We start from the raw sequence: 72,089 nt of genomic DNA, 5'->3' as shown, positions 1-72,089 counted from the left end.
GCCAACAGCAGGGAGACCATGCATCCTAGTTTGGCCTGATTTGCACTTGTTGTCCTGGCATAATTATTGATGACACTCACCTCACTCTTAGAAGTGCCCTGGTTTGGATGATTGTAATGATCACCCTGGTAAAGAAACTTGCCCACACAGCTAGTAAATGGCTACCAGGTGGGTTAATCCAACACCAAGGACGTCAATTTCACCTCACTGTCTTACAATTTCAGCCACAATGATGACTGACACAGTCCATTCCTGGTATCTGTCAACTTAAGTCCAGAGACTGAGAATGTAGAGATCCTGAAGTGTAATAAGACTAGAAAGTGGAACTTGAGTAAATTCTAGTTATATTCCCAAAAGACTGGGAAAAACTGAAGAGCCCCAAGAGCTGAAAAACAAGCAGGGAATAGATGCTTTCCAAAGCGAAGTTCCTGAAATTAATCCTTTGGATAGAAATTAAAACATTCTTTTATATACTTATATATCAACTAATTTATTGAATTGCTATTGCATTTATTGAATATGCACATTGAAGAGACCAAGAGTCTGTCCTAGCTCCTAAGTAAAAGAGAAGACAAGTTTACAGTTAGAATATCCTTCCTCTTTCCCATTTATCTTATTACCAGTAAATAGCAACATTTATCTCCTTACTTGCAACAGGAAGGATAGTTTGTGTTTTCAAAGAGGGTCAATTTGGGTAAAATGTAAATCAACAAAATCAAAATGCATTCTTTCAAAGTCCCGCCCTTTCCCCCAGTAGTAGGGATTATGTACATTAGCAGCACAGAAAATGTAAAAGAACTAAGGAGGAAAATTGTAGGGGAAATGCAAATAAGTACATTTCTTGTATTTATTCATGAGTAGATTTCTTGCAAAAAGAGACAATCACCCAGGTTCCTTAGATCACACTGACTGTTCTTTGCTAATGCACAAGACTAGGAATTCATGCATGTGTTCCTTATGCAAATCAAATTGGAAAAAAATTAACTTGGAGGAGTGGTTGTTTGCTTATAAAAGAAAACCCATTAAATTCTCTTGAGAAAATATATAGACTAAATCAAAGGAGGAGGAAATAACTAGTCCAAAAAGATGACAATAGTAAAAGTCGGCCCAAATTATAAGAACAGAGGCCAAATAAGAGTCAGGGAATTAAAAAAGCAATTAGAATAAACACATAGAGATGTGAGAGGAAAGGAGAAATAGAAATAAGGCCTTATTACAGAATAATTAGAGAGAGTGGTGGTGACTCAGAATTGCTCCTCCAAACTACAGTCTACATAGTGAAGCCAGAGCATCTCAAACTCGCAGGGGATGCATCCATTGTAGACAGTGACAACAGATGTCCCAGCTGCTTGATTGCTCTGGAGAGAACTGTGCGAGCAATAATGCAAACCCCACCTAGGAGACAGAGAGAGAGAAAAAGTGAGAGAAAAAAAATTCATAAGGGAAGAAAGGAGCTGGGTGGTCGCTCAGCCATCTGCCTGACAACACCTACAGGCCCACCTGAACCATCCCAAGCAGATGAGACTTCCAGACCTGTAGCTCCATGATCCCCTTTGGTCACAGTGTCCTGGGGTGGAACATTGGTCAGAATAATTTCCTTCGTACTAATATCAACACTCTTTCATTCTGTTTGCAGTGCAGGGAGACGATAGGCGAGTCCCTCCCACCTTGTTTTCCTGTAGGGCCGACAGGCGCTAGTGTGGTGATAGAGTCTCCTGGAAGAATATTACCAAGAAACTCTCTTTGTCACCTCCAGGCACATTCATCGAGATCCTGGAAGCCTTTCCTCCTGAGAGGTGATTACTTGATTTTAAGAATTGGTGCGGTTTGAGAAGACCATTTTAAAAAAAATCAGTGTTAATGAAGTAAAGCTTCTCATAACTAGAAACACATCAAGGCAAGATGCTTGGGAAATGAGACTCTGTCCTCTGGTGGCTCTCCAGATATGGGTTCCATTGGCCAGGACCCACCCAAATCCATTGAAGTGTGACTGTCCAAAAACAGAGAGGCCACAAAGAATGGCACACAGGCCAACATTTGATCCAGGCAGCTCTGGACTTTGACAGCTTCCTCGGTTCTACCAACTCCTGTTTTAGGTGGTAAACATTCTCCTATTGCTAATACTAAGAATAATAATAATGACACAAAATTATACAGTTGGCATTTATTGGTGCTTGCTGTGTATGGTTAAGCAGAATAATGACTCCGCTCCCACCCCCAAAAATGTCCTAATCCTCAGAAACCATAAATATGTTATGTTAATGGCAAGGGAGAATTGAGGTTGTTAATCAACTGACCTTAAAATCAGGAGATCATCCTGGATGACCTGGGTGGGCACAGGTCAAACGAACTTAGCTCCATGTCCAGACATGCATTGCTCTGCCCCAGATGTTAGACTGGCTCCATAGAAGCTTAAGAGCAGAAGAGGAGGGCAAACAGTCAGTGTCATGCTGAAGAGATGTGAGAAAGACCTGACCAGTCACTGCAGGTTTTGAAGACAGAGGAAGGGGCCATGAGCCAAAAAATGCAGGCAGCCCCCGAAGCTTGAAGAGCAACAATAATAGCAAAACCCAGATTCTCTTCTGGGGAGAGAAGAAAGGCAAGTGGCCCTGCCAACACCTTGAATTTATCCTGCTAACTCCCATTTTGGACTTTGGAGCTCCAGCGCTGTAAGATACTAAATGTGTGTGGTTTTAAGACATGAAGTTTGCAAAAAAGTGTCACAGCAACAATAGGCAGCTAATATACTGTGCCAAACTTCAGGCCAAGTGTTTCATGTCCAACTATCTCTCATTCTGGCAAACATTTCAATAAAGACATGATCATCCCACTCACATCAATGAAGAAACTGAGGCTCCTGGGTGGCTCAGTTGGTTAAGCGGCTACCTTTGGCTCAGGTCATGATCCTGGGGTCCCAGGATCGAGTCCTACATCGGGCTCCCTGCTCAGCGGGGAGTCTGCTTCTCCCTCTGACCCTCTTCCCTCTCATGCTCTCTATCTCTCATTCTCTCTCTCTCAAATAAACAAATAAAAAATAAAATCTTTAAAAAAAAAAAAGAAAAGAAACTGAGGCTCCCAATGTTTAGGGACTTACCTAAGGTCTCGGCTAGTCAAATGCAGAACTAGAATGCAATCCAGGCCTGTTTGACTCCAAAGCCCCGATCTCTTCTCTATTCAAGACTAACCCATATGGAATCAAACCTGAAACGACCTTAGCTCCACGTCCAGATATGCACTGCTCTGCCCCAGCTGTTAGACTGGCTCCATAGAAGCTGAACAAAGCACACGCGCACGCGCACGCACACACATATGCACGCACGCACCCACAGAGTCAATTACCATTTAAAAATAGCTCCCTATCCAAATGGCCAAATGAAAGTATTATTTTGGTCTAATTGGTCCTCATTTATTCACTATATAAGACTCTTCTGAAAAAAAGGATGGAAGGGGCCAGGGGTGACTTGTGAATGTAGCCTGAATGCTTGGCTGAAAGCACTTTGAATCAATAAGCAAGCTAGTGCTTTGGTCTAGGAAATTTACTACAGTCAAGTTTGAAATACTTTTCACTTTTATAATTAATTACCGTGGGTAATGCTTTTTGCTATTATTTTTTATAATTAATTACCAAGCATTGCTAGTCGCCAGCAACTTTTCATACATTGCTTAAGCATACAGAGATAAGAAATCAGAACTGTAACTAGAGTGCGTGTTCATGGATTACTAAAATACTCACATAAGAATTACACACTAATTCAACTACAATAAAAAAAAATTACACTTGAAGAGCTTATAATATACTATTCCTTCCTCTTCTGAGAAACATTTGAGCAGAAGCCTAGCATGGTTACCATGGCAACTATAATGCAAAATTGTCAGTAACTTTATGAATTGCAAATTCCTCTAAGGGTGTTGGGGATTTTTTTTCCTACTTCCATTTTTAACCATCTCATATGCATTATTCCAGCAATATGTTAAACAAGGTTTTTGGGAACTCATGCATCATTTCAAAACAAGTTATGTTCTAAATGCTCAAATTCCATTATTTAACAAGAGAAAGCTAAACAGGGAACACCCAATTTGCCGAATATTAAATTGTCCATTGTTTTTAATGGAGTTCCTAACACATTTACTACCCTCACCTTTTCTGAAAAGGATCCAGTTAGTCAAATAAAAGGAATCACTATATTCTTCATCACTGTCTGTATCTCCCTGAGAATGGAGAAAGGGACGGTCCTAGTTTAAAAACAAAACAAAACAAAACAAAATAAAAATGCACAAGCCCACAATCTGCTTTTCCTCCAAGTAACTTCAGTCACTTTCTGCATCAAACCTTTAATCAAGTGAATGGTCAATGTTCACTATTGTCCTTTCTCAATACCATCTTCTCTCATGTTCTCATTAGACCACGAAAATGACCCAGACAAGTTCCTTGAGTAGCGAGTTTCCCAACATGGTCTGTTGGTGTTGGGAGGTTAGAGACTTGGAAAGATAGCCAAAAGCATGTGTGACAATGTGAGTGCTTTCTCACTTACAAATACTTGTAATGACAGGTGGGGATACCCACATAATCATAATTGGTTCTGGTGCTAGAACTGCCATTTCCTAGCTATGTGGCTTTGGACAAGTCACTTATGCTTTGCGAGCTTCTGCTTCCTCACCTCTAAAACAAGGATTTTAAATTTTTGCTCCGTCCACTTCACAAGACTGTTGTAAGGATCACATGAGATCATGTATTTGAAAGCCACCATGTCCTACTAAAATATTACTCTCAATTCTTCTCAATTTTTATTTCAGATAACCAGTACTAAGAATCTCCAAAATATGAATATTCTTTACTTTCAGAATCTGATGTCAAGAAGATAAATGCTGATTCATACCTTGGGTGTCTTGGGGTTTAGAAAATAAATTGAAATAAAGGTAAAAACAAAAAGATCAGAATGAAATCCTATTTTATGAAGGAAAACCTACATTTTTGTCTCTGATCAGTTTCCAAGTTGCGAGACCTATTGTTGGCAAGACTACACACAGAGAATGACTGCATTCAAAGCGTATCTCTAAGACAAGTGTACATCCATGTGCTCACTGAGCTCAAGGAGGAACAGCATTTTGTGAAGCCAAGTGAGTCTACTGTTTGTTCCTCTCTGTGCTGTTTTGTAGCAACTTCTCAAGGTTGGAAGAATGCTAGTGTTTTTCCTATCCTTGAACAGTAGTCTTCAAAAAGGATGTAAGTATGGCAGAACCCCTGTTAGACATAAATTATTGTGTACAAGACAATCAGAGAAACATGGTGGAGAAGCTTTAAAAGACTAAGACTCTGATTTCTGGGACTTTCTTTTCATTCCTTCATTTGTTCACTTACACATTGACTGAGAGCCAATTCTACTCTATTCCAGAAAATAAAAGGAAGAATCAAACACATTTACACTCATGAAGAGCTCTCTGATTTATTGAGGGGAGAGTATATGATCTTTTTTTCTAGCCCTAACTGCATCGAAAGGCCATCAGGACACAGAAATGGCAAAGACTTCCACAAATGGGGCAGGAACAAGTAAGGAGAGACTTCTCAGGGAAAGTGTGTGTGAGCTGCATGGATTTAGGAGTTTTCCAGGTGGAGAATTGGTGGCAGGGATTCTGCAGAGTAGAGGCATGTGGAAATGCTTGGGAAGGTGAGATTGGAATGTTGAAGACCCCCATGGCTAGAGCACAGAATGCCAAGGATGGGGAATAATGACCGAGGAATCTCATGGAGCAGGTCCAGGTCCAACTCGTCAGCATGCAGTATGTGCAGAAGCAATGGGGAGTCAGAATATTTTAAATAAGGAAGGGGAATGACCCTGTCAGATCTGGGTTTTAGGCAGGACCCTTTAGGAGTAGCAGAGTCAAGCAAAACAAGTACAAGTGGTCAAAGTCCCTGCCATGTGCAACAAGAGAGCCTGCTTTCATCAGAGCAGACCCAAAGCCCAATGGTCTCGAGGGCATGAAAAGCCTGGGAAAACTATGGCAAGGAAGTCAGAATCCACTGGACTCCACAACTTCCTGAAGAGTGAGAGAAAGTTTGAAGAGTGTCAGCATTATCTCAGAAGGTGAGCACACAGATTCCACAGTATCTCTGCCTTCCCCAACTTGGCAATAATACAAAAATGTGGTCGATTCCCTTCACTCCACGTAACTCACACCAGATGTGGATGCCCTTCGACTCTTCCACAGCTACAGTTCCCAAAATCATTTCTTTCCAGAGGTCAGGCATATGGAGCTCATTAAATCCCACACGCCAACATTTTAACTGTGTAAAACTTTTTATTTGCAGTGCAATTGAATGTTGAATTTGATTTACGCAGCACTGTGTATTCTTCGTTCTGGGAGGACGGCCTGCTCACCTAGGAGCTTGTGGCAATGGAGAGGACCTTTGGCCAAAAAGTTGGAATTGGAAATCTAGGCTTTGTGAATCATTTATAAAGAATGGAGAGCTTCAGGTCTTAGAGAAGGTTTATGTGACCTCCTTGTTATACAGGCAAGGAAACCAAGACCTGAAGAAGTTAAATGACAGAGGTAGAGGCTGGGACTCGGGTCTCTTGATTCTCAGTCCAGTGGCCTTTCTTCTAGTTCCCCTGCCTCTCTACAGTTCAAAATACAAAAGAAGAAGAAGAAGAAGAAGATGACAACGATGGCCGGGGAGGCGGGGAGGGGGAGAAGAAAGAAAGAAAAGAAAGGAAAGGAAAGGAAAAGAGAAGAAAAAAGAAAAAGAAAGGGAAAGGAGGGTCTTATCTATGATGAAATTCAAAAACGAAAAAAAAATTACCTATGTGTAATGTACCAGCACATTCATATCATAGTATAAAAATGAGAGAAAATTGATGAGATTTGTCTGAAAATGACTTGCCCTCTGTTTGACTGGTATACAGTTATGGAATACATGATGCATGGCTCCTGGATCAAATCTGAAACACGAAATAACCTGCTCAAAGTCACGTGGCCTGTGAGTCTAAGTCTGGGTTTTTTTCTCTGGAAATGGGCATAATAACATATACATCAAAATTAGATTGTTTTATTTAATTAACCTTTCAGAAAATAGCTTAAAAGACAGTGGCTAGTATTGTGTTTTATATATTATATATGTGGGTTTGAGCTTAAAATAGTTTCCCTGGGAACTCACCATATATTCATTCCCATGATGCTGTCATTGTTCAAAATATTTGGTACATTTTTTTTCCTTTGGAACTGCTGCCAGAGCTAGCTTTTACATCTTAGGAGAAAAATCATCCCTTTAAGCCTACGTTTTGGCCAAGAAGAGTTTTACTCAGTTTTATCAACTTCATTCACCAGTGTTAGCTGTGAGGGAGTTTTAACTATTTGTGAAAACAACAGCCAAATACAAAAGATGAAGATTTGCCATGACTTAGGATACTCAAAAGAATTTGCTTCCTCAGGTGGAGGGGATACATTTTCTATTTGCCAGATCAGACCCAGGAGCCTTGGGAAAGTCACAAACCATGGTACCAAACCCTGTTCCAGAGTTGAGAAGGTGGGAAACGGGATGTTGAGGACTCAAGGTCAGCCCTTGGAACGCTAGAACTTTCTGGAACTTTCGACATAGAAATCTTTCCTCTCAGAAACGATTCCATGTGGATTTTCACAAGTAGGAAAGATCATTCTAGCTCCAGGAACGATTAATTCTCATTCTGCGTGAGGGATAGAAGGAAAAGAGAAGGCCTGTGAGGGCCGCTCCCGACCTTGAACGCAAAGCAGCCCGCGGAAGACACAGAAGGACACCAGGCTGCTCCTACCCACTCCTTATTCAGGATAAACTTGTCCCCTCTCCTCTCCACTGAGACAGACAGACACAGGCATGCACGCGCACACACACACACGATTACAGACTCCCTGCCTCTGAAACTTTCAGGGATTCTAAGGTTAGCATCTTGCTTGCAAATTGCACCTCGAACATTTTCATTCTTCATGTTGTTATCATTATAACCCTATCATTACACTGCTGCTAATCATGAATAAAACAATAAACAGAGGAAAAAGTCCTTTCCCTGGTGAGCGTAAATAATTGCAGATGAATACCTCGTGTTTGGGCTCTGCACCACGTAACGTTCTATGCTATTATGAGCAATATCAGAGGATGTTTTATCGCAAGGGATCATTTTTTCTAATAGTCATGTTTACTCCCCTTTCAGAGTCCAGCCTTGTCCTGAAGGCCCTACAAAGTTCCTGGGAGGGAGTTTGCAGCTCTGGCCTGCAGGCGATGGAACAAGGATCCTTTCTCTCTGGGAGTAATCCTCACGGGAAAATGTGAAGCCAAGCAGAAGAGGGCAGGAGGTTCTTCTTTCGCCAGAAGTTGAAAGAAAAAAAAACACATAGGATATGGAGTCTGGAGGGAGCTTCGCTGCTGGGGGTGAAGGAGCAAGGAAAGGAAATCCAGCATTTCCTTTGAAAATCTATCATGCCCCTGAAAGGCTACTGGGAGGTGAAACCAGCCTATTGTACGGGCCAGATGGGGCGTGGGGCTGCAGGTGGCTCCATTTTCTTCCCTCCCCTGCCCACCATTGTGGCTCTGCTCGCTCTCCCTCCTCCCCCAGCAAGGACAGTTCAGACATGCACTGGAGCGCTTTTGGCCACCCTCGGATAATAGAACAGCCTCGTGTTCAGGTATTAAAAGTTCATCTACTCACCTGTTCTCAAAGCCTTACAATCCCTCGCCCACTTAAGGTTCCTTTTCCCCGCTCAGTAGTGAGCGAGTCTCTGCTTCTGCTGTTTGTCCATCCTGTTAAAGAACAGTCCCCCGCCCCACTCACTGTGCTACTTTTGGCTCCCGCAGGGTCAGGACGGAGACGAGAGACAAGGGATAAAGGGTCTATTAACTGATGACCTTGTATTCTGTGAAGATGCCTTTGGTGTGTTGGCTGCACAGATGCTGGCTCCTTCTCACATGTTGCGGGGTTCTTAAGAGACACGACCATCCCCCTTTCCACTGGGTGCTGCCCTCTGACACCACAGTGTCCCCGCCCTTACCCCCACAGTGCTCTCTCAGGCTGACTGTGAAAACACTACACGCACTCCCCTTGCCGGGTTTGCTGTGCCCTGGCAGGAAGTCCTCTAGGGCGATGCCTTTCAGGACGACTCAAGCAGGCATTAGCCATCCATGCCATTCCCCTCCCCAGCCCAACCTGGAAGCCTAGAGCCCTGTCACACTGCCCTCTGCATTGGCTCGGCCAACAGAAGGAGCTCCAGGCAGTCTCCTGCCTTTGGACTTCCGCAGGCTAGAGTCAGGATCCTATCTCCACGCCCCGCAATGTTCAAAGGACCCACATCAAGATCTCAAGAGAATTCTGAGTCAAGGTCTCTGGAGTGTCACTCCATGAGTCATGGCTATACGTCACTGAGTGAACAGTGAGTCCAAGCCACCAACATGCCCTCCAGGATGAGAACCATCCCCTCTCCCTCTCTATACCCTCGGCTCCCTGTATGGCAGGTGGCTCTAGCTAGGATTTCAGATCATGTTTCTCTTGAGAATATATAAGCTTTTTGACTTAATCAAATACTGTAAGCATAATATCCTTCTCTGTTATCATTTTAGGAATTTACAGAGATGAATATGATTTCATATCTATAACACATGAAGTATAGATTTTTAGATTCATTAGGATATGTAATTCTGACATACAAAAGTTTACACTCATAAGCAGTATTTCCACAGCACTCAGGTCAAGGATGGTCTCTATCTATAGTGAAATTCATCTCTATTCAATTAAAGTTAGTCCTGAAAACCTTGTCAAACATACATAATATAAGGTACTTAATTCTTTCATAAATTCTTACGAAAGTGATGGATAGGTGGATGGATGGAGAGATGAAATATTTTTAAAGCACCAAATGTAGGAAGTCAACATGAAATTAGAGATGGATTTGGTTTCTTATTCTTCAACATGATAGCTGTGACCTTGGGAAATGTCATTTAACCTCTTTATGTCTCAATGTCCTCGTCTGTAAATAGATACAAATACGGTCATCACAAAGCCTCGCTCTGAGCATCAGATAAGATAACCCTGGGAGCTCTAGAGCTACATATAACAGAAGGGTGTTCGGGAGATGGGGGCAGAGGTTCTGCAGCTGTTACCTTGAACAATTTCCATGTTTCTGTGACTCACTTTCACTACCTGCAAAAGAGACATTGAAAGACTTCTCTCCAGCTTTCCCTGCAAGGCAGCCCATGCAGGGCATATCGGAGGCCCTTTGATTTCAGGCCCCAGTGGATCTCACTAGCTGTACAACCACGGAGCAGCCACCAAAATCTCTGTGCTACGGTTCTCTCGGCTGTTTAAAAGGATAATGCCGACTACCCCAGAGAGTGGTCGTAAGAATCAAATGTCTTAAAGTAGCACAGTGCCTAGAACACAGCTAACAGTACTCAGCTGAGGCAGCTATTAGAATCAACAGTGTCCTGTGAATTTCCAGGGAAAAATACTATGGGGTTGCCTCTCCCTTTATTGCCTAGATTCAGGCATTTCTGAATAAGCTCTGTTGCTATGGTTACCTCCCAAAGACATCACATTTGAAAATGTGTTGGGAGATAGGGATTGATGGCAGAAGGCTTTAGTGGAGGACACAAAGCAACTTCAGCAACTGAGACATTTTAATACATGCAAAGTCTTTCTCTTGGAAACCAAAGTCACATTTTGCCAAAATGGAAATGAACTCAGGAAGTGGAGTTGCAGAAGTTCCGCATTTGGCCAGCCCCCTTCCCCCATCACTGAGACCTCAAGGACAGGTATATCTGGCCCCGAACCAACTCCTGAGCATCTCGGTTTTCTCCCCCCAGGATCTGGCAGTCTGAAGGATGTTGGTTGCCAGACAGAATTCATCAGATTCACTTCCCAGATGCTATCGCTTCTGATGCCGAATAAAAAATAGGTTGCCCAGAAACTGAGGTTGGAAAGGACAAGGGTAGCTGAGAAATGCACAGTGATACGCACAGAACAATAAAGGGCTCTTCTTGTGAAAATTCATTAGCATATACATTTGAATATTCCAGGGATCTTCACATCCCTCCAATCCCATACTCGGTCCCTACAGGGGCCAGACCTAATATCCCAGGCTAAACTATCCCCCACAGCAGTGTTATAAATGGTTTTCAATCTGTCAAAATCAGTCACGGCTCCAACAGGGAATGAATAAAAGTTGGCCTGACCACGCTTCCTGTTTCCAACTACAGTAAACCCAAGACCTGATGGGGCCTCACGGGCCAGAGTATTGTACACTCAATCCTACTAAAAAGACTCTTTCTTCTTGGTCATTTTTTCCCAGACGTCCCAGGGAGCTGTCCTGCTCTTATTTGAAATTCAAACCACAAGGAAGTCACCTCTAAAAATACCAAGTTTCCCCACTTGCCTTTTCACGATGATGCAGCACCACCTAGGGGACAGTGTCATTCATTTCTTGCTCTTTGCACTATAAAATTCCTTTTAAAATATCGCAGCTCCCCCGTATCGCCCCCCCCACCCCCGCCCCGGCCTTTATCTACATAAGAAAGCCACAGAAGCTTCTCTGCACACATTTTTCTAGATTCAGCTCCAGACTTACGTCAACTGGAAACTCTGGTGGCCTAATTTATTACACAATGATCACTGCCAAGGATTGTGGCTCACATTTATAATCGCCATGGAAAATTTGCTTTATCATTATCAGAACTACCAATTATGAAGCACCTATCACATGACAAGGTATGTATGTTTATTTCTAATATATACAATAGTCCTTCGAATTGGGCATTAGCATCCCCATTTTACATATGAAGAAATCAAGGCTCCGAGGAGCGAAGACTTCCCCAGGATCCCAGACCAGGGCTGTCTTACTCTTTCCACTATAAAATGCAATCTCTATCCTAACGTGAGTTGTGCCTACATGGCAGTGAGGCTGTTCATTTTAATGACTATACAGCAGAACATTCAAATAAGTATTGTCTTTCAAAGAAGTCACTTTGAATCCTCTACTGTCATTCCAATGACTAATGCTCCTAACATTTCTGAGTGTCTGTTGCTAGAACTGCCTGCAGAGCCCTGAGCTGCACAACATAATCTCTTTTTCAGATCTTTTTTTTTAAGATTTTATTTATTTATTTGAGAGAGAGAGAGAGAATGAGAGATAGAGAGCATGAGAGGGAAGAGGGTCAGAGGGAGAAGCAGACTCCCCGCACAACACAATCTCCTGTTACATGGTGTTACATGTTTAACCTAAACATGGTGGAGATACCATGATGTCAAGCAGTGTAACTTTTTCAGGCCCATTCTCTGTAGATTTTGATTCAGTGTATCTGGGAAAGGGCCCAGGAATTTGTATTTTCCTCAAGAATGCAAGTAAATGTAATCATCAGGAAAGTTCTAGAAATAATGTAGTGATACATACATGCGCTTTGGGGTCCGAAGGACTTGGTTTGTGGATCTAGCTCTGTCTGTTTGTTTACATATTTATGAGAGAGAGAGCACAAGCAGGGGCAGTGGGCAGAGGGAGAAGCAGGCTTCCCGCGGAGCAGGGAGCCCGATGCGGGACTCGATCCCAGGACCCTGGGATCATGACCTGAGCTGAGGGCAGACACTTAACCAACTGAGCCACCCAGGCGTCCCACTCTTTTTTCTAATTGTGTACCCCTAGGAAAGTCACTGAAAGCCCTTGAGTGTCAAGTTTCTTGTCTATAAAATTATATTAATATTTGTTAATAGTCACAGACAGGGTTGTGGTATGGACTGAACGAGATTAAGGAGGAAGGGCTCGCACACTGAGTACCCGGCTTATAAGCGTCACCTCATAATCAGTCATTGCTATTGTAACATAATCAGCCTCTCAGCTCATCAAATTTGCCCTATGTGACTTTTTGCTATTTCCAAATACTAAATCCACAGTGAAATGATATCAGGACACATAAAATATACTACAGTAACATGCTTAATTAAAAAAAAATAAACAACTAAAGACTCTAAGGAGAGGAGATGATAGATAATAGAGACAGAAATATATCATTTTTAGGGTAAGAAAATGCTCTAGAAATGAAAGACCAATATTTAAAACCGTTTGACACTCAAGAGAATAACATGTTTCTAAGGGGGAAAAAAACCCCACAACACACTGATACAAGAGATGGCAGCAACCCAAATGTCTATGGATAGATGATGAATAAATAAAATGTGGCATATACATACAGTGGGGTATTACTCAGCCCTAGAGAGGAAGGAAATGCTGACACCTGCTACCACATGGATGGACCTGGAGGACCCTACGCTGAGCAAAATAAGCCATCACACAAAAGGACAAATACTGCATGATTCCACTCATATGAGGTAGCTAGAGTAATAAAATTCATACAGACCGAGAGAAAATGGTGGTTGCCAGGGGCTGGCAGGAAGGGCAATGCGGAGTTACTGTTCAGGGGGTTCAGTATCCATTCTGCGAGATGAATAGAATCCAACAGACGGAGGGTGGCGGTGGCCGTGCATCAGCATGAACGTGCTTAATGCCACTGAACTGCACACTTACAGTTCCAAAAGATATGTATTTACCACTTCAGAACATTTTTAAATTAAAAAAAAAAACACACATATGGCTCTCAAAATCAAAAGTGAAATTTGTGTTAGAAATGTCTTCGTGGGATTGTGTTTCTTAAACCAAGAGTGCCAGGTGAGATACTCGAGCTTAGAAATGCAGAGTCCACCCTTTTACAAAAATGAGCAAGTCAATTCACAAGTACTCTGACATCCACATTCTCAAAACTGTGACCAGCACTGCCTTGCTTGCATCTGTTTTTCTTTGCGGCTACGTGTTTACCCACGTCACCCAAGAAATATTGCTGGGCAAGGTAGGAGGCTGAGCCTGGAAAACCTGTTCTGATTTCCCTGCCCTGGCACAAGGGAGGCTTTGAGGTAGATGGCTGTGGAGCCTGGCACTCCCTGAGGACACGGAGGGAGCGAGGGAGCCCTCTTACAGCCCCATGCCAGTGGCGGGTCCCACCCGGGGGCAGCTGAGAGAAAGCGGGCACTTCAAAGGCACAGCCCCATGGATTGGACTGCGTGGGCCCCCTCCCGGCTACAGCAGGGGCACTAGCCGTGGATGCAACTCGATGTGAACCACGAGCTGGTGAAGAGGACATTGCCCGGTTTCCGTTATCTTTGATTTTCTTTGAGGCTAGCATTTAATAAGGTAGACGGGAGATTTTCTGATGAGTTTAAGTGACATCAAAGCACTTCAAAGTTTCCCAAATGTGATAGCATTGGCTTTTTTGTCTAATTTAACTTAAAAGTTATGAAAAGATCAGAGTCTTTATGTATTTAACGAATTCCACATCTTTCCCCCATTCATTGCTTTTTTTTTTTTTTTTGCAAAAATAGGAATGGATTTCCTGAAACAATTAGGCAAAAGTTAGATGCTATTGTTTCCCTCTTCGGGATGATGTGGGTCCTAGTGTAGATTGCCTGAGATGGAACTGGCAGAGTTCCAGAGTTGAAGACCGGAGAAGTATGGTGACAATTGGGTGTACAAGCAGAAAATAAGAGAGGAGGGCTGGTCTCGCCTTTCATCTGCCGGGGAACATTTATTGCTGCCTGAAAGAACCTCCTGAGGGTGAGGTACATGTAAAACCAGCGGGCAGTATGCATGATAGTCCTACTGGGTCTTAGTAACATGATGTATGTCTCTAACCTTGAAATTCTTTAGAGCAAAATTCAGAAAGCTTCTTAAAAAGGTATCCTAGGGGCGCCTGGGTGGCTCAGTCGTTAAGTGTCTGCCTTCGGCTCAGGTCATGATCCCAGGGTCCTGGGATCGAACCCTGCACCAGGCTCCCTGCTCAGCAAGAAGCCTGCTTCTCCCTCTCCCACTCCCCCCGCTTGTGTTCCCTCTCTCGCTGTGTCTCTGTCAAACAAATACATAAAATCTTTAAAAAAAATAAATAAATAAAAAGGTATCCTATTTTTGGCTCCAGGACAGATAGATAGATGATAGATAGCCAGATAGATATAGATACATTCTACTATCTTTAACAGAAACCACTCTATTTAGCTTAAACAATGTGCTTGGATGTTAACTTCTGGCCATTAGCAGAAGGCTGCTTCTTCCTACAAGGTGACCGGAAGGACTAAAAGAGCAGCCTCTAGTCTGACTTCCAGGTGTGACACTCAACCACCAGCACAAAACTGGCTGTCCGGAAGAGCTCCTATCTCTGCTGACCGCACGGAAGCTGGGAAATCATGAAGACACTGCCTGGTTGTTAGTTCTGGAGACACAGCATCTTCGCCACAATCCCCACCAGCAAAACGGCTGCCCCACGTCCTGCTGCACCACACCCTGGGACCTCTGCTATTGCTATTCCAGAAAAATCAAATGCTCCACAATCATTGGCAGAAATAATGGTTTCCATCTCATCTGGGTCTTCTTAATCTCAAGCGGGCACATCTGCTTGGAGGAAGCCAGGTCACATTTGGAATTCAAGCTGTAAGGGAGGTCGGGAAATGTAAAGACTTTGGCTCCCTGGACCCATCAGTGAGCCCCAGCACACCCACGTGCCACAAATGGGTTAAAAGTGTCAGGAGATCTCTACCTCCTAAGCCTTTTGGGTAGCCACAAAGGGCTGGGCAGCCAAAGCAACTTTTGGCCGGTAACCTCCTCACCTGGCGCTCCCTAGAAGGGGTAGCCTAGATAGAGTGGGGCCTGATGGCTCACCCCTTGGTTCCTACAGATAAAGAAGATGAGAAGCACTGGATTTCCCTGCTGTGCTGTGATGTGTGGTGTGAAGCCAAGAATGTGTCCCGCTACCCGGACAGCTACTTAAGAAGCCTGCTGCTGGCTGAGCTGCTGACTATCATGGACAAGGGACACTCCAGCTGCTGGACAGTTCCAATGGTGATGTGCAGACAGTTGGCTTTGGGGAAGGCCAGCTCCTCATAAGTACAGCTCCAGGTAGCTGCCCCACATCTCTTCTGTTGACTTATATCTATTTGCTTAGAGATGTCCAAACTAGTTGCAGGGTGACTGTTCTAACAACACACACACACACATGTGATCAGAACTTCATTATTTGGAAATACTTGATATGAAAAAATTCAATTGCATTTCAAACCCATTTGTATTATCACACACAAAAAAATCAACACTGCATTTGTCAATGACAGAACAAGAAGAGTTGTTAGGCCCTAAATAGAATTTTCAATTTTTGAATGGTTTTAAAAATGGTTTAAAATTGTTTCATCAGCTATAAGGTATTTGCGAAACAAGACACTGGATCACAGGGGAAGGGAGGAAAAAAATGAAACAAGATGAAACCAGAGAGGGAGACAAACCATAAGAGACTCTTAATCTCAGGAAACAAACTGAGGGTTGCTGGAGTGGTGGGGGTGGGAGGGATGGGGTGGCTGGGTGATAGACATTGGGGAGGGTATGTGCTATGGGGAGCACCATGAATTGTGTAAGACTGATGAATCACAGACCTGTACCTCTGAAACAAATAATACATTATATGTTTAAAAAAAAAAAAGAAGAAGATTGTAGGAAGGGAAAAATGAAGGGTGGGAAATTGGAGGGGGAAACGAACCATGAGAGACCATGGACTCTGAGAAACAAACTGAGGGTTCTAGAGGGGAGGGGTGTGGGAGGATGGGTCAGCCTGGAGATGGGTATTAAGGAGGGCACGTATTGCATGGAGCACTGGCTGTCATAAGCAAACAATGATTCATGGAACACTACATCAAAAACTAACGATGTACACTGTATGATGACTAACATAATAAAATCTTAAAAAAACAAAAAAAATTGTTTCATCAGCTACTTATGTAAACAAAGTTTCTTGTCAATGGTGACAACCAAGAATTTGAAGACCTATTAAAATATCTTAACTGAGAACTGGATATAGCCATATCAAGCATGCAACTTGATATTTACCAGTTCTGTCTAGAAAGCAAGATCAAGTTTCTCATTAAGGTGTTTTAAAAATGTGTCTGGGAATTTTACACAAAATCAGTATTTAAAATCTTCTCTAATACTTGGGTTTTACTGATTTTCGTTATAGCATATGAAGAAAATATAATATTTTGTTCTACTAATCGCCAAATAAACACTCAAAATACTCTTTAACTTAGTGCTATGAAAACACTTCATTTTCTACGTGCACCATGATGTAAAAAAGGTCGGGCTTGGAATGGAGTAGAGTGAGCCACATTATCACATAGAGAACAAGATTTCACAGTATTTATTTACTACATTAACACTCTTGGCTCCTTTCCCTTTTAAAATTTAGATCAGAATTTATCACATATTCCACCACCACTACTGTTCCATCTCATAAAAAACCTGCAAGAAATGTTCAGATTATATATGGTCTCCCTTTGTATGTTACCAAATCTTACTCATTATCCTCTGTACAGCCAGCTCTGAAAACCCAACCCCATGACCCTTTCCCCTCAGAATTCCTCTTCCCTCTGCTTTGAGCCTTTTCACATATCAGGTTATCTTTTGACAAACAAGAATGGCGTCTTATCTCATAAGCAACTTGAGAGGACCCCTGTCTTAACTTCTTCATGTCCCCCATGATTCTGAGAATACACTAAGTAAGCTCTTCATGGTTATCACTAATTACTACAATGCTGCTTGGAGAATCAAACATTAGGAATGAATTGAGATCAACTAATGATTTGTTTTCTTTGTAATACAGATTCGTTTTTTGAAAATATGAAAAATATGGATAAAAATCACAATTCTATTCAGAAATATCCATCTTTATCCCTTTTCTTCCTGTCTTTTTCTGCACATGCATGCATTATATAAGCTGCATTTTTAAAAAACAAAATTTGAATTCGAGTATATGGAGTTGGTGTTTGCTTTTCCATTTAATATAATTGTAGGGTTTTCGCCATGCCAAGTAAATTATGGCACATCCAGATATTTTACAAATAATAAAATGATGTCTTATAACAGTGCTTCTCAAATTTTAATGAGCATATAAATCACCTGGGACTGTTACAATACAGATTCTGTCAATAGGTCTTGAGATGGATCCCAAGATTCTGTATTTCTAACAACCTCCCAGATGATGCCGACACTGCTGGTCTGTGGACCACACTTTGAGTAGCAAGGGCTTAGAAAATACTATATATTCCAGGGATGATGAACACACATAATTTTCAATGTCTGGCTCATATGCAGTGAAATACCGTATCAATGGAGTGATAAGAATCCTTACACACAACGCAGGAGTAATACAAATATTTATCAAGTGTGTACTATGTACGCATATAGGCACAAAGATCATTAAAAACCTAATTACTGGTCAATGTCAATAGATATCAATCCTTCCAAGACTCTGGATGCATATAGTCAAAGGACATTCCCTAGTGACAAAAAGCAGACCAGTGGTTTCCAGGGAACAAAGGGCAAGGCAAAGAAGGAGGAAACTTTAGGGGTGGTGGGTATGTTCATTATCTTGATTGTGGGGATATTTTCATGGATATTTTATATGTAAAATCTGTTAGAATGTATCAAATTGTACACTTTAAATATATGCAGTTCACTGTCAATTACACGGTAAACTTATTTTTTTTAAATACAGGGGGAGGGGAGGAGCCACAGAATCTGTTCCAGAAAGGTCTTTACATTCTACCAGCTGCATCTGCAAGCGCCTACCTCATCACACCTTCTTCGGCAGTACTGCAATTCTTGAAAAAACAAAACTGCTAATTTAAGAGGCAAACATATCTCATTTTTTTGAATGTGCATGGTTTTGATTAGTAGTAGACTGAAATTTTTTGTGTTGATCAGTTCTTTGCTCATTTTTGTTACACGAGTGTTTCTGATCAACTTATAGGGGCTCTTTACATATTTGTCAAAAATATATCATCTATTTTTCCCCCTCAGCTTGATGTTTACCTTTTTGTATACTTGGCATAACTGTAATTTTATGTAGACATTTTAAAGAAGTTCAAGACTAAAAAAATAAATAACAATAATAATCTTAACACAGCTCCAAATACACACAAGACTCAAAGTTTAGAACACCGAATTAGACATAAATGAAATTAAAGTCTTTTCCAAACACCTAATTTCTTTCACAAGATGGCTGACTTATCACCACAGAAGCAAGCCATGTATATAAACACATCAACTTCTACCTTTCACATTCACTCTTTTGGTTGGTTGATACAGTAAAACAGGTTAGTTTCATCATTTCTACAGTGTGGAGACAGTGGTACTGATATAAAATATTTTGTGACTTGATTAAGAGTAGTCATAATTTGGATTTATAAACTCCCTAGTGATCCCCTCTCACTGTATGAGAAATGGGTCTATGAAATCAAACTGGAGCTGTGTGGTTTGGGTTTTTTGGTTTTTTGTTTTTTGAGTCAGTTGAATGAATACCAGAAAAGGAGAATATCTGAATATTCTCCTAGAGGAATAAATCTTTCTATCCTGAGACTTATATATTATTAAATTGTTTCCCTTTGCTGTACGTGGAGTCTCACAAGACTTTTTTAGACTACAAACTAATAAAGAATGCCGATACTAGTAATACTAGTATAAAAAAGGAATGCCTTTTTAATCTGCCATGCCAACCGGTACAAATGCAAAGAAACTACTTCCTCAAAAGGTAGTTACAAGTATTCATAAAATTGTCCAGTCCTTTGAACATGAGCCATAATTAGCCACTAGAAGCAACAGATATACACATAACATTTAAAGAATGAATTTTAGGGAGCGGAGCAAGATGGCGGAGGAGTAGGAGACCTAGATTTCGTCTGGTCTCAGGAATTCAGCTGAATAGGGATCAAACCATTCTGAACACCTACGAACTCAACAGGAGATCGAAGAGGAGAGTAGCAACAACTCTCTGAACAGAGAAGCGACCACTTACTGGAAGGTAGGGCGTGCGGAGAAGTGAATCCGAGGCGATATTCGGGAGGATAGACGGCGGGGGAGGGGCCTCCGTCGGCCGCTTCTGGCAAGTGCTAGAGCCGCGGAGCACAAAATCGGACCTTTTAGAAGTTGGCTCGGCGGAGGGACTTCGCTGCAGTGGCTAAGCGGGGGGTGGAATCCTCCCCCGACAGTGTGGTCTCAGGACCCTTGGGGTCACAGAGAGACCGGGGGTTCCTGAGTGCGCCAGAGCTCCCAGGTATCGGAGCGGGGAAGCCGGCTGCAGAGACGGAGCCGAGGCGCGGGCTCTCAGCTCGGGGTTGCCATAAACTGTGATCTGCGGCCCAGTCGGGGCATGGCTCCCCCAGCAGGGACCCAACAAGCAGCAGATCCGGGGAGACTCCCCTTCCTTCCCGGGGAGGAGCGGTGCGGGAACGCACTGCAGGGATCTGCTGGGTTTGGAGACTCCGTGCGGGGTCGGGTGCCAGAGATAGCAACGCTCGGTCACAGGCCAGGTGAGCACGGAGTACGGCCGGAGACCAGGGACACGGAAGTGACTGCTTTTCTCTGGGGGCACACTGAGGAGTGGGGCCCCGAGTTCTCAGCTCCTCCGGGTGGAGATTGGGAGGCCACCATTTCTGCCCTGGTCCTCCAAAGCTGTACCGAGAGCTTGCAGGAAACAAAAGCTCCTGAGAGCAAACCGGAGCACCTTCCTTAGCCCGGACCGACAAGGGCAAGGCAATTCCGCCTCCGACAAAGACATTTGGAAACCACAGCAACAGGCCCCTCCCCAGAAGATCAGCACAAACAGCCAGCAAGCCAAGACCAAGTTGATCGATCAAGGAGAATGGGAGAACTCCGGCGCTAGGGGAATACTGCACATAGATTCATGGCTTTTTTTTTTTTTTTTTACCATGATTCATTATTTCATCAAAGTTAATTTTTGTTGACTGTTTTTTTTATTTTTCTTTTTCCCTTTTTCAACCAACATCTTATCAATCCCTTTTTAAAAAAAAAAAAAAACATTTTCTATTTTTCATTTTTAGAGTCATATTTTATCCCTTCATAGTAGTTACCCTTATTTTTGGCATATATATGTAAGTTGTTCTCTCTTTAAAATTTTGAGGTACAGTTTCTTCTAACAGATCAAAATATACCCTAATCACTAGTGTATGGCTTTGTTCTAGTCTCCTGCCTGATCACATTCTCTCCCTTTTTCCTTTTTTTTTCTTTTTTTTCTTAAATCTTCTTTCTTTTTTCAAACAACTTATCTTACCAAGTCCTTTTATAAAATCTTTTATAATTTTCATCTTTACAGTCATCTTCCATCCCTTCATTGTATCAACCCTTATTTTGTACATATATGTCTTTCTTCCTTTAAAATTTTAGGAGGCACTTTTTTCTAACAGACCAAAATACGGCCAAAAACTAGTGTGTGGCACTTATCTATGCACTAGCCTGATCATATTTGATCATATTCTGCTTTTTTTGTATTGGTTTGTTTTTGTTTTTATCTTTTTTTTTTTCTTTTTCTCTTTCTTTTTTCTTTCTTTCCCTTTCTTTTCCCCTGGTTTCAGGTCTTTTCTGATTTGTATACAGTATATTTGCTGGGGACGTTGTAAACCTGTTAGCATTTTGTTCTCTCATTCATCTATTCTCCTCTGGACAAAATGACAAGACGAAAGAAATCACCTCAGCAAAAAGAACAAGAGGTAGTACCGTCAGCCAGGGACCTACTCAATACGGACATTAGTACGATGTCGGACCTAGAGTTCAGAATCATGACTTTAAAGATATTAGCTGGGCTTGAAAAAGGCGTGGAAGTTATTAGAGAAACGCTTTCTGGAGAAATAAAAGAACTAAAATCTAACCAAATCGAAATCAAAAAGGCTACTGATGAGGTGCAATCAAAAATGGGGGCACTAACTGCTAGGATAAATGAGGCAGAAGAGAGAATCAGCGATATAGAAGACCAAATGATGGAAAATAAAGAGGCTGAGAAAAAGAGAGAGAAACAACTACAGGATCACGAGGGCAGAATTCGAGAGATAAGTGATACGATAAGACGAAACAACATTAGAATAATTGGGATCCCAGAAGAAGAAGAGAGAGAGAGAGGGGCAGAAGGTATATTGGAGCCAATTATAGCAGAGAACTTCCCTAATGTGAGGAAGGAAACAGGCATTAAAATCCAGGAGGCACAGAGAACCCCTCTCAAAATCAATAACAGGTCAACACCCCGACATCTAATAGTAAAACTTACGAGTCTCAGAGACAAAGAGAAAATCCTGAAAGCAGCTCGGGAGAAGAGATATGTAACCTACAATGGTAGAAACATGAGATTGGCAACAGACCTATCCACAGAGACCTGGCAGGCCAGAAAGGACTGGCAAGATATCTTCAGAGCACTAAACGAGAAAAATATGCAGCCAAGAATAGTATATCCAGCTAGGCTATCACTGAAAATAGAAGGAGAGATAAAAAGCTTCCAAAACAAACAAAAACTAAAGGAATTTGCAAACACGAAACCAGCCCTCCAAGAAATATTGAGAGGGGTCCTCTAAGCAAAGAGAGAACCCAAAAGCAGCAAAGAGCAGAAACGAACACAGACAACAGACAGTTAACAGTCACCTTACAGGTAATACAGTGGCACTAAATTCATACCTTTCAATAGTTACCCTGAATGTAAATGGGCTAAATGCCCCAATCAAAAGACACAGGCTATCAGATTGGATTAAAAAACAAGACCCATCAATATGCTGTCTGCAAGAGATTCATTTTAGACCCAAAGACACCCCCAGATTGAAAGTGAGGGGGTGGAAAACCATTTACCATGCTAATGGACACCAAAAGAAAGCTGGGGTGGCAATCCTTATATCAGACAAACTAGATTTTAAAACAAAGACTGTAATAAGAGATGAGGAAGGACACTATATCCTACTTAAAGGGTCTATCCAACAAGAAGATCTAACAATTGTAAATATCTATGCCCCGAACATGGGAGCAGCCAATTATATAAGGCAATTAATAACAAAAGCAAAGAAACACATTGACAACAATACAATAAGAGTGGGGGACTTTAACACCCCCCTGACTGAAATGGACAGATCATCTAAGCAAAAGATCAACAAGGAAATAAAGACTTTAAATGACACACTGGACCAAATGGACTTCACAGACATATTCAGAACATTCCATCCCAAAGCAACGGAATACACATTCTTCTCTAGTGCCCATGGAACATTCTCCAGAATTGATCACATCCTAGGTCACAAATCAGGTCTCAATCGGTACCAAAAGATTGGGATCATTCCCTGCATATTTTCAGACCACAATGCTTTGAAACTAGAACTCAACCACAAGAGTAAAGTCGGAAAGACCTCAAATACATGGAGGCTAAAGAGCATCCTACTAAAGAATGAATGGGTCAACCAAGAAATTAAAGAAGAATTAAAAAAATTCATGGAAACCAATGAAAATGAAAACACAACTGTCCAAAATCTTTGGGATACAGCAAAGGCAGTCCTGAGAGGAAAGTATATAGCAATACAAGCCTTTCTCAAGAAACAAGAAAGGTCTCAAATACACAACCTAACCCTACACCTAAAGGAGCTGGAGAAAGAACAGCAAATAAAGCCTAAACCCAGCAGGAGAAGAGAAATCATAAAGATCAGAGCAGAAATCAATGAACTAGAAACCAAAAGAACAGTAGAACAGATCAACGAAACTAGGAGCTGGTCCTTTGAAAGAATTAACAAGATTGATAAACCCCTGGCCAGACTGATCAAAAAGAAAAGAGAAATGACCCAAATCAACAAAATCATGAATGAAAGAGGAGAGATCACAACCAACACCAAAGAAATACAAACAATTATAAGAACATATTATGAGCAACTCTATGCCAGCAAATTAGATAACCTGGAAGAAATGGGTGCATTCCTAGAGATGTATCAACTACCAAAACTGAACCAGGAAGACATAGAAAACCTGAACAGACCTATAACCACTAAGGAAATTGAAACAGTCATCAAAAACCTCCCAAGAAACAAAAGCCCAGGGCCAGATGGCTTCCCAGGGGAATTCTATCAGACATTTCAAGAAGAATTAATACCTATTCTCCTGAAACTGTTCCAAAAAATAGAAATGGAAGGGAAACTTCCAAACTCATTTTATGAGGCCAGCATTACCTTGATCCCAAAACCAGACAAAGACCCCATCAAAAAAGAGAATTACAGACCAATATCCTTGATGAACATGGATGCAAAAATTCTCACCAAAATACTAGCCAATAGGATCCAACAGTACATTAAAAGGATTATTCACCATGACCAAGTGGGATTTATTCCTGGGCTGCAAGGCTGGTTCAACATCCGCAAATCAATCAACGTGATACAATACATTAACAAAAGAAAGAGCAGGAATCATATGATCCTCTCAATAGATGCAGAAAAAGCATTTGACAAAGTACAACATCCTTTCTTGATCAAAACTCTTCAGAGTATAGGGATAGAGGGTACATACCTCAATATCATAAAAGCCATCTATGAAAAACCTACAGCGAATATCATTCTCAATGGGGAAAGGCTGAGAGCTTTTCCCCTAAGGTCAGGAACGCGGCAGGGATGTCCACTCTCACCACTGCTATTCAACATAGTATTAGAAGTCCTAGCCACAGCAATCAGACAACAAAAAGAAATCAAAGGCATCCAAATCGGCAAAGAGGAAGTCAAACTCTCACTCTTTGCAGATGATATGATACTGTATGTGGAAAACCCAAAAGACTCCACCCCAAAACTGCTAGAACTCATACAGGAATTCAGTAAAGTAGCAGGATATAAAATCAATGCACAGAAATCAGTGGCATTCCTATACACCAACAACAAGAGAGAAGAGAGACAAATCAAGGAGTCTATCCCATTTACAACTGCACCCAAAACCATTAGATACCTAGGAATAAATCTAACCAAAGAGGCAAAGGATCTGTACTCAGAAAACTATAAAATACTCATGAAAGAAATTGAAGAAGACACAAAGAAATGGAAAAACGTTCCATGCTCATGGATTGGGAGAACCAACATTGTGAAGATGTCAATGCTACCTAGAGCAATCTACACATTCAATGCTATCCCCATCAAAATACCATCCACTTTTTTCAAAGAAATGGAACAAATAATCCTAAAATTTGTATGGAACCAGAAGAGACCCAGAATAGCCAGAGGAATACTGAAAAAGAAAAGCAAAGCTGGCGGCATCACAATTCCGGACTTCCAGCTCTATTACAAAGCTGTCATCATCAAGACAGTATGGTACTGGCACAAAAACAGACACATAGATCAATGGAACAGAATCGAGAGCCCAGAAATGGACCCTCAACTCTATGGTCAACTTATCTTTGACAAAGCAGGAAAGAATGTCCAATGGAAAAAAGACAGTCTCTTCAACAAATGGTGTTGGGAAAATTGGACAGCCACATGCAAAAGAATGAAACTGGACCATTTCCTTACACCACACACAAAAATAGACTCCAAATGGTTGAAAGACCTAAACGTGAGACAGGAGTCCATCCAAATCCTAAAGGAGAACACAGGTAGCAACCTTTTCGACCTTAGCCGCAGCAACTTCTTCCTAGAAACATCGCCAAAGGCACGGGAAGCCAGGGCAAAAATGAACTATTGGGATTTCATCAAGATAAAAAGCTTTTGCACAGCAAAAGAAACAGTCCACAAAACCAAAAGACAACCGACAGAATGGGAGAAAATATTTGCAAATGACATATCAGATAAAGGGCTAGTATCCAAAACCTATAAAGAACTTACCAAACTCAACACCCAAAGAACAAATAATCCAATCAAGAAATGGGCAAAAGACATGAACAGACATTTTTCCAAAGAAGACATCCAAATGGCCAACAGGCACATGAAAAAGTGCTCAACATCGCTCGGCATCAGGGAAATCCAAATCAAAACCTCAATGAGATACCACCTCACACCCGTCAGAATGGCTAAATTAACAAGTCAGGGAACGACAGATGTTGGCGGGGATGTGGAGAAAGGGGAACCCTCCTACACTGTTGGTGGGAAGGCAAGCTGGTGCAACCCCTCTGGAAAACAGTATGGAGGTTCCTCAAACAGTTGAAATTAGAGCTACCGTTTGATCCAGCAATTGCACTACTGGGTATTTACCACAAGGATACAAATGTAGGGACCCGAAGGGGTACGTGTACCCCAATGTTTATAGCAGCAATGTCCACAATAGCCAAACTGTGGAAAGAGCCAAGATGCCCATCGACAGATGAATGGATAAAGAAGATGTGGTATATATCCACAATGGAATATTATGCAGCCATCAAAAGGAATGAGATCTTGCCATTTGCAACGACGTGGATGGAACTGGAGGATGTTATGCTTAGTGAAATAAGTCAATCAGAGAAAGACATGTATCACATGACCTCACTGATATGAGGAATTCTTAATCTCAGGAAACAAACTGAGTGTTACTGGAGTGGTTGGGGGTGGGAGGGATGGGGTGGCTGGGTGATAGACATTGGGGAGGGTATGTGCTACGGTGAGCGCTGTGAATTGTGCAAGACTGTTGAATCACAGATCTGTACTTCTGAAACAAATAACGCAACATATTTTAAGAAAAAAGAAAAAGAAGAAGATAACAGGAGAGGAAGAAAAGGGGAGTATGTCAGAGGGGGAGACGAACCATGAGAGATGATGGACTCTGAAAAACAAACTGAGGGTTCTAGAGGGGAGGGGGGTAGGGGGATGGGTTAGCCTGGTGATGGGTATTGAGGAGGGCACGTTCTGCATGGAGCACTGGGTGTTATGAACAAACAATGAATCATGGAACACTGCACCAAAAACTAATGATGTAATATATGGTGATTAACATAACATTAAAAAAATAAAAAATAAATAAATAAAGAATGAATTTTAGTTTCTTTAATAAAATATTTTCAACTCTCATTCTGAAGCTTCTAAGGGTTAAATCGTTGGGCCAAGGACACAAAGCTAAGTGCTGTGCAATCTGGAACCAGAATCCAGATTTCCTGAGACCCAAGCCAAAGGGCAGTAGAGGATGGAATGATGTGGGCATCAGTGACGGGGCTGAGAATCAGGAAAATCAAGTTCTTTGAGCTCTAACTTCCTCAACCATAAAATGAGGGAGGTGGGTTAAAGGATTGCCAAATTTCCTTTCAGCCCTAACCTTACCCAAATGCAGGCCGGATAAGCGGATAAAATCTCTGACAGTTGAGCAGTCCTATGCTGGAGCTTTTTTATGGCCGCCCTAGGGTTCAACTCTCTTAAGGCTGGGGAGTCAGCTCAGGCTCACACTCCAGCCCTGCCCTATTACCTGCATAGTCGTGGCAAACAATTTATCTTCACATTAGAGATAAGGAAATGAGGGCCCCCAAGAGGATCCTAATAGAGCTGTACCTCTAAGAGTTAAGATAATGAAAAGAGAGCATAGGTGTGAGAAGTTAGCTGGGTCTGGCAGAGAGCAAGATGTCCAGAAATTGCAGGTCTGTGTATTTGGGGTACCTTAGTTCATCCGGGCTGATGTTAACAGAATGCCATCAACTTGGTGGCTTATCAACAACAATTTATTTCTCACAGTTCTGGAGGCTAGGAAGTCCAAGATCAAGGCTCTGGTGGACTCAGTGTCTGGTGGGGGCCTCTTCCCTGCTCACAGGGGGTCATCTCCTCACCGTGCCCTCACATAGCAGAAGCAACAAGGGAGCTGTCTGGGGCCTCTTTTATAAGAGTACTAATACAGTTCATGAGGGCTCCACCTTCGTGGACTAACCACCCCTCAATGCTCTACCTCAAATACCATCACATTGGGGGTTAGGTTTCAACATAGGAATTCGGAGGGGGCGACATAAACATCCAGTCTCTTGCATGGAGGTAAAATCATTCCAACTTAACATGGCATCAAGATTCATAAGTGAAAGTCCCTGTGTCCACAGTGAGTCAAACACTAGGCAGACAGCTATACCGCAGATTTGAACAAATATTTCAATAAAAGAATGAACAAATGTAATTGAAAAGCAGTCCTCAGGTCTGACTCACAACATAGTTCAGCTACGTATTTAATCTAAATGACTTCATGAAATGGTGGGAGGGAGAGAGCGAAAGGAAGGACCTCAGCAATGGCAAAAGTGACGTGAGCAGCCCACAGCCTACCAGGTTTAATAAATTTGGACTCCTTGCCATCTCTGCACGGTCTCATCTGTGCATCTTTCCGTGGGACCCACGAACCACTCCCACCTCGAATGCCTGTTACGAATGCAGACGCCCCATCCGCAGCCATCGCACCCATGCTATTTCGTTATTTCTTACCCACGCTGCAATTCGAGCACCCGGCTACCATGTGGTCAAACTGAAAAACGTGGTCAATGCCTGAGTCCCGGACAGCTTACCGAGAGAGTGCAGATGCGCAGACTTTGAACACAGGGACTGCCCAAGCCACCTCAGCCGCAGCCCATCCCAACTAAGGAACCAGTGTTCAATGCATCAAAGCTAACGAGCAAAAGTAAGACCTACAGCCCAGGAATCTGTCAAATATCTGGGCCCTGGAGGGAACAGGTATGGTTGGAAAAGTGACCCTTCTGGAGTCACCTTCTGAAACGCCAAAAACATTTCTTCCACTCTTAAAATTAGTTTTAACAGTGAACTGAAGTGACACTTTGTTATGGTGAGCAGTAAGGTGAATTCCACTGACAACTGAATTGTAGTCTTTATTAAAGTTCTTTTACAAACTTATGTCCGCTAATACGAAAAGGCTGCTTTGACTTTAACACGTGCTTTGCAGATTTACATCAGCAGTAAGAAAGGCTTCAGCTGAGTAGAGTTTGGTCTTCAAAAGCGTGACTACATCCTGCATCTCCAGCCTTTCCACCTCCCAATTACGGACCTTACCAAAGAAGGGGGAAAATCATCAGTTTGCAAGAAGACGATGACAGTAAAATAAAAACTAGTTTCGAGATCCAAGCATATCAAAGTAACATCAAGCCAACTGGTTTTTAAAAACAAGTGTTATCTTATAATTACTCATATTTTAAAGGTTTAGTAAGACTATGTGCTAGAGCTGAAGAAAGCTCTACCAGTGAAAATTCTAAAAAGTTTAAAGGCCCTCTAAAGTGTGCAAAGACTCCCTTCTTGGGATAACCTTCCTGAGAATTCATATAATATCCATTATGGAGGGGAAAAAAGTCTTAAATAGTAGCCCATTAAGAAAAACGTGCCATCTTAACCTCAGTAATCTGCACGTAATCTGTATTTAGATACAAAAAGTACCATAATGAAGATGAGTATGTTCACACTTCACATTATGTGCAGGACCAAATGAGTGGCATTTAGATAGATCCCAACATTAACATATATAATTTCATTCATAAGGTTCTTGCTCCATACAGAGACATCTGGAGAGCCTAGCCAAGCAAAGCTGTGGAGCTTGGAATCAAAATGAGGTGTGAGAGGGAAGAAGAACTCTCCTCTCATGCCCATCTAGCTTTTCCCGGCGACAAACATCCTACAACAGCCTCACACCAGCCCATGAAAACAAAGCTTTAATTCACATCTTTTCTTCCCTTGTTCAAGAAACTCTGGAAACTGAGTATCATGTCATGGATCTTAAATTAAATAAGAAAACTAATTATTTACATTTCTCCTCTTAACAAAAAGGAATAAAATTGACCAAACGTAGCACTTTTAAAACTCCTGGTAAATAATAGTTATCAGCTGACTAGAAACCACATCACGAACAGAAAATTTCTTTTCCAAAGAAAAAATAACTAAGGTACTTATTCCAACACTGCCGACAATTCCTCTAGAGTCCTCGTAACCAACTCAATCACAACATCCCCGGCAGAATGGATATCAGTAACTGAAAAGTATTTCGTTTGCGTTTTTTTCTTACCAAGATTACGTGAAAACCCATTACTTTCAAATGTCGCATTTTCATAGCAAGGAATCCTCTGGGGTGGGCTAAATCCAAACAGTAAGCAGATCTAGGAACACACAGTACAGCTACTCTGAAAATGAAAATGCACAAAAGAAGACCCATTACTAATGAGATTACATCTACAATCGTGCTGCATTCCTGTTCTTTGGAGATTTCAAAGTCGAGTTCTCTGCTGACCAGTTGTCACCATTCCCTCCTGCCCTGACTGTCCTCCACGTTGTTAGTTGGCCTCTGCAAATACTCCAGTGTATGAAGGCTACAGACACCAAAAGCTTAAAATAACGCTTTACATCATTATCCCTCAACCATCTTTTAAGGATGGCTATATTCTTGATGAGGAAATTCATCTCCAGATAGGAAAGCATTTTAAGGCCTTCCTGTGCAGTGTTAATCTCTGATCTAAATATAATTATTTATGCTACTAGAAGTATTGATGTAGATAAACCAAATGACAAATGCTCTCGTTGTACATATTGTCTCCCAGAGAGAGAAGCATTTAAAAACCAGAACAGAGAGAGCAAATACAAAGAAGAAAACACTACGAGAAAGGCCAGACTGTTAAAAAGATAAAATCTGTATGTGTAACAAAACATGGAAGGTGTAATTTGTTTTTTCATTGTTCTTGGCCTTTTGGAAAGATTAAGTTGGTTGGGGGAAAAACAAGACCTCTGTATCCTTCCTGTCTTCTGTTATACTTTGGCTGTTATCTGAGATAACATAAGAGAAATTTTATTTTTTAAAGGAATACTCATATTCCTTACTTCTCAGTACTTTAGGCTGAGAGCTGCTATATTATGTGGAGTACCTGAAAATGAAAAATTATCTTTCACAGAGGTCAAAGAGAAAGCCTTTCTTTCAGGGGAGATGGGCAATGTGTATAGGCAAGGTCACAGTGAAAAAGATGGCCGAGGACCAAGCTAGATGGATTCAGAAAGGGGTCAAGTTTACAGAGTTGGAGGAGAATGGAAAGGCATGAGCAGACAGAGTGTGAAGCCCCACAGATTTCTGTTCTCTACTGTAATTATGTGCATGTCCTATGAAGCAACGGGGACAGAAGTTCCTTGGGGTCACAACCCGTGTCTGACTCATCTTTGTCTGCCCCGCAGGGCCTTTCCATAAAGACTGACTGAAGCAACACGACCTGAAGCATCTGCATCGATAATTTCAATTATGTCAACGTTGTTCTATTGTAGTACTCTGCTTTAAAACCTAATTTGTAAAAATTGCCTATTTCATTACATGGCTCAACTCCAGTCCACTGTCTTTAAGGAATGTCTGCATTTACACCTAAGCGGTAGATTAATGGATGATAAGTCTCTTGGTATTATTACAAGCTCTGCACAAATAGGTCTTAATATTGTTACTGCTGCTTAATATGAAGTCTTTGAGAATTAAATTCAGAAAGCTCGGCAAATGAATATACGTCAGCAACCTTTGAGTATCTGCAGCGGAAGTTACCACGTCGGAAAATGGAAGCACTTGACTCCTGTTAATATCCATTCTTACTTCAAAATCTGAAAGAAAATAATTAATTTTTCAAACACTGCTCAAAGTGATACTCTGTTTCCAAATGTATACTAACCCTACCAATAATGATAATGGCATCAGAGGCAACATATGATGAGCGCACCATGTGCCAGACTCCAGTCTGGGGTTTACACGCATCACCTCATTTATTCACCACAGGAGCCCAAATGAGGCGGGCACTCCATCTACTGCCACTTTACGGGTGAGGGGACGGAGCAAGGGGACAGAGCGAGGGGATGGAGCGAGCGCCTCACGAACACAGCACCAGCACATACAGAGCAAGACTCCGAACCGGCAGTCCGGCTCCGGAGCCAACGCTCCACCAACCTGCCGTGGAAAACTCCTCATCTTCGCCCAAAATAAAGGAAAATAAATAAAATACAATAGAGGAAAACCAAAGAAAGCCCCATACCGATATGGTAATTGTGTGGCAACTGTCTGTTTTTTGAGAAGTATCCTTCTCCCAGAAGGCTACTTAGCGCATCTGCCACCTTCACATTTGGATACAACGCCGTGGACGGCAGCGGTGGTGGGGCCAAATCTACCGCGTTGTGACAAGAAATATCCAGTTTTAGGCAAGCAGCCAAAATACGAAGCTTGTGAGCATTCCTCTCGTCAGCTAAAAAAAGGAGAAAAAAAATATACAGTAGAGAAGAAGTATTAATGCCACGCTTAAGACACTGTATTAATGTACCTATATTTCTAATGATCTGTTTCTTATCAGGAGGAATCTCTCTGTGTCTCCCTAGTTCCCAGTGCCTACACTGGTGCCCGGTATTTGATTATGCTTTAAAGTTTAAAAGATCTTTCTGGGTGATTTAGTCTAAACTCTTCACTGAATGATGAGCAATGCCCAGGAAGGTTCAAATGCCTCATGATTTACCAAAGGTCAAGCTGGGACTCAAATCCATGTTTCCTGGGTTTAAGGCTGTTTCCCCCACTGTCACTGCTTAAAACAATCAGCACGTGCTGTTCCTTCTTCACAGTCTGACTTTGGAATTTCCCAACATTGTTTTTAAAAGAATTTAAACTTCTCTATTCTCAGACACATTACTGAATTTTGTACATCTAGCCGGATATTGCTTTTCTTTATTTAATATTAAAGACCAAAGTCAACAATTAATTTCATTCCAAGAGTAATTAAGTTCACTACTTTGGGAACTATCTGACTGCTTGATCTAAGGGCCTGTTCCTCATTATAGGCCAGGAGTGACAAAGTGATTCAGGCTGCAAAAGCTGACTGAACTCAGCTCCAAAGGCGACATTAAGGATTAGGAAGTACAAACACCTCTGATCAAGACACAAAGAACACTGTGAACATGTAGCCTTCACACAGGTGCAGACGGTATAAATAAAAGGAACAATGACAGTGTGTTTCTGATCCTTGCCTTCTGTACATAAGAGTCTCTCATTAAAGGAGGCTGCATAGCTTTGCTGGTTTGAAGCACTGACCTCTGACTTCACCATTTTGGGTCCTTTCCTCAGTAGCATCTGCTCTGCACGTTTTAACCAACTCTGCTCCAACGATGACCCCATTCAGTATCACAAGGTAGTTAGCTAGTGGGACTGCCTTATATCAGTCACCACTGTATGCTGACACCATACCTGACATCAGCAGTTCATTGATGATGTCCTTTTGGAGAAGTGGATTAATAAGGGCCATGGGAAAATGGTTCATCAAGCAAAATGAACACACAGCATTCAACAGATTTTCCGAAGAGATGTGGCGGAGATAACCAGTCAGAGAAGTAGCCATAACTTCTTGGAACCTTCGGGGGAACAAAGAACAGTCAGCTTTCAAATATAAATAGAAGACAAGGTCGTGGTAGGGAGAGTAGGGTGCTAGAGAACCAAAGGAGTCCAAAGAAAGGAAGTAAGAAAATCAGACTGGCATTATGTCTTTCAGGTCGGGTGGCTATCTCAAAATAAATACATATTCTCCATAAATGGTAGTTAGCTACTGCTACAAGTCTCGTGCAGAGTAAATATTTCATAGGCTATGACTCATTTAATTACTATTAAAACTTTCTGGAGCAGGTATTGTTCTTCTTCTCATGATAAAGATGAGTGAACAGGTTCAGAGAGGTTGAGGAACTTGTCTAAGAACAAACAGCTGGGAAGTAGCAGAGACAGTGCTGGAATTCAAGTTGTCAGGCTCCAGAGCCTTTTAACCGTTCTCCTGCATTTTTACCATGAGTGTGTCTGTAAGGTCTGGAACACCACCATAGTTTCACAACCAATTAAAATTCTCTAGCTATCAATATTCTGAGTTAAAAGAACTGCAAGCCTAATCCTACCACGCAGAACTAATGTTCTACAGTATGACAAAGCAGTTAAGCATGGACGAAGAGAGCAAAGATCAAATTAGGTGGGGCCCCTTGCCCAGGGTGACATGGTAATAAATGGCACAGACAGGTTCTGAACCCAGGTCAGGCTTAGGACATGAGCTATCTATTGTTCTATAAGAAAAAAATGAATGACACGCAAAGTATGGTGACAGCGCACAGGAAAGGAAGTAGACAGAGCAGTTTTGGGGATAAGGAGAATTTCAGTAAGTGGAAAAGATGGGAAAAGGGAAGATCGTGGGGAACCGAGCAAAGAAACGGAGGCCTGCAAGCGCACACTATCTGCTTGCTGGTGAGGCGAAGGCACAGAGCACGGCTTCTTCCGGCGAAGGCAAGCCCGCCCTGGAGCGAGCCCTTACATACAATGAGGCTGTCCAGGAAAAGGCCTCAGATCAGCTGGGAGGTCCCACTGGCAGCAGCAGATGGCTGAGGGATGGAGTAGGTGGCTGTGGCAGGCTAAGCAGGACTGCGGGAGTTACTATGGGGTGGGAAACAGCAGTGAGGCCAGAAAGGGTGGGCTGCAGATGACCGCATTTGGAGCCTGGGTGGTAATCACCTACCCGATCTCGTCCGACACCTGTACCTCCTGCTTTAGTAACACCCAACTTCGTGTCCTTCCCTGCAATGCTCTGCTGTTTCTTTCCTCCCTGACTTGAACATGGTGTCCCTTCTGTTCAGAATCTTCTTTCCTGCTCATCTTCCTATGGTTACCTCCTAACTCCCCACCTTTGAAGATCTGCTTAGGTACCACCTCCTCCAGGCAGCACCGCCTGGCATTCATCCTGAAGCTCCACGTCACCAGGCTAGTGTTCTGGTGCATCCTTCCCCTACTGTCCTAAGTTCTGCATCAAATCTATCACTCCAATTTTCATGCTGTCTTTAATTGTCAAACTCTATGTGTCTACCTCACCCATTACACAGAATCCTGGCAAAAAGGATTGTGTCGTGGGGGCCTGGCTGGCTCGGTTGGTGTGGCATGTGACTCTTGATCTCAGGGTTGTGAGTTCAAGCTCCATGTTGGGTGCAGAGATTACTTAATAATAAAAATCTTAAAAAAAAAAAAAGGATTGTGTCTTACTCATCTTTGTCCTGAGTACCCAAGTGCTTGGTACAGGTTTTCCGGCTAAATAAACAAATTTAGATGAGGAAGACACAAAGAAGAGAATGTTAGTAGAAAAAGATGAATCAAGAATAATTATGTACACCAAGGGCACCTGGGTGGCTCAGATGGTTAAGCGTCTGCCTTCGGCTCAGGTCATGATCCCAGGGTCCTGGGATCGAGTCCCGCATCGGGCTCCCTGCTCCTTGGGAGCCTGCTTCTCCCTCTCTCTCTCTCTCCCTCTCTCTCTCTCCTCCTGTCTCTCATGAATAAATAAATAAAATCTTTAAAAAAAAAAATTATGTACACCAAGTTGTGTACATTAAACATGTACAGCTTTTTACATGTTCATCATATCTCAATAAGGTGGTTTAAAAAATCATCTCACATAGGTTTCAGTAAATAACTGATGGAGGAGGAGGAGAGGGAAGAGAAGCAGCAGGAAGAGGAGGAAGAGGAGGAAGAAGATCTGTGGTGACCACAAGCAAGCCACAGATTTTCTTGAGCTCAGGAGCACACGGAGCACCAGAGATGCAAATCTGGGATCACCTAGGGGGTGGTAAGTACAGATCAAGAAGAAACCAGGGGACTGAAACGAAAATTGAAATGCTAAATGTTTTCTTTCCTGGGTTCCAAACCCCGGAACATACTCTGGATTTAATACACCCTCTCCCCTAGAAGCCACCACATAAATAAAATGATTAACGTACCCCATGTGGATATACAATGTGCTAAGCCAAATTTTCTGCCACTCTCTGCTAATCAGCTTCCCAAATGCTCTGCGTTAGCCTGCTTCTATAAATCTGCCACTGCAGCTGAAGACACCGTCATCCTTTCTGTCTTCCCTAAAGCGTTCATTTGGTACCTCCATTTACTGCCTTCCTCTGGAAGTCCCAGACTTGCCTCCTTAAATAGACTGGAAGAACAGGGAACACAATGTAACAGTGTGGACCAAGTTGTCTCTTGGGATGCCCACAATGAGCTGAAAAACTCCCTAACCATCCAGTGTTCGTTCTCCTAATACCATGGAATCCGTGCGGCTGTTTCTGGAGTTTGAATTACCACTCAGCTTGACAGTGTTTGTCAAGAAAGTGCTGGAGGTACATGGGAGACAGCCTCAGAAGAAAACCAATCCAGGGGAGCAGAGGAAGATGGAATTTGGGGGATACTTGTACACCTTCATTAGATGCCTATTCTGTGCCAGGTCTTGTGCTAAGTTCAGAATAACAAGAAGCTGGGTCTGACTCTGGAGAGCTTTCCAACTGAGAAGCAGACACAGGCTTACGGACATATAATTATAGCTCTGTGTCAAGGCTCGACCAGAGATTCATAGAAGATGTGACAAGCACTGGGGCTCTGACGGCAAGCCGGGGAGGCACAGGAAACACAGCACGAATAGAGTTTTTCAGTACAGTGGAGGCTACGACAGGCAGCTGCTGTTCAGCGGGCCCAGCACCACTTCTTGGGTTACGTGCTCCAAAGGGAGGGCGTGTGACCCAAACTCAATCGGATCTCCTCTTTTGGAAATCTGAATCCTGAGGGAAACCACAAGGACAGAAAGCAGCTGAAGTCAAGTCACTCACCTGATAGCAAAGAGATGGTCTGTGACTCTTGCCACTGAGACCCTCAGAACTGGCCTAGTTTGTTCCTGCCACCCTGTGACTACACTGTAATTCTTTTACACAGCTTAACCCACTTAATCCCTGAAAGACTCAATGTGATTAGGAATAACTCTTATTTCTTCTTGTTTTAACAGATGAAGAAACTGAAGCACAGATTAGCAACTTGCCAAAAGTTAAGTAGCTGATGAATGGCAGGGCTGGGATTCAAACCTAAGCAATACGTCTCCAGAGTCTGTGCTTCTAAAAAAACATTTTATATACATTTTTGTTTTTAGTGAACTCAAACTGATCTAGAGAGAAAAGATGTTCTGGGTGGAAAGCAGAGGTATGAAAGGGCCCAGAATGTCTGAGGAACTGCTGTATTTAATAGTAGAAATGCATGGTTGTGGTTAAAAATGACAATTATAGAAAGCAGTAATTTGGGACCAAATGAATAGGCAGGGTCAAAACTGAACTATGAACTCAGGAGCTGAGGGAATAAGCTAGGGGAGTTTGAAATGAAGACTCCTATGCTGAATTAACAAATAACATCATAAAGAACAAAGAAACAAGGAAGACAAAAAACCCCAACAAAAATAACTTCACAAATAAAGAATACTACACCTTATTTCTTGATATAGATGACGCCCATGGATGTGTTCACTTGTAATAATGCATTAAGCTTATGATAATACGTAACCTTTTCTTGAAGTATGTTATGTGGCAATAAAAAGAAAAACAAGTACATACTCTGAGGTTTGGCATTTGTAGAAGTGATTGAGAGAAGAATACACATGAAGAATACGGATAATGCTTTTCATGTTTAGAGAAGCAGGATCAGCTATCACTTTCTTCATGAACAAGTCCATCAAATCAGTATGTCGAAAGCCAAGGTTTTCAAATAAAATGAGGAGAAAGAGAACCTTTAAAAAAAGAATGAATTGAGGGAAAACTTTTTAATTATAGAATGCTACCAGTGATTTTTGAGATCTCAAAAAATTAAAACAGCAATAGAACTGTCCAGATGAAGAGAATATTCCCGAAAAAGAAACAATTCTCTTTTCCTCACAAAATCTGTTCCAGCAATTCCTGAATCAGATGTTAATAAACAACCTCTTTTTATAAACAGAGAACCAGAGCATACAATGGTTTCCATACTTCCATTTCATTTAAAAATAAATCCTTTCTTACATGCTTTTCATACATCAGACCTAAAAACTACCTTAAATATACCTTTTCTGAGGTTTTTCAAAACGACCGACTCAATTTTGAACTATTCCCTCTTCCAAACCTAGACACCTTCTCCATTCAAAACATCTAAGAGGTAACTCAAAAATTTCTATATTCAATATTGAGTTGTACAAATGAGAACAGAGATGAAATATACTGTGATTAAATTAAAATTTCCAGTTCACTTCTCATCTCCCTCTTGGAACTTCTCACTATTAGTATTTCTCTTTCCAAAACCAATTTCCATGGCAAACTCAATATGCACCTTACTCTCCAAAGTAAAGTGAACCTAGTGACTGAACACAATTACCGCTGCTTCATTACAAAAAGAAGTTTTTACCAGCTGCTTCATTAGGTGTTTCTATTACTAATACAGCCCCCAAATTTAAAGGTTCTTATTCTGGAAGAAATAAAACAACCTTCCATAAATAGAAGATATACATGATCATTAAGTAATGACATTTTATTCTTCAAAACGCATAAGCCTGTCACATCACCTGTTTTTACTATTCTAAGTCTAAAAAAGAAAAACAGAAAGACAGAAATAATCCTAATTATCCAAAGTACCACACTATCTTTTAAAAAACAAATAGAAGAACAAACTTCGGACAACATAATTTTTCTTTGAGAAAGATGGTCAAAAGATTAAATAGTATATTAACAGGTAACTCCTAGACAGAAATGATAAAGAGCTATTTTTTTCAAAAGTCATTTCAACATTGGAATATTTTAGTCTCTTAACTACTATAAAGCTGATAGAGAAATACCCAGAATGTTAAATGAATTGAAAACTTCTGAGGCTTATTCCAAACTGTTAACAAACTTACTTGCTTTAACTTCCAGATGTCAATAGTTGTAGCCACATAATCTGCTATTCCCTTAAAAAGATCTAAATTATGGTACCGGAGGTCTCTGCAAGACTGCAATATGTTGATCAATACTTTAAAAGGACACCCATGGATATTACCTTTAAGAATGAGTTAAATAAACAAACAAAAATTACCAGATGGCTTTGAATTTAAAATCCAAGATACTCTACACTCAATATGTTTGTTTCTTTAGAAAAATACAGCACTGTATTTTGTAAAAGACAAAAACAAAAAAACTATAGGCAAAAGTAAAACTCAGGTCTAATCATATCATCAGTTATTATTTGTATAAAAGTAAAGTTTTTAAAACTAACAACTATAGTCCAGAACAGTAGGTCAGATGCTAAAAATCATGATAGAAAAATTCCCCTTACCTATGACCATCTTACTGCATTCATCCAGAAGTATAATAGAGCGGTAATTCATGGCAGCTAATGCCTCAAACATGTGCTGGCTATTCAAATCAGAAAATCTGTCTAATTCTCTCAAGGCTTTCATCTAAAGAAAAACAAACTTTAATTTATAATTCGTGGCAAAGTAAATTAAACTTTTATTTTTAAGTAAAAAGGATAAAGTTTCAGCAAAATGACTCAAACAGATATACAGGTCAAATATACAGATTTGTATGTACAGGGGAGCCTGGCTAGCTCAGTGGGTTAAGTATCCGATCTTGGTTTCAGCTCAGGTCATGATCTCACGGGTCGTGAGATTGAGCCTGGTGTCAGGGCCCCGCACTCAGTGGGGAGTCTGCTTGAAGATTCTCTCCCTCTGCCCCACCTTTCACTTGCATGTGCACGTTCTCTCTCTCCCTCTCTAATAAATAAATCTTTAAATATATATATATTTATATACACAAATAAATATAAATCAACTTCTATTACTTCACTTTAGCAAAACTGAACCTAAAAGCACAACGATGTCCTCCTAAAAAACTGACTTTAGGAACCGATAGCAGGTCATAAGAAATTTTTTTTTCAGGGCGCCTGGGTGGCTCAGTCGGTTAAGCGACTGCCTTCGGCTCAGGTCATGATCCTGGAGTCCCGGGATCGAGTCCCGCATTGGACTCCCTGCTCAGCGAGGAGCCTGCTTCTCCCTCTAACCCTCCCCCTCTCATGTACTCTCTCTCTCTCTCTCATTCTCACTCTCTCAAAATAAATAAATAAATTTTAAAAAAAAAGAAATTTTTTTTTCAAATCTTACCCACTAGAGAAAATTCAAAATGTGTTTACCTCCAGTTTCCTTTTAAGAGCAATCGGTGCATCTTTTCCAACACATCTTATCACAGCTTGTAATGTAAAGACACGCTCTATTTTCCAGACTTGCTGATCAACTAGTATCCTGTAATTAGACACAATAAGTACCACACTCCTAGAATCTGAAAACCAGAAGAATTATTTTAAAAGTCACTTGGTCCAGCTCCTACTTCTAGGCAAGGAAGATGAAGCCTACAGAAACAATCTATCTGCCCAAGGGAGTATAAGTAGTTAAAGATCGAGGACCAATCTAGCACTATTTCCTCTCACATTATTCTGTTACCATGAACAAACAAATCACCTCAGGAGATTACAGTAAGATATCCCAATGCATAGTCAATGAAAAAGGAAATTAAGTATTATTCTCACTGACCTATGACATTAGATCAGTTTCATCAATTTTATAAATTATAAAACTCAAGCTCTTTCTTGGGCCAGGTCAGCATCATGTGAACCTCCACACAGTGCCCAAATAACCGTTATGAGCTGAGTACATGTCAGTTCACTCCCAGCCCACATCAGTACTAGGTTTATAAGATCAATTTAGAATTCAATGTTACCCAGACAGTTTTTATAATGGACCCTAAGAGAAGCATTATTTCTAGCTTTACTTGATCCAGAATCAGGACTTTAAGTTTAATAAGGTACTAAAGACTGTAACTACCAACAAAGTCTCTCCCCACCAAGTCAGTTTTCATTTTGGTTTTTGATTCGAGATATAAACGGAATAGAGAATGCCACATGAAGAGAGTACTTGCCGTAACCCTGCTCGAAGAACATCCACATTCTTGCATGGCTCCATTGCCTCTAAAACAGTTGACAAAACTGAAAGACATTTCTCATCGCACTCATTGATACGTTCCTATTCAAATAATTACAAAAACACTGCAGATGATAAGCCCATAGTAGACTACCTCACCTAAGCAAAAGCACTGAAGCTTTCAATTAAATGATTAAGCATCAAACCAATAATTCATAACCCACAATAAACATCTTTGAGAAATAAAATGTCACATGTAATGAATTTTCCAAATAACCAATACACACCTTTATATATCAACACTTTTTTTACATTTACCATTACCATTGAAAACACATTTGGTATTGATTGTATTCCTCTGCTTCTGAAATAACTTTTATCAAACATTATTTTTACTTCTTCTTAGGACTCAAGTTCAGCATGAAGACAAATGTAGTAATATAAGAGCTACAGAGGTATATGGGGCAGTTTGTCCATCCCTAAGGAACCTTAGACAGCTGTCCTCTTGTAATCTCTCTATATCCTTTCCTGGTATCAAACTATAACTTCAGTTGTGAGTTTTCTGATCCACATCTGCTATCCCATTTTACCACCACTATCTGGGTCTCAAAGGGAGCCCCAGGCCTCAGATCCTTCTTTCAGATCTCCCGGGTTAAGGCACTAACCTAGATTCTAGAAATGGTAGTGGGCATAATTCAGAAAGTTAAGACAAACAACACAGCTTACTTAGGGCTCTACAGTTTAATCACAACCAATTCATACACCTCACAAGAGTAGTTGTCATCACAGGTGGAAAAACTTAGGCTGAAAGAGGTATGCTTTTCTGCTAAAATGGCATGACAAACAAGGCATGAAGTCTCAGGTCAGAACACCAGGTACTAAGAAGAAATGGGTAAGGCTGAAAGAAAAAGAAAGGTCTCATTCCCACGGGAGGGTTTCCATAGCGATTTACACCATTCCATCAATATCTGCTGTGAAAGGAAAGACCATTTGGCTGAAGGGCAAATTCACTAATGACATACTGACCTTTCATCTCTAGCTAAAATGTCTTTACAATTTTCCAACAGGTCAGGGAGACACAATCATACATACATATTTTCTGACTCCAAATATCCACTGCTCATACCTCACCAACGCAGATGCCATGCTGCTGTGGATACCTGTCCAAAATCTAGTAAAAGTATTACTAACCAGGTAGTGACTTATCATAATCACTTTTAAATAACTATATAGGGAATACAGTCTACCAAATAAACATGGATATATGAGTGGCTTAAACACACATACACACAAGTAAAAATTCATTCTTAATGAAGGACATATGGAAATCACAGTAACATAAAAAGTTAAAAACTCATATGCTTAGTAAGTTAATTCTATAATAGGATTATATGTGAGATCATCCTCGAAATTTAAAAATTATTTAATTCTGATCACTGAGTTTAGAAGTCTGAGATGTCCACCCTTAAAAGGTAAATAATTACGTCAATGGGCTATCATTTCATCATATCTGGTGCTTCAGTGAGATAAAACAGGACACTGACTCCCTTGTCTTGAAACTAAAAGTGGCTCTTCTACCCAATTTCACTCTTCCTCCAGTCCATTTTCCACTCATACAGTGATCTAAAATATAAAGGTGAACATGTCGACACTTTGCTTAAACTACTTCAATGGATCCCCAATGCCTATACGATAACTCCAAAATCCTTACAGAGGCATAAAAGCCTCTTTATAATTTAATACCCACCCTCCCACTTCCAGACTCAGATCTCGCCCCTACACCCATAACCCCTCCTCCCCGGCCACAATTACATAATTACCTCCCTACTCCCTCAAACACACACAACCCCAGCAGTCTATACTTCAGCACCACTGAACTACTTTAGCTCCCCAAACTTGCTAAACTTCTCTTCTGAACAGGCAATCCTCCTCTTCAAATACTATACTATACCCTTCACTATCGATCTCTCACTCACAAACTACTGCTCATTCCTTGGATTCAACTTAGATATCATCCCCTACTGAGCTTGAATCCTTGTTCTACCATGAACTAGGTGTTTGTTAATTCATCCAGCAAATCAAGACCTATAGTGATGTTAACAGAAAGGTAATCTTGGGCAGGTTATTTAACCTAAGCCTGAATTTCCTAATCATTAGTAAGATGAAAGGAGTATCTGTTTTAAAAGGCTACACTGACGATTACGTGAGGCAATTCGATTTTCAAACTACATACATGTATCTCCACCTCAAACACCAATCCTGTACCCTCCTCCCCTGTCTCCTCTTCCCATGATGAAGGCCTTCTCCTAAGTTAGAAGTCTGTTATACACTCTGACAAGACCAAATTTTTCTTTCACTGCACTGAAAGCTCTCTGGGGCCATTATTTTGTTCATAATTATATTCCCTTGGGCTCAGCTCAGTGCCTATAATGTAGTAAATGTCTGACTTATTAAATGAATGTTGGTTACTTTTGCAATTGCCTACAAATATCTGTCTTCCCCTTTACATTATAAGGACAAGAATCACATCTCCTAAATCTCTCTAGTGACAAGTGTAGTAACTGATACATAACTGACACTAAATAAATGTTTACAGTACGAATAAATGAACCCACTAGCTGTTTGACTTTAGCCAAGTTGTTTAACATCACTAAATCTGTTTCCTCATCTTACAGGGCTAATGAGAGGATTAAATAAGTAAAAAGTGTAGGTACTCAATAAATACTAGTTCTCCCCTCTTCCCATCTCTTACCTTCAACTAACCAACCTTTCCTTGTATATTTTATCTCTCTCCCCATTTTAGTTTATTACTCACTATTAGTCATCTCTGGCAAAGAAAAATGGTGCAAGCTTTCATAAATTTCCACAGCAAAAGGAAGGAAAGACCTGGTTAGCTTAAGGTCTCTAAATCATGTATATGCAGAAACGAATATAAACTACCTATTCCACTGATAATCTCTTCCAAGGAAGATACATCTCTATTTCCCCTCATTCTTTCAAGATGTGCCAAACTGTGTAAAATGATATTTAAGTCTCCTTTTGATTTTACCTGGACCACCCTCAGCAAAGTCTGTACCAGCAGAGTGTTCTGAGGAATTCCAAGCTTCACCATAGCATGAAGACTGAACAGCAGGTGGTCATAGTGCATGATCTTGGATTCTCTCATCACTTGTTCACACAGCTGGTTAAATGCAGGGTGGTTAAACATCAGTTGTTTTTCAACATACTTCTGGTCATCAGACATCCTTTTGGCAATTATCCACATTGCTGAAAAATAGTTACTACTGGGAAATACAGGTCCTTCTGAAAATGTATCTAACACATCACTCAGAGAACTACACTCCTGAGACAGTTTTTTATAGTTGACAGGGGTTGGTTTTGTTTCCTTGGTGAGCACATCTTCATTGGAGGCCTTCTGATGAAATGTTATCTTCTTCAATCCATCATCAGGGTCAAGAGAGTGTTTTGAATCAAAGGACAGTCTTCTAGGACAAAGCAGTCTGTCGACTGTAAGGACTGTTTCAGTGCCTATGCCCTTTGTTTGAAAATTATCTCCTGATTTAAAAATTAAGGCATCCTGAAATAGATATCTAATAGATGACTGCACTCCATTACCAAAGTCACTTAAGAGAAGGTTTCTTGGGTTCCAGTTTGAATAAACAATTTTCAGTCTGGAAAATCCCAAAGGATACAGCCTCATAGTTCTGCTTGTTGGAACTAAAGTACTGAATTGTCTGAAGTTCCATAAAAACGAACCGGCTCTGCTATTCATTGTGCTATCCACTCAAACGCTTTCAAATCGCTTTAAATTAGTCTACATAATACAATGCCACTTCAGGGAGTGAAGGAGAAGACAAGCCGTTGTTTAAAGAGAAGACATGCCGTTGGTTTCCTGTAGGGGAAGGAATTATAAAAGAAATAAAAATTAAAGCAAAACTTTTATTTAAATAAAGGAAATGAATTTAATAGACACCAAAGTGGGAACCTATGGAGACATTAAAGATGAAAACGGTAAAACTACTTTACCAAATGGGCTTCCTCCACTTCTTCCACAATGTGTAAACTGTCTTATAGAAGCCAGGTTACTTTGGAAGTAGTCGTTGTATAAATGAGTTTAAAAAATAAATAAATAAAGTGAAATTTCAGGTGAAAAGTGTTCCCACAAAGTTTCCTCTTAAGAAAGGGATTTTATGTTACCATTGCTTTGGAGAGGTCTTCAATGAAAAAACTTTAACGTTGGCGGATACTTTTTTAACATGAAGATTTAGCAACGGCCGAACCCAGACTTTAAGCATAGGGACGGGGACAAGTAGAACCGCTGAGGAGAGGAAGCAACAAACCAAAGTGACGCTTGCATGCGGCCTGAGCTTGGGAGGCTGATAAATCAGCCAGTATCACCAGATCTCATCAAGTGTTATGAGCTCATCTTTCCCAAGCTGGGCCACCCAGTATTAACCTACCTCCCTAAAGGTAAGGCCCAAGCAACTCCTAAGACCTTCCTCCAAAAGACAAGAAGTCTACGGTGTAGCACTGCCAAATGCTCCGCCTATATTCGTTGGCCACTCACCTGAGGTCAGAACCCCGTGGTTCTATACAGGCGCAGCCATGACAGCTTTCCCGCGAGCTGGCAGTATCGCGAGATTTTACGGATCCTTCATAGGTCAAAAAGCTTACGTTCGCGGTAGTCGGAGAAGTTTGCTCAGTAAAAAGGCAACTTACCGAAGAGAACGACTAGTTTCCTTAGGTTCAGGGATAGGGACAGAGGAAAGCACAAAGCTTTTAAAGACAGTGTATGATCCTCTGCCCCAACACCTAACCCCTCTGGCAGGGCCCCAGACCCCGCTCTCAACTTCAGAGTGCGCCTGCTCCTGCGCCAAGCCGTGGTTGCCAGGAGACCGCCGAGCCGCGGTTCCTGCCCCTGGGTCGAGGCTTTTAACATGGCCAAATTCGTGCTTGCGGGTGAGTGATCCCCACGTCCGCCCGTAGATCGCTCAAAACACCGACAACTACTCACCCCTTCTGGTCGCTGAGCAGTGATTTTCTTAACTGCCTTTTGTTCTAGCAATTCCGACCTCTATATGGACCACCCCAGGCTTCTTATGCATTCATTCAAAGATGTTTATTGGGCAGGGTCCTCTGCAAAGCACTCCCGGACACTGGGGACACGGTGGGGGAAAAGATATACCTGGGCCTTCGAGGAACTTTCAGTCTCACGGAGTACAGAAGCATGTAAACAAGTAATTTTGATCCACTGTAATTAATGAAATGAGGGAAATGTGCACAGGGCTCTGGGAGGTGTTGCAGCAGCTGATTTTGTGAAGGTTTGGAATAGGGAGGCCATTCCAGATAAAGGCACACAGCTAGAAGTCTCATGGCCTAATGGAGAAACTAGATATGGAGGAAGTGACTGGACCTGGGGCTAGAATGGAAGCCGCAGCCGGATCCTGGCACCTAAAGTGCCCCAAACAAAGGTGTTTGAACTGTATCTTGAAAGCAATGTGTCTTAAAAATTTTTTAAGCAGGAGAGTATCCTCAGTGGGTTTGCATTTTAGGGAGCCCACCTTTGCCAGCAAATGGAGGAAAAGGATGGAAAATGTCACTGGCATCCGGAAAACCACTAAAGGGTCTTAGTAAAAACAACAGGCGATTATACCTGCCTCCCTCCCTTCTCAGCAAGTTTCCTGAAAAAGTAGACTGCTTTTGTATCTTCAGCTACTTCTTCCATTCAGTCTGGCTTCTACTTCTGCCTCCTTTCAGAAATGGCCTTCATCAGTCACCAGTGACTTTTACAGAAGCTGTCCAGTCTTTATTGGAACTTTCTGATGCATTAACACAATTGACATCTCCCATCTGCCTGGAAAACTATTTCCTTTGCTTCTTTATTCATTCAGAAGAACATTTTTGAGCACTGACTGACTATATGCTGGGAAGGCAGTGATAGAGACACTTACAAAGAATGTTACATGTGGGCTAGTGACAGGGCCAGTTCTATAGGAGCAGTGGCAGGAGCCTTTAGTCAGGCAAAGGCTTCCCAGAGGGAGTGGTTTTTCAAACAGAGATCCTTAAGCAGAGTTACCTAGCAGAAGGAGGTAGGGAAGAAGAGAGTGATTAACGCACCCGTGGCAGGTGCTGGGGTTGGAATGAGGAAAGCTAGAAAATAGAAATAGATTTAGTAGGATTGTAGCAAAGGGTACAAGAAAGAGAGTGTCGTAGGCTGAGGCCAGAATTAGATATAGATTCTTGTGAGCCATGTTCAGTATTTCAAACGTTATCTAAAGTATACAGAACGCTTTTGGAAGAAGAGGACATAATCAAATTTGCATTTTATTTGAATGGTATTCTCTATGGTAAGAGACAGATTAGATGCCAAGACCCCAGTTAGTTGCAATAGTCCAGGAGGAAGATAGTGGTGGCCTGGCCTAGTATGGTGGGCAGTGGAAATGGAAGGAATTGAATGGACTAGAGCGATATGAGGGAGGCAGAATTCATAGAACTAAATGTCTCATTGGGTGGAGGAAGGCAAGGGAGAAGAAAGAGTTAAAATTATTTCCAACCAGTGGTTTGGAAAAATGGGTAGATGAGTCATGGAAAAAAAAAAGTGGAAAAGTAGGCTTAATACTCTGGATACTCTTAATTCTCTTAAATAACTGAACATAAGAGAAGAGCAAATTCGGTGGGGGAGTTTTGGCAAAATCTGTACTAGACATGCTGAGGGCCTATGAGACATTCAGAGGGAAATGGAAAAATACAGGAAAGTATAAACATCTAGATAAGGTGATAGTTCTGAACTGGAAGTGCAGATTGCTGCTTGAACCCAGGGAGTGGAGGAGATCCACCAGAAAGAATGCATAGAGTGTGAAGATGCCTTGAAGAATGCTAACCTTTTAATGGATCAATAAAGGAATAAGAACCTACAGTGTATAGTGAGAATGACCCGAGAAGTAGGATGAAAACCTGAAGAATGACCACCACCATAGTGGGTGTTTCAGAAGGATAGAAGAAGGCAAATGCCAACAAGAAAATGATCAAAATGTATCCATTGGATGTAGTGACATGGAGGTCCTTGATCCCCCTCTAGAGAACTGTGGTTAAAGCCAGATTGCAAGGGGTTGGGAAGCAAATGGAAGTGAAGAACTGGGGATGGTTAAGTGTAGAGAACTCTCTCAAGAAGTTTTAATAGAAGAAGACAGGTAGAACGCAATAGCTAGAGTGGGACATAGACTTTTTGTTTCTTAAGACAGGAGAAACTTAAATGTAACCTGACTGTATTTAAATAGGATGGAAAAGGACCATTAAGAGTAGGGATAAGATGCTAAAAGAGAGGTTAACCAATTAAGCAGAGTTGGTGGCAGTTCCGAAGGAGGAAGAGGGTGGTGTTCAGAGCCTAAGTAGTGAGGTTAGAGCTGAACAGGAGGTAGGAGCCATCTTCCATGAATAGGAGAAAGAAGGAAAGGATGAGTCCAGATGCAGACAGGCTTGTAGGTATGATGGCAGGAGGTTAGGGGATTTCCCAAATGACAACATTTTTGTATGATTTGGTTTTGTTTTTAGATCACTCTTTTTTTTCTTAAAGATTTTTATTTATTTATTATGTCAGAGAGAGAGGGAGGGAGAGAGCACAAGCAGGGAGAGTGGCAGGCAGAGGGAGAAGCAGGCTCCCCACTGAGCAAGGAGCCCAATACAGGGCTTGATCCCCGGACCCTGGGATCAAGACCTGAGCTGAAGGCAGACACTTAATCAACTGAGCCACCCAGGCGCCCTTGATTTGGTTTTGGTTTTGTAAAGTAGAAAGGCAAGGTTATCTCTTCTGACAGTGTGGGAAAATGGAGAGAAGGAAGAAGTTTGCAAGAAGTGGGCCACGTTTGGAAGGGAAATTGTGAAGAACAGAAGAGAGTGCTGATAAGGAAAATAGAAGAATCTCCAGGCAGGGTTGAAGGCCAGTTGAGGCCAGCGACCATGAATTTATAATGGCGCCTCTCTGCTTGCTTCTCCCATGTTTCTCCAGGGGTGCCTAGCAGCAGATGGAACCCAGAAACAGAAAAGGCAGGTAACTGCGTTCATCCAGGGTGAAAGGCTTTTACCAGGCTGATTTGCCAGAAACATAGTGGGGCAAGATAATTTAAAACATGAGCTAGAGTGTGGTTTGAATTCATGAACCATGGATTTGAACTAAACAGGGAGGCTAACAGGGAGTGGTTGAGAGGGTTGATGATTTAGAAGTCACCATGAAGTGGAGGAAGTCATGACTGGGAGTAACTGGGGAAGATTGTTGCAGAGGGCATTCTGCACTGGGCCCCTGCCCCTCCAACTCCCATCAGACACCCACCCAATCCATCTACTCTGGTGGCTCTAACTTCCTGTGTGTTGATGGCTGCAAAATCTGTCTCTTAAGCCCTTACATGGGGCCTGCACTTCAGACTTACAGGTACAGCTACCTGCTGGTCTTATCCACTTAGATAAACTGCACATACCTCCAGCTGCATTTGTCTACAATTAAACGTCTTACCTGTGGTTTCTGTTCAGTAAGTACAGGATCATCTACCCAAGCCAGAAACTAGGAGTTATCCCAGACTTTTCTCTGCTTCTCCTCCCCGCCTAGTACCACTCCCTGCAACACATATTAAATCTACCTGTGATTTTACCACCACTCCTCACTTTACACTTTGCCTTTTGGAGGCTACTAATGACTAGCTCATTATTGACAGTTCATGCTTAGTAGCATGGCAACCCCTTTGAGAATGTGAAGTCTAGCACACTCCTGGAGGAGAGTAAATAGCCAATCACCTTTTCTTCTTCCCACGTTTTATTACTTAAGATTCTGACCTCCTGTGAGATAATTTTATTTTTACTACTGTTATAAAAATCAGAAGTTTATATGGTGGCAGCTTAATACTATAATTCTATGTTATAAAATATATCGTAACTATATGATTAATTCTGTAATTATATGCCAAATACAACTACATGATAGTTTCTGTGTGATATAAGAAAATGTTGCAAATTTGAACTCTTTTAGGTAGAGCAGATTGCCCATATTATGCTAAAGCAGAACTCCTAGCAGACTACTTACAAAAGAATCTTCCTGATTTTCGGGTACATAAAATTACACAACATCCTCATGTTTGGGAGGTAAGAAACCTTTATTGTTTGTTAAACTCACACACTCACAGAAATGTGTTCTGATTTAATGAAATATTAGCCAGTGTTATCAGATGGGCTTCCAATAATGAATGTTCATGTACTACTGATATTTTAACACCAATAGAATTAATTCCTACTTAGCAGTCTCAGAACATTATATGCTTTTTCCTTTGTACCTAGTAAAACAAATGAGGCCCTAACCAATCAGTAGAATAAATTTAGCTGTTTTTTTCTCCCAAGAATCCAGGTAACCTGTATTAACCTTTTTAACTTTTCATTCTCCTTCATTTGATTTCTAACGACATGAGGCACTTGCTTATTTGAAATACCCTTCTTTGGGACTGTGTTTCCCCACAAACAGAGATTTGGGGGAAGGAGTTTCCTCTACTAGGGGGTGCTCTTGGGAATAATGCTCTGGGAAGGAATGAGGACAGCAGTGTTGTGCAACAGGAGAGGTTGAACCACCGTGCCGCTGCAACAGAGGGCTCAGCCAGCCCTGACCTCTGAAGCTGGGGTGGCCCTTCAGAGATACCCCAAATACAGATCAGGGGGCTGGGCCTTTGTACTGACACAACTAACAGTCCTTGGATGCAGGCTGCTCTTGGGCAGGGACTTAACTCTAGGCAAGGGAACCTCTCTGAGGTCAGTTCCTAGAGAGAGACTCAGCACTGAGCCATCAGCAGTAAGTACACCTGGTGACCCAGGGAATGAGTGTCTTGGTCGTGAAGGGGGAATCTGAATGACATAGGACAGAGTCTGCTACAGCTCACCAGTTGTTGTGCCTTTTGGGATCTACATGCTCCATATAATAAATTCATACCATCTGCGAGCAGCTCTTCTGGGGTTCTGGTTGGCATCTTTCCCTGGGGAAACTTGACAAGAGGATGGTCAGTGAAAGGAACCACGGTCTCTACTGCATATCATTTTAGGGCTGTAACTGACACTCATCACCGTTCTTGTCTATGATCCAATGTCAGTCCCCCTCACCCTCTGCTGGTCTAGTTGACTTCTGAGGTGTGATGACCTAGACCTGTATTCTTGGAGGTCTGAGTCCTGGTCTCCCAGGATGTAACTGGATGTGACTGCGGCACACGTATGCTTGCTGGCAAAATTGAGCAAGGCAGTACCAAGGATGCCCCAGCGGGTCACCTAGATGCCAGATATTCTTTCCTGCCCACATGCCCCTGATCAGCAGGGCCAGGTACTGCTTCCAGGATGGTAACTCCTTTCCTTGACTGCTGTCTTGGCACAGGAGCTCAAAGTGACCAAGCAGCAACCATAGCTTAACGTTTAATGGAATTCTTCCTGATAGAAACACCCTGGCACCTCTGGAATTTAGAACCTCCAGACCCATAGAATCTAGAGTTAAGTGGGCTTGGGGAAGCACAAATTCTCCAAGTGGGTCACTGGGTCACTCTTAATTCCATCCCTCGGTTCCTGGATTCATGTATTTCACCTAATGGGGAAAGCACTATATTGATTCATGGTGTATTTGCATCCTGAAAGACAGTGCTTTATCCTTACAAGGTAGCAACCTCTAAGCACCTTCAGTGAACTGTTCTATCCCTCTATCAGATGATGTGATACATAATAGGGCCAGTGCATCCCATGGTTACGTGCCCAATCCCACCAAAGTGGTACAAAGTGATGTTATGCAGAATCCCATGTTGCTAGGTTGAACATTTTCTAAGCTCTTGGGCAGGGTGCTGGCCAAAGCCCTATGAGCAGAAAAAGCAGCTCTTTGCCCAGAATATCTGTTGATTCCAGTCAAGATGAATCACTGCCCTTTCTAGGGTAGAAGGGGTAAAATGTAATCAACTTGCCACCGAGAGGCTGGTTAGGATCTTTGAGGGATAATGCCATTATCAGGGGGTCAGTGTTGGTCTCTGTTGCCAGCACATTGGACATCTAGCAGCAACAATGGCTCGATCAACTTTGGTGAGTGGTGGCTTGTTCTCTAAGGCTGTAGCATAACCTCTGTCTCTTTTGTGAGCCCATTGTGCCTTCAGCTAAGTGACCTTATCTGCTGGGCTGTTCCATGCTTTTATCACAGTTGATGTTCTCTGGTGGGCACTGCCCCTGGCCTCTTTTTATTTCAGGACTCTATCAGGGAGTCCAGCTCTATAACAGCATGCCCTTTGATAGCCCTGGCCTAGGATGGACAGCCACACCAGGCTTCTCCATGATGCTGAGAACCTATCACCAGTACAGTTGTTATCATTTTGATGGATGTAGTGTCCTCCAGGCCCTTCTGGAGAACATAATGGACTAGTAGGTTTCCCGCCTTCCATAGTAGCATATCCACTCCAGCATGCCTATTTTTCTAAGCTTTTTGATTCCTTCTTCCATTGTCTTCTGTGGATGTTCTGGCATTTCTGTTTCATTTCACGTGAACCATCACTTTCTCCAAGCTTTGGAGAGCCATCCTAGCAACGTGTTGCCACTGTCTTCTGAGGTGCTTGCCAGGATATGTACCCTTGAGTTGCAGAAGAGTGATTTATATTGATAAATTCTCCCTTGTCCAACTTTATATTCCACTCTTGATTCTGCACTCTCAGGGTCCAGTCCTATACGTATTCCCCCAGTCCTACCAAGACATCAACATGCCCCACTTAGTGCTGAAGGTCCTTTGGGGCAGAGTCCCTTTCCTTCAGAGGCCCGGCACTTAACTCGCTAGGCTATGCAATGACTAGGGGAACCATGATGGAATCTTCACAGCAGCATTGTTTGCTTTAAGGGAAGATAGAGAGATCTTCAACATCATCAAGAGAAATTAGTTTCTAAGATTTTATGTGTCAGGTAGCCTCATTACACATGCCTCCAATGGCAAGAATGTTGTCATGTACTTTACTCACAAGAATGTTGCTCTCTGTCTCTACTCAGCTCTTGTCATTAGAAGGCCTGGTCTACACAAACCAGATAATGATGATTTAAACTTTCTCTAATGATTACTATTAGAAATCCACAGATAACTTTTAGCTCATTAATTCGGTCCGGATGACAAATTATACCCACATATTTGGACAGCAATATCAAATTTAGGTGGCCCTAAGACTGGAAGTATCTCACATAGAAGAGCAAGGTAAGAACCAGTTGAATTTTTTTGAAATCAGCTAAGTTGGAAGACTTGGCTTCTCTTTTAAGCTAACCACTTGCATTCTCCGTCTCCTCGACAAAGAGAGCAACTTTCGGTACCTTTATTTGGTCAGCAAATTTGAAGAATAGTCTTTCGTATTTGATTAATTTGTTACTTCACTCACCACTATTTTCTCTATTTACATTTTACAATGTAAAGATATCTAAATTTTATTATGTATACTCAGTGGTAGTAAAAAAAAAAACAAGCTAGTTCGTGTTTGAATTCTGAAGTATGGAACTGAATTCTGAGACAGATTCAATGGATGACTTCTCTTGGAGTATCATTCAATAGGAGTGGTTAAAAGACCTGTGTGAGAAGAATAAGTGGAGTCACAAAAAGTCCCCCATCATATGGAGAGAGCTGTTGGATCGTGGAGGAGAGGGCTTGCTTTTGGGAGGATATAACGAGTTCCTGGAATACGCCCAGGTATATGGATTAAGTTGGTTTGTCTGCTCAAAACATTTCCATTCTCTCACGTTGTTCTCCAAATGTCTTGCTTTCCAAAGTATTATCTCCGCTTTCTTTATTCTATTCTGGCTTTAAAAACAGGAACTTTCCATTATAATCATTGTCAGTGTTGACTTTTTCTTCCTAATATTTAGCTTTACTACGGTGTCACCTCTAGCATGACTACTGAGCTGATGAAGATAATTGCTCAAGAGAACCTGGAGACACATATAGAAAAAAAACTGGAGGAAGAAACCAAGAAAGATCTCATCCACCCTTTGCAGGTCTGGATCACCAGGTGGGACAGTCAAACTCCACGATTCATGAGATTGGTTGTTATATTTAGAAAGGACGATAAGGTGGGATTAAGTCCATGATGTAAGAACCTCCGAATGTCAAGTTTGAGATTCGTATGTATAGATATGTACATGTACAGATATGTGAATATATATATACATATGTATCCCCCAGTATAGCTCCATATTTAAGTTTTAGATTATAGGTGTATGTATGCACACACACGTATGAAATCTAAGAGCAAATGTATAGCAAAGATCATTAGTTTGACAACCCTATCTCCAGCTCTTGTCTCCTTACTCTATCATGCTGTCTGCTGCTTGCCTTCTTGCTCTTTGCCTTGCTGCCCTTCCTTCCCATTCCCTTGCTTTCCTTCTCCTCTCCCCACTCCAGTCTCACTGCCTGCTGCCCTGCCTTTCTTTCCCACTTGCTAGTGCTGACCTCGTGTTGTGTGCCCGCCTCAGTAACCAATATTGTGGCTGGACCAGCCTGTGGTTCTTACTACATTGGCAAGACCCCCTCAGCAATAACCATCAGGAAACGTGGGGAGAAGGGGTTTTGTTACTTAGACATCCTGGAAATGACATGGCACCCCTGGAGCCACACAGTGAAGTCACCGGTGGGGAGAGAGAGAGAGAGAGAGAGAGAGAACGTGTGAGCACACAAGGCCCTGGGCTCTGCTTTTATTGCGGTTGAGAGTGGGGGACTTAGGTTTTGTGGGCTCACTCTGTACTGCCGAATTTAAACACTAGGAGTAGAAATTTAAAGCTTGGGAAGAGAAAAAACAAGCGCCCGGCTGGCCGGTTATTGACATCAGAGATCTCTAAAACAACCGAGCCGCCCCTGGCTCCTTAGCGGTGTGGCTGGCAGCGTGTTTGCTGCAGACAGCCATCTTTAAAGTGGATAACTCCTCAGCAACCAAAACCTATAAAAAGCAGAAAACAAACCTGCCAGGGTTTATACTACACCTGAGTTTTGTTCCTTCTTCCTTTTTTTCCTCTCTTGCTCCTCACCGCGTTCAGTCGTGGGTACAAGCAGTCTTCACTAGCACCTTTTGTCTCTGCACTCCATCTCTCTCTCGGTGTCTCTTGCTGTCCTTGCTCTCTCTCTCCCTCCCCACCCCTCACTCTGTCTCTCACACTGTCCTTCTTTCTTACTACACCTGCATGTATCCTAACAGTCATGTTCCTTTGGAAAATTATTCGTTATGAAATAGTTCAATACAGGAAAGAATTAAGAATGATGTAATAAGCATAAACATGAACCTCACACCCAGATTTAATAAATACTACAAAGCCTTTAGATATTTTTAAAGGATTAAAATGGTACAGATACTGTTGAAACCTTCATTGAACCCCTCCCTAAACCCATTGTGAAAATCAAAAATGCCCAGGTGCATTTCCAAACCCCTGTCAGGGTCATTATACCTGTCGATTGTTAGCCAAGCTATTGAGTACCCAGATCCTTGCCGGATTGTGGGTACAGATACATGATGCCTAGCCTATGCTGATCCAAGGCTTCTTTGCAAGGATTTAGAAAAGATAGTCCTTTCCAAAAAAAAAAAAAAAAAAGTCATTACTTTGTAGACGAGGGTATAAAGTAGAAAAGAGCTATGGTTAAATAAAACTTGTTATTTCTTTTCCTTTTTGAAAGAAAATGTCAACATGTAATTAGAGTACTATGACACCATTCTTTTTAAATTTTGCTTTCTGCATATTCTATTTTATTTGAAAATCTCTTAAACAGGTACATTTCTCATTTGGGGTTTGTTTTCAGATGGCCAGAGCAAGGGATTAGTGGTAAGAATATTTTTGCTCAACTTTTGCTTCCTCACCTTAAAAAGTCTTATGTGGTTGTGTACACCTATTTAAGATATTAAACCACCCTATTAATGCACCTGCAGAAATATCTATTAAGAGTAAAAGCTTAACAGGAGCAAAAGATTTAACCATTCATAATCCAGCTTTGCATTTTTATTAGCGCATCTGTCCCTGCCTGCTACAACCTAATTCCCATCTTGACAAGTGGCGAAGTGTTTGGAATGCACACGGAAATTAGCCTGAATCTATTTGACAATAAGCAGGCAGAAGAAAATCTCCATGTTATCGTGGCCGAAACTCAGGACCTGGTGGCCCCCTTGCTCCGAAACATCTCCATCTGCACCCGAGTGGAGGACGCCTTCCTCCAGGCCCATGTGATCATCATCCTGGATGAGAACACTGACCAGGAGGTATACACTCTAGAAGACTACATCCGAAGCAGGCTTCCTCTGTGTAGGCTCTATGGATACCTGATCGAGAAAAATGCTCACGATTCTGTCAGAGTTATTGTGGGAGGAAAAACATTTGTGAATCTTAAAACCGTTTTGCTTATGAGATATGCCCCAAACGTGGCCCACAACATCATTGCCGTGGCACTGGGTGTGGAAGGCCAAGCTAGAGCTGCGCTGGCCAGAAAACTGAGAACAACCTCCTCATGTGAGTGAGCTTCTGTGTCTGTTTCTGTTTTTCAACAATGTGATTTGAAAGCCACTAGGAAGAACACCGTACCCCTTTAGGATTATTCTGGATGTCTGGAATAGAAAGTAGGAAGCAGATAAAAAGAACTCCTTACTGTGTGATTTGACTACGGTGTGAACGTTTTTTTCTTACTATTTTTCATGACAGGCTGTCTTTGTCCATCATTTAAAAAGTTAAACCAATGTTTAATATAAGATTTCTGTTTTTCTAGTTATAATTTGAAACCTAATATTTCAATTTTCCATAATAGTCAACCAAGGTAATCAGTGTTTTTTATTTTTTTTAAAGATTTTTATTTATTTGTTTGACAGAGAGAGACACAGTGAAAGAGGGAACACAAGCAGGGGGAGTGGGAGAGGAGAAGCAGGCTTCCCACCGAGCAGGGAGCCCAATGCGGGGCACGATCCCAAGACCCTGAGATCATGACCTGAGCCAAAGGCAGACGCTTAACAACTGAGCCACCCAGGTGCCCCTAATCAGTGTTCTTAAAAAAAAAAATCATCAGGGATGTGTGTAAGTGGCTCCACCCCACTTCCCACTGATGTGATGGTAAACATGTGCAAGGGTATTAAACTTGTCCGCAGGATTCTGCTGTCTAATCGGTTTCTGCCCCCAATTAGTCTTGGAACTGGTAGACATCAGAACCACGAGAGGATGAGACTGGATCAGAAAATGGATTGTTGTATTTAAAAGGGGAGTGCTGTATTTGAGAACATTTATCATCTTTAACAAATTTTAGATGTCCGTGCCTTTAGTTGGAGCAGGCGCAACAAAGCCCATGAAAATGCAGGGAGGTGCGAGGCGTTCCCTCAAGACAATAGGGAGATGATGAAATGTGAGCCCCACGTGCTCTAAATCGGGACCATAAAGGGCTTCAGGAAGCCCCTACATTATAGCAAGAGCTGTATCACCCACTGCTTTACAGGGAGGCCCTAGAACCATCACTTCTGGTATTCTCACACACAGATCTTCAGTGCCTCACCCCCAGGTTCAGTGATTACCTTAGCCAAATTGCTATAAAATTATTCAGTAGGAAAGAAAAACATTTTCTAATCACTTTATCTCTGTGCCAACCTTATATACAGATATGTAGACACTGCTTTATCACAAAAGATTTTTTTTAAGATTTTATTTATTTGAGAGAGAGAGAGAGCACATGAGATGGGGGGAGGGTCAGAGGGAGAAGCAGACTCCCTGCCGAGCAGGGAGCCCGATGCGGGACTCAATCCAGGGACTCCAGGATCATGACCTGAGCCGCAGGCAGTCACTTAACCAACTGAGCCACCCAGGTGCCCTCACAAAAGATTTCTGATAACGCTGATCGAAGTGCTAAGATGAGGCAGTGTTATAAAATTTAAAACAAGGTGGGGGCTTTCAACCAGAAAGCTGCTCTCCTGTGGGTCTGGTGGTGCCATAAATTGTAAGCTCTCCTGGACCCAAAGCCAATAAGCATATGAGAAGCAGAAGAAAGAGAAATGGAGAAACATTGGGTAAAGGAAAGAGAGACTTTGGAGGGACAGAGGTCAATGGGAATGGTCCGCAAAGCAGCAACGAGAGACTCTGCACCAACAAAGCCAGTTTCCTGAAATCAGAAAACCATCAAGGAGAGTCATTCAGTGAAGAGTCCAGATGCCAAGAGGGTGGCAGATCTTTCCAGGATGTCCCTTGAGTTCAGTTCACACATAACCCTGTTTCTCAGGCCATGTGCATTGGCTTGGTTGGAACTCTTGCTGCTGCAAGTGACAGCAAGTCCACTCAAAGCGACGGTAGACTGTAGACAGAGAGAGCTTTTTTTCAGGCATAAATGGATGCTGGGGCTCCAACAATGATGTCAGGACTGGCTTGCACTCTCTCTTGACCTATCACTCGGCCCCGCTTTCCTCAGCATTGGTTTGCTTCCCATGCAGGCTCTCTGTACAGAGTGGCGAAGTGACCACTGGTGTCTCCAGGCTCATACATTCATAACTTAGCTCACCCCAGGAGAAAGAGGGCTTGCTCTCTCAAATGTACAAAATGAGCAGGATAATATCTAATTGGCCAGGCTTGGGCCATTTGCCCATCTCCAAATCAATCGTCATCGCCAGGAGTCTGGAATCTGGGACTCCTGCCTATTGATAGACCTGAGGGGTGAGGACAGCCCCACCCAAACCATATGGACTGAAATTGAGAAAAGGTAATTATTTAAAGGAAAACCGGGATGCTGTTAAAGAAAAACAGTAGGAAGAAATGTTAGGAGGAAAAACAGCAGATGTCCACTATGGTTTTCTCTGGCAGTTATATGGAGCCCTACATCTGATAAGAAAAATTCTCCTCCCTACTGCCTGCCTTTGAACACAACCATGTGAGAGTGTGATACTTAAAGCTGCTACAGCCGTTTTAGGACCATGAGAGGCAGGCCAAAAGAATAGCATCTTTGAGCCGCTGAGCAACACCAGTGTTACTGCCTACCTCAACTTGTTATTGCCTGAGAAAAGTGAGCTCCTCCTAGTTAAGCCAAGTCAGAAGGATATTCTGTTACTTGAAACCTACACATCAAACTTAACTCATGCACAACAGTAGAGAATTTAATCACAGTAGGAAATGGTATGACTTTGAAAGATAATTAACTCTTTAAACAAATAAGTTAATAAATCAATAAAATTACTTATTTTCACTTCAGATACAACATTCCTAGAAGAGCCACAGTTTTAGAATCATATTAAATTTTAACCCCTATTTCTCTCTAACCACTGTCCTCTTATTTTCCTTCACAGGGCGAATCACTTTGTATAGTAGTTGCTTTCTTACCCACTCCCTTCCACCCCCAGAATGTTGCAAGGATTTGGGCTGATGTGTTTCCTCCTAAACCTTCCACCTAAAAGTACCTTACACATAGAAGCAAATTCAATTACTTGTTGATTAGGTTGTTCCTGAGGTCCTCTTATTATAACACCCTCCTTCTGCAGGAAATGAAACCCATCCGGGGGTTAAGTGATTAGCCCAAATTTCTATTCCAGTCTAGAATCAAGAACCTTTGTCAGAACCAAAGCAGATAAAAAGTTCTCCTAATGGCAAGCAGAGTGGTTAAGTTAGGACCACACCAGTAGTATAATTTTCAGTAGCAAGGTCTTTCAGGGAGCACTTCAGTATTTCTTGAATTCACTCATACGGCCTATGTATGAACATGATTAGGAATTGCCGAACCCTGATGATTCAGTAAATCATCCATGTCATTTGTACATTCGGGGGAAGCATAAACTTAGATCCTTTTATAGCAAAAAGATCAATCCTAAAACAACACACAGACAAAAAATAGACTACAGGCAATTTTTTGTATTAATGCTCATTCTTATGTTAACTTTAAATTTCTTTCTCTTCACAGGTATCAAAAATGTGATAGTTTGGGGTAATATTAGTGGAAATAACTACATTGATCTGAGAAAAGCCAAGGTTTACAGATATGAGAGTGCTATTTGGGGACCTCCTAACTACTCACGGCCTGTTTTGAGCTTGATTTTTGATAGGTATGGTATATTTTTAAGTCAAGTATACTAGCAATGTTGGATACATGTATAATAGTTGTTATAATCCTTTAAATCATCTTAGAAATCTTTGAACCAAAATGACTTGGCATTGGCATTGTTCACACTTACCTTTGTTTATGCACTCTATTGAAAATACAGAAAATCCCACAGAATCCCAACTGGTCAGTCCCCACGCCCAATTTATTTGACTTTGCAGTTATGAATTTTTTTTATTTTTTATTGTTATGTTAATCACCATACATTACATCATTCATTTTTGATGGAGTGTTCCGTGAAGAAGATAGCAGGAGTCGATTGACTTTTTACAGGATTCAAGAAGCTTGAAGAAGGAAGGTACACAGGAAGGCATATTTCTCTTTTACAGAGATGATTTCTTATACTGAGATCCATTGACCCAAAGAACATTCTTTTATTCCCATTCTTCCCTCCATTGTAAAATCGTTTCTTTCTCTCCTTATAGTGACTGGGTAAACAGACAATATGTGGAAACTCTTAAAAAGCTGACGGCCACAGGAAAACAATTTGGAGCCATCTTATCTGCACACAGTATAGCCACTACATTGAAATACTGGTACCATGGCTCACCGCCTGGGGAGATCGTGTCTTTAGGAGTACTAAGTGAAGGTCAATCTGGGTTTTTTGTTTTTTGGGGGTTTTTTTGTATTACTTTCAAACCTGCCTGTATGCCTCATACCCCTGCTTCTGTGTCCCTGCCTTCTGCCTTACCTGGTCTGTAAGCTGTCTGGACTTCCACAGTTCCATACTCACTTATCATTCATGCACTCACTCAGCCATTCAGAAATTCTGCAATGTTCTGTGTGAATGTGCAGGGAACACACACACAGCTGCTGCCTTCAGACCTAGAGCAGAGGGAAGAAGAGCCAGCTACAAAAACTCCAGAGTTCCACTAAGCTGTTCTCACTGTATCCCAGGTGAGGAAGGGAAGGCAAGGTTGGTTTTAGGCAGATGGCCGGAAGAATCAGGATGGACTTCAATAAGGAGGTGACCCCCCAGGAAGCCTTCAAGTCTGAGTAGTGTTTACCTGGCAGACTAGTGTGGATAGAACATCCCCCAGGAGCCACGGTGGCAAAGATCCAGGGTCAGGAGATGAAGGATACATCAGGATGCAGATCTTCGGGCACCCGTGGGAATGTGGAAAGCTTGCTCTCCCGCGGCAAATACCGTATATGCATTTTTACAACCTTACCGCTGTCATCTGCTAAAAACTACTTCAGAGGACTTCTACATTTTTGAAGAGTAGGAAAGAGAGAAGAGTTGTTCTGTGTTCTCTGGGTTCTATCTAAAGCATCTCTTCCCTTTCTGTTTTACTTTCTCCCTGTGCAAACTCATTCGCTGCTAAAGCTTCCCGCCTCCGCCTCTCTGCTGAGCAGTAGCCTATGAAACACTGTCCCCTGGACCATGCTGTCACCTCAGACTGACATACACCAAACTGAACTCATGGTCATCCTCTCCAATTTGATCTACCTCTTGTGTTCCTTATGTTATTAGTGGAACCACCATCCTCCCTGTTATTCCAGTGACCATCGTGTAGCTCAAGGAAATCTCCCAAATCCCCCAAGTCAGAAATCATCTGTCTCTCCTCTGTATGTGAACAGCATTTTGGCCCTCAGTCAGGGAGTGCATTCCAGCCTGTCCTTGTTGGTGGTGTGGTTAATTTCGTTAAGTCCCCTGTGTCCGACTGCATATACCCTGAGGGCAGGGCTTTGGCTGAGTCTTCCTGCTTCTACTTCAGGGTTAGACACTCAGGGAATCTTGTTTCAATTGCAGTAAGGCGCATGAGCACGCTTTTAATGCATACGGTGAATCAAATCAGTATGTTACCTTTTTAGTGTAATAGGCATTTAAAACCTTATCTTTATTTGTTAACAGTTTAATCTCTGTAGGAGTTCACCAATAAACAATGCAATATTAGAGGTGAAGAGCAGGTCATCACTGTCTTCCTGAAACCATGTAGGTAGACTCTTGTATGTTGTCCACCCATCAGGCTGGCTCTTTTTTTTTTTTTTAAAGATTTTATTTATTTATTAATGAGAGATAGAGAGAGAGAGAGGCAGAGGGAGAAGCAGGCTCCCAAGGAACAGGGAGCCCGACGCGGGACTCCTGGGATCATGACCTGAGCTGAAGGCAGACGCTTAACCATCTGAGCCACCCAGGCGCCCTCAGGCTGGCTCTTTACAGATTAAAAAAAAAAGAGAGTGAACAGAGAACCTCAGATGCCCTCTAAGGAAAGGCCTTTTAGATCCTGGTTTCTTGACTATCCTCACATTTTTGTTCTACTGACAGCATTTTTGATGACTAGAATGGCAAGAATTATTTTCTCATTTGATTGAGGCACAAAAGGCAGGGGGGCAATTCTATCTGAATGTTGCATAGTTAGTAGTAGTAAGTGTTGTCCATCTTTTAATTTGGAACACATCCAAACTGGGCCCTGGGAGCTGCCGGGAAATCATCAACTTCCCCAGCCCCTCCCTCTCCCACCCCAGGCCTCACACCGCAGCTATGGGACCACCACAGCAGGCTAGAAGAGGGTAGGCCAGGTGAACAAATGTCTTGGGGTCTTGGGCCAGTGAGGGGGCAAGGAAAGGCCACAGGGGGCAGAAAAAAGGAGTCTAGACAAAATGGAGGAGAAAGACATGAGCCCCCGAGGCACAGGCACGGGGTCTGAACCAAGCCTGAGCGGACAGGAGGGGTAACAGGAGGGAGTAGTGGTTCTTCTTTCAGAGAGAAACACAGAAGAGAGAGTTGTCAGAACTTGGAGAGATGCTAAGTCAATACTTCTAGAGTAGGTGTTTCAATCCTCCCAGGAGGGGAATTCTCAGAAGTTTAGTTCACTGTTACCATTAAAAATCACATACGATCTCTGTCCTTTTCTACAATGCTTTATATGAAGGGTGTATTGTTCTGAGTGCTTTTGTTTTGCTTTGCTTTCTATTTGCTCACTACAGGCCAGTTTGGTATTCCTGAAGGGATCGTCTTTTCTATGCCTGTAAAATTTGAGAATGGAACTTGGGTAGTTCTTACAGATCTCAAAGATACTGAAATCAGTGAACAAATAATGACCAGAATGACAAGTGATCTCATTCAGGTAATGTCTGAATAGATATAAGAACACTGACTTTGATAATGACTATAAACTGATTCCTCTGGGCCAAGGAACCCACACCGATTTTCTGTGGGTTCAGTTTGCATCCGCTTCCTAAAAACAATCAGGAGGCAATAAGACTTTGAAGAAATCAACAGAAGAACACTACTCATTACGTTACATAATATCTGGCATGTTAAAAATATTTGTTGGTAATCAAGACCCGAAGTGTTTTTCTATTGAAGATTGATTGATTAAGCTAGCAATTGTGGTCACTTACTTCTCTGATTATGAAATTTTTCAACAGGAGAAACTTGTTGCACTTGGAGATTTGATCAGTTTTCAGCCCTATCAATCAGGTAATCTTTTCAATGTGATGTTTCATTGAGCTGCTACTAAAAGACTATTAAAATATTTGTTGGGGCACCTGGGTGGCTCAGTCATTTAAGCATCTGCCTTCGGCTCAGGTCATGACCCCGGGGTCGTGAGATGGAGTCCCTATCAGGCTCCCTGCTCAGCAGGAAGCCTGCTTCTCACTCTCCCTCTGCCCTTCCCCCTACTCGTGCTCTCTCTCTCTCTCATGCTCTCTGTCTCTCTCAAATAAGTAAATAAAATCTTGAAAAAAAATTTTAAAATATTTGTTAAAACTGAATCGCTATTGAATATTGATAACTATAATCCACACTTTATCACTTTTAAATGAAATTATCGACAAAAGAAACTGCCAAGTTCAGTGTGTCTTTCGAAATAAAACATCTCATAAGAATGCTAAAGAAATCACATCTTAAAAACACAATGACCTTATAAATGTTGTGTGTAACATATGTATTCATGTCCCAGGCCTGCCGTAATGAATGACCACAAACTGGGTGGCTTCAACAACAGAAACTTACTCTCTAGTGAATAAGTGAGACCAGCAGATCTAAATCAAAGTGTTGGTAGGGCCATGGTCCTTCGGAAAGCTCTAGGGACACACCCTTCTCTGCCTCTTCTGGGCTACAGCTGCATCACTCCAATCTCTGCCTCTGTCTTCACGTGCCGGTCTTCTCTCCGTGTGTGTCTTGTTTCTTCTCCTTAAAAGGACACCAGTCATTGCAACCCAGTACGACCCCATCTTAACTTGATTAAATCTGCTAAAACCCTATTTCCAAATAAGGTCACATTCACAGGTATCAGGGATTGGGACTCCAATGTGGGAACACAATCCAACCCACAACATTCCATTTACTTTTAGATCGCTTAAAAAAAAAAAACAACAATACATTTAACAAGCCTATTTTTCTCACTGGCAGTTTCTCTAATACTAAACTCACAAGGAAGTTCTATCAAATTTTTTGATCTCTAAATATTGAAAATATTTAACAACTAGTATGGTACAGATTCCACCCAATCAAAATAGTTGCTGCCTCTTAGAATGAATTAACTGGTAAAAAAGAACCTGGCAGGGACAGAAGACTGTCCTTGGTCCAGACCAGAAAGGGTTTAGTGAGGTCAAAGTATGGCAGTGTGGAAAGGGCAGAGAGACCAGGCCTCGAGGAAAAGAGGTTCTGGGCAGAAGTTGGGCTTTGGGAATTCAGATCTGGTTCCAGGAATGGGCAAAAGCAAATAAAGTCCAAAGGCAGCATGGATTCCAAGGGCATAGACACAGAAGTCCGAAGAGCAGTTGGTTTTCACTGGAACAGTTTTATTCCCAGAGTTTAGAAGTCCTCTGTGTGGCTTTCTGCTTTTGCAGAGTAGAGCTGCAAATTCCTTTTCTGAGAATGGGCTATAAAGAAGTCATTCTAAATTTGGCTCCTTTGGTAGTTAGTCCTAAATTTTCCGTAATACTTGCATTATAGCAGGTTTGGTGAAAGAGAATAACCTAATTTTATGCTGTTTTCATTAACAAAGGTCAAGGCATAGATAGATGATAGATAGATAGATAGATAGATAGATAGATAGATAGATAGATAGATAGATATAGATCTTGATTCTGTCAACTTCAGACCTTGCCCAAAACACTGTTCCAGAGATTCCAAGATCAGGGCATTGAAAATAATCAGAATTTTGCACAGTTTGGAGGTCTCTGCTTATTAGCATATCAATGAGGTGATTCATGCACGAGGTTTGTTTAATCTTTTTGATTAATTTAATACTTAATTCCTTGACTTTTAGAGACTGACATAGCCAAAAGCGATGAAAAGACCAGCTTACCTACCACATACAACAACCAGGAAAATCAAAGAGTCTCAGATGGTAGGTATATCAATTGAAAAAAAAAAATGTCCTTTTTATCTAAGACTTAACACTAAATTTTGAAGGAAGGAATTTGATCATCTGTTAGCCACAAGGTGAAAATTAAATCTTTTATCACCCTCATCCTATATTCAAAAATCAGATCATATTTAAAATCTATTAAAATTTTGAAGGAAATTAACAGATATTCATTGAGCACCTTCTGTATACTGGTCACTGTGAGAGACACTGGAGACACAGTGACAGAGTTATAGCCACACAGATATGTCTGGGGAAAGGAGCCCTGAGAATATGAAGAAGTAAATGCCAAGATGCAGAATGAGTTAAAAATCTCAATAAAACAAAGCAATACAGGTCAAAAGGAAAGAGAGTATATAATAAATAATCTAGAAAAGAGAATTCCTTGTAATATATGAAGAAGACTTTGTCGTATCTTCAAATCTAGTTGGGACTTAAGATGGCTAAAGATAATGAAATGATCATTTATTCAGAAACTCTGCTGGTTCTGTCACACAAGGTGAAAATATTCGAGATCTATTGTACAACAATGTATACATAGTTAATACTGTACTGTACACTGAAAAACATATTTAAAAGGTAGATTTCATGTTATATGTTTTTAGCGCAATAAAAGAAGAAAGAAAGAAACCACACTAGGTCCTAGGGACATGAACATAAATCAAATATTGTTCTTGCTCTCAAAGTGCTCACCGTCTAGCATGGGAAACAGCAAAGCCAATCAAAAACTACCCTGTTGAGGGGGGCCTGGTGGCTCGGGGTCAGTTAAGTGTCTGCCTTTGGCTCAGGTCATGATCCTGAGGTCCTGGGATCGAGCCTCATGTCCTCCCTGCTCAGCGGGGAGTCTGCTTCTTCCTCTGCCCCTCCCCCTCCCCCTGCTTGTGTATTCTCTCTCTCTCTCTCTCAAATAAATAAATACAATCTTAAAAAAAAAAAAAAAAACCTACCCTGTTGAGAAGGAAGTGGTATGTAGAGAGAGGCCCAGGTATAATGGAACCACACTGGGGGTCTCCTGATAGGGACAGCAATGTTAGGAAAGGTTTTCAAGCAGAAGTGACATGGGACCTGAGTCTGGAAGGATGAGTAGAAATTTCTCATGTCATGTAGTGAAAAAGAAGCCTGCAGGTGGAGGAGTCAGAGAAGCTGTGAAAGGTGTCCCACCAGAAGAAGACACATGGGCAGAGGAAGCATTTCAGGTGGCCAAGGCGTGACCAGAAGTATGAACCCAAGGCAGTCTAAAGTTGTATTCAGAAGACAATAAACAGAGTAGCTGGGCTAGAGCAGAGGATCCCAAAATGATGAGTAGAACTGGAAGAGGCGCATGGAGGTCATCTCTAGTTTGGTTGGTTGAGAGCTCAGCCAAATGGCTGGTGGGTGGCGAGACAAGCATGAAATGGCTGCTATTAGGCTTAAGGAACTAACCTGGCTTTCTCGTTGGCCCCCTAGAAGATGATGGAGCCACCCAAATCACTGTCCAGAGGACTGTGGTGAGCTCAGTCTCAGACAGAATAGATATTTATATAGTATCTCTAGGATGGGTGCAGCACTGTTGTTCCAGTTGGCCCAGCTGGTATTGAGCAATACTCAAGAAAATGACCGAGGGCTCCAAGGCCCTTGTGAGAGAACTGAGAAAAAACTGTCAGATCTGTCATGAGCAAGGTGACTGGCAGCTTTCCAGCATGGTTGAAAAAAAGTCAAGTTGTAGAGTATGTATTCCAGAGTTTAGGCATCAGAACGATCCAAGTTGTTAATTAAACTGTTAGATTCTTAGACCCTCTACTAAGTCATAATCTTACACGGACTAAAGAAGGTTAGTGGTGATAAAGTAGAGAAAATGGGGCTGATTTCAGGTTGTTTGAGGGGCTATGTGTTGAATGAGCTTTAGAATCAAGTATCACTTGATAGTGCTTTCCACAGTGTGGGCTCAGTGGGTCATAAAAAAATTTTGTGGGGGGTGGCTGGTGGCTCAGTCAGTTAAGCGTCTGACTCTTGATCTCAGCTCAGGTCTTGATCTCAGGGTCATGAATTCAAGCCCCATTTGGGCTCTATGCTGGGTGTGAAGCCTACTAAAAAAAGAAAAAAAATCGTGGGTGATGAAATCAATTTAACAACTGGCATTTTTTCCTTAAACTGGAATAAAAATGATAAGAAAAGAGTAAGTGAGAAGAACAGATTTCTTTCCCAATGCACTAGAATAGAAAAGAAAAACAAAGATGAGTAAAAAAGATAAGAAAAGGGTAAGTCCTGTTTCATGTAACTTTTTTCTGTTTTATTGTAAGCACACAAGTACACATACTAAACTATAATGTAAAATGCATTTTTTACTGTGAGTCATGGTCAACCAAGTTTGAAAAACACTGACCTAGACAATTTCATAGTTGTTAGTTATATTCTAAATCCAATATGTTTTATCTAATTTTGGTTTCAGAATATAAAGATAGAATGTGTTCTGATCTAATCCAAGATGAGGAAAAAAACCTGGTTATGTCAGACACTAAGTCCATTGAGTCACATACCATCTCTGCAGTGCTAATGGTCATGACTCACGTTGTCGGGTCTTAGGGAATGACGCTGTGGTCAGGAGAATGTAGTCCAGTTCTCAAGACTCCATATAAAAGTGATCGGGCATCTTGCAGCTTCCCAAGAATAAGGCATTCAGAGAAACTTGGAGTGGAAGCAACAGGGCGGGAGAAAATTAGACTAACTTCAAAAATCCGTGTGCTTTAGATACTAAAATCTCTGTTCTGCCCATTCTCTGTTTACACCAGTGGATCTTTTAGATCTGATTCCTCAACCCATCTCTGAAAAGCCATACAGTCAAGAAGCCATAAATGGTAGGTGGGGAAACAAAACATTAACTAGTCTTTTCTTATTCAATTAATAGAACTGGGTAGAAGAGATCAAGTGTCCCCCAGATATAATTCTTTTCAAACCCTCCCCCCGTCACATCCCCAGCTTTGTTTGCTGACACTTTTGGAACCTCCCTTCCTACATTTATAACCAGGGCTATGTCAATGGCAACTGAATCCTTCCTTCAGAATGAATAAGTAAGGAAATGGACACAGATATATCGGCAAGTCCAGATTTTTAAAGTCTATAGCATAGTTGTCAGGGTATTTTTTAAAAACCAGGCTGATAGAGACTTCTTCGGGGTTGACCAGTCAGGATATTCACCCACGCCTCCACATTCTTATTTGAATGTCCAATAAAATGAACAAATCCATGGTACCTTCCATTCTGAAAATGTATAGGATGGTGGGCTTTGGAGTGGGGCTAACTAGGGGGAATTAGAATTGGTACATAGACGAGAAGCAGGGCCAAGAGAAGAAATGGAACTGACCATGTAGCAGCAAAATTCAGAATGGGAAGTAAAGGAACCAAGCAACACTGCAAGTAGAAATAGATTAAGGTCAGGAGGGAGGCCAGAGTTTAGTTTTGCTGTATGTAAAAGATCTAATGATGGTCTTGTGGTTTGATGTCCCTCATAGATAGAATCCCTCTCACACATACTCCCTCAGTTGAATCAGATTGAATACAGGAATCCAGGAAACAGAAGAAAGAGGAGAGCAGACAAAAAGCTAATAAAAACATAGGTTACTAATGGATTTTTAGATAGTTACACCTTTCATTCTCCCCCTTTTACAGATTCTGAAGACAAAAGTGTGGAAGAGCAACAGATAAATTAGACCAACTATAAAGATATTTGGTGGTGTAATAAATATGGAAAGACCCATGAATGCGTGTATTTAGGGAAGACACCCCTCCACCTGGTCTGGGGGCAAGCATGGGACCCAGTTTTGTACAGTGATACATAAGATTTCTGGAGATGTATGGGGGGCAGATGGGGTTGGAGATAGTTTGCAAGATTGACTTCCATCTTAGATAACATTATGCTAGACAATAACGTGACTGCACACACACAAAAAATTGAGTTCAATCATTTTATGTTACCTGAATTCACTCATAGGTTTGCTTATTGTCCCATTTTCTCATATAGTTTGGTGTCAATTGCTGTTTTTTTAAACTACATTAAAATACGATGGTCAGTCATTGCATCCTTGCCTGTACATGCTTCTAAGAGGGACTGCTTCCCCCCACAGGCCATACCTAAGGCATGGACATGAGTGGCCATGTTTGCTCGGCTGTTCTTACCTCCTTGGCTTCAACTGATTGGACTAAAATAAATACACCTTACTCAAGGGGAACCAATTAGATTTTCTCTCACGGTGTCAAAAAACTTGCACTGAGAAAAATGGCTGAGTAAGTTGGTGTCTGGATCATGGTAAAGGCAGTGACTTAGAGAGAGCCACACAGTTCTGCTGTGAGGTCTTCAGAGCGAGTCAGGTTCACCAGCTTCATAAGGTCTGGCTGTATATTCTTTCTCCTTGCATTTGCTTGGGATAATTATCTTTACAATAAATCACACTTTTACTTTAGCTCAGATGGAATAGGTTTCTGTTTCTTGACACCAGATATGGCCTGAATAAATGGAATTTTGAAAGGAAAGCATAATATTTTTACCATATACTTACATGGTTTAAGTAAAAATTACAGTCTTTATTAAAGCAGTAGTAGTCAAACCAATATGCTCATATATTTTCAAGCTAATAGAACCCTTTACAAATGCCAATTAAGAACTTTTGAGAGCCCAGGAGTCACTTTAAAAACTGCTGATCTCTGTGCTTTCTCTGTAGTTTAAATAGCTTTTACAGTACAAATTACTTTCTGGGAAAATTCAAGAAAATTTCAGGTGCTCCCTCATTGCTTCTGCACCATTATGATTCAAAACTGTGACTAACTTTTGCTTGTTTCCAAAGTCATCACCTCATTTGATGTTATTGTAAAGAAAACTTAATGTCTGTCAATGTTAAGGACTTTGGGTAAGGTTTGGTGCCCTAATTCTACCATTTCCCTTGCCTCGGCTTGTGGTATCCTCAAGGGAGTATGACCACAAAGAACACTAACTGGGTGGGAAGTCATACGGTGCTCCCCACATCACTGGGCAGGTGGCGGGCATTCATCCACATACAGGGCTTCTTCCTGGTAAAACTGAGCTAGATTGGAAAATGTGACTTGGGCCAAGAAACTCAAGCAAAGCTTCCTGTTCCTTCCCCCTTGAATTGGGCATGCCGGTCACGTATCAGCAGAAACCAGATGGCAAAGCTGGAATAGAGACTATAACTATGAAGATCCATCTTCATGGATCAGGGCCCTGCCCCTTAGTGATATACTTTCCAGTGGGTGAAGCCCTAACCATTCAGATAGTCAGCAGCTTCTTTAGGTGGACATCTAGAAGCAGCTGGAAAAAGACAGGGGCAGAGTTTCTCCTTTGTAGAGACACTGTAGGAAACATTCAGCCCCATCTCCAGCAGGCTGTTCTTTCTAGCATGAATATGAGCTATTGTATGTTTGAACCACTATAGGATGACCAGGATACTCTAGGATAGACTCCCATAGGAGCACACAACAAATTGATATTAATCATTATACATAGTATCACGCATTTGTCCCAAATCAATATAAAATATGGAATTACACCAAAGAAAAGTATTAGTGTTTGCTATTTGTTTAAGAATAATGCTGGTACCATTTCAAAAACATCTCTCAGAGAGTTTTGTTTCAGCTAATGCACTAGCTGTCATGGTAGCCTGATGTGAATAATAGGCCAACTTGGGAAATCTCAAGTCTGGTCTTCCCATTAGAAATAACTTTAATATGAGATTATTAAAAATAATTTCTCTCTATTATTAAAACTGTCATGATAAAGACATGAGGGAGAAATATTCAGTAGTTAGATTACTCAGACAGAGGCAGTATGTGAAAAAAGTAATTACCAGTCACAGAAATATAGGTTAAGTGTATATGTCCTTATAACTATAGCAAGCACTGTTACTTGCTCTCCCTACAGCCCTGCCCCATTACCTTGACTAAGAGAACTCTGATTTTATTAGGATGTACAATAGGCCCAAACCCAGGGCATGGATCTTGCTGTATCTAATTTAGTCCCATGTGCCAGTGACTGGTCTGGGGGCAAGCATGGGATCCAGTTTTGTACAGTGATACATAAGAAGTCTTCTGGAGGTGTATGGGGGGGCAGATGGGGTTGGAGATGAATGAATGGCATAGGAAAAGATAGCACTCTGGCTTCCACCAACTTCCTTCCTGTGTAAAATGCTCTTCTACCAGGATATAATGCTTGCAGCTTGGGCAGCCATTTTGTGGCTATGAGGAGACACATCAACAGTACAGTGCTACCAGGAGGGTGGCAGTGTGGAAAGAGGAAAAGCCTGGCATCTGGGACTGAGACCTTGATGAATTAAAAGAGCCTCTCGACCGACTTCAGAATTTCTGTCAAATAAACAATAAACAACTTATGGTTTAGACCCCTGTTAGTTGTTAGCCAGTGGAGATATATATACATATATATGTATGACTGTATACACTTACAGCCAACAGCTATATAACTTGAAAGAGAAATATCTTTCAATTTGTTACTATTATTTGTTTCAGAGGAACGAATAAGAAATATATTTAGAAAATCTGAACAATTAACTTCACCCACTCAGCCAGGCTCAAAACCTTTATTGACTTCTATATTTATAATATTTATAATATTCTCCCCAATTCCAGTTAGTAAATGCCAGTTCAGTCCTAGACCAGTGTTTTTCAACATTAGCATGAATCAGAATCACCTGTTAAAACAGATTGCTGGGCCCACCTCCAGAATTTCTAGCTCAGTAGGTCTCAGGTAAAGCCTGAGAATTTGCATTTTTAACAGTTCTCAGCTGATGGTGATGCTGCTGATCTGGGGACCATACTTTGACCAGCACTGCCTAACCTATGGCAGTCACACCCTAAGTCAGCCACACCCCTGTTGTCTTCTACTCAAACCTACACCCCAGATAATTGTCTGAATTTCACTTTCTGACCACAGGATTCCTCTTCATACTTACCAGTAAATTGTTTTAGGCCTCCTTAATGTTACCCAAACTGGTCTACCACAAACCTAAAGCCTTAGGTTTGCAGCCTGCCTTGCTTTTACACACACCATCTGCCCTGCCTAGTGTGTCCCCAAACCTTATCTCATTGAAGCCCCTTTAGGTCTGACACAGTGGGTGGCCTTCTCTTG

The 72,089-nt window shown here is 41.6% G+C and overlaps 2 protein-coding genes across 10 annotated transcripts; one reads left to right on the top strand and one right to left on the bottom strand.

The window, feature by feature from the left end:
• Nucleotides 1-28,544: 28,544 nt before the first annotated feature.
• FASTKD2 (FAST kinase domains 2) lies at nucleotides 28,545-45,371 on the bottom strand. 3 transcript variants are annotated; one of them, XM_027590377.1, is made up of 12 exons: nucleotides 45,257-45,371; nucleotides 43,587-44,429; nucleotides 40,536-40,639; nucleotides 39,754-39,862; nucleotides 38,899-39,022; nucleotides 38,483-38,622; nucleotides 37,176-37,348; nucleotides 32,986-33,149; nucleotides 31,793-31,999; nucleotides 31,286-31,367; nucleotides 29,809-29,923; nucleotides 28,545-28,803 (listed from the first exon to the last, which is right to left on the bottom strand). In XM_027590377.1, the coding sequence occupies exons 2-12, from the start codon at nucleotides 44,307-44,309 to the stop codon at nucleotides 28,684-28,686; spliced, it is 2,061 nt and encodes a 686-aa protein (XP_027446178.1). In that variant the 5' UTR covers nucleotides 44,310-44,429; nucleotides 45,257-45,371; the 3' UTR covers nucleotides 28,545-28,683. The 3 variants fall into 3 exon arrangements, with proteins under 3 accessions (XP_027446178.1, XP_027446176.1, XP_027446177.1); XM_027590375.1 differs by lacking the exon at nucleotides 45,257-45,371 and adding an exon at nucleotides 45,105-45,219; XM_027590376.1 differs by lacking the exon at nucleotides 45,257-45,371 and adding an exon at nucleotides 44,998-45,075.
• On the top strand, nucleotides 45,365-69,176 carry MDH1B (malate dehydrogenase 1B). 7 transcript variants are annotated; one of them, XM_027590378.2, is made up of 12 exons: nucleotides 45,390-45,496; nucleotides 49,554-49,666; nucleotides 53,109-53,243; nucleotides 53,420-53,562; nucleotides 55,542-56,038; nucleotides 59,442-59,583; nucleotides 60,065-60,228; nucleotides 62,571-62,710; nucleotides 63,015-63,066; nucleotides 64,862-64,942; nucleotides 67,729-67,794; nucleotides 68,606-69,175. In XM_027590378.2, exons 1-12 carry the CDS (start codon nucleotides 45,475-45,477, stop codon nucleotides 68,644-68,646), a joined length of 1,596 nt encoding a protein of 531 aa, XP_027446179.2. In that variant the 5' UTR covers nucleotides 45,390-45,474; the 3' UTR covers nucleotides 68,647-69,175. The 7 variants fall into 7 exon arrangements, with proteins under 7 accessions (XP_027446182.2, XP_027446179.2, XP_027446180.2 ...); XM_027590381.2 differs by lacking the exon at nucleotides 49,554-49,666 and having other exon boundaries at nucleotides 45,365-45,496; XM_027590379.2 differs by lacking the exon at nucleotides 67,729-67,794.
• The last annotated feature ends 2,913 nt before the right edge of the window (nucleotides 69,177-72,089 follow it).

Source organism: Zalophus californianus, chromosome 3 (genome assembly GCF_009762305.2).
Source record: "Zalophus californianus isolate mZalCal1 chromosome 3, mZalCal1.pri.v2, whole genome shotgun sequence".
Taxonomy (NCBI): Eukaryota; Metazoa; Chordata; class Mammalia; order Carnivora; family Otariidae; genus Zalophus; species Zalophus californianus.
This window is presented reverse-complemented; position numbering and strand designations above follow the sequence as displayed.

Coding starts and splice junctions, on each gene's coding strand:
- FASTKD2 (XM_027590377.1), bottom strand. CDS start 44,309: ATGAATAGCAGAGCCGGTTCGTTTTTATGGAACTTCAGACAATTCAGT. Junction 39,863..40,535: donor GTTCTTCGAGCAGGGTTACG/GCAAGTACTCTC, acceptor GTCTAATTACAG/GATACTAGTTGATCAGCAAG. Junction 31,368..31,792: donor GCCACACAATTACCATATCG/GTATGGGGCTTT, acceptor ATTTTCTTTCAG/ATTTTGAAGTAAGAATGGAT.
- MDH1B (XM_027590378.2), top strand. CDS start 45,475: ATGGCCAAATTCGTGCTTGCGG. Junction 56,039..59,441: donor ACTGAGAACAACCTCCTCAT/GTGAGTGAGCTT, acceptor TTCTCTTCACAG/GTATCAAAAATGTGATAGTT. Junction 59,584..60,064: donor TTGAGCTTGATTTTTGATAG/GTATGGTATATT, acceptor CTCTCCTTATAG/TGACTGGGTAAACAGACAAT.